Source organism: Bombina bombina, chromosome 1 (assembly GCF_027579735.1).
Source record: "Bombina bombina isolate aBomBom1 chromosome 1, aBomBom1.pri, whole genome shotgun sequence".
Classification (NCBI taxonomy): Eukaryota; Metazoa; Chordata; class Amphibia; order Anura; family Bombinatoridae; genus Bombina; species Bombina bombina.
The window spans coordinates 323,897,250-323,969,338 of record NC_069499.1 but is presented as its reverse complement, the minus strand read 5'-3'; positions in this window follow the sequence as shown (position 1 = coordinate 323,969,338).

The window sequence follows — 72,089 nt, the reverse complement described above, 5'->3', positions numbered from 1 at the left end:
CGTTTCTCGGTCTCTCCTGACCGTTTCCTCAGGTGCAATATACATAATAGTTAAAACCACGAACTTTTATTGCCGAATTTTCGGCGTCTTCTAAAAGGAACAGCGCATGCGTGAAGGTGTGACCACTGATAGAGCTACCATTGGTCACTGATATCCAATGGTAAGAGAAATAATATTCAAGCCTCTGTGTGGAATAAACAGCGTGAGTAAAAAACTGCTTTTGATAGCAGACATACACATCAGGCCATGCAAGGCTCAACTATCCGAGCATATCAAAAGATTGTGTATATTTGAAATATGTATAAAATATATCAAAAAATATATATTGAATAAGTAAATATGTATATATATATATACACAGAGTAATAATAAATGAATAAAAATATTTCCATTCGGTGGCTCTTAGTGGTGACACCCATAGCGCAACTCAAAATCTACAGCTAAACAGGTAGAACCAGAGTATCTCTCAGTCAAGATGCAAGTGATATAATAAAGCACTATTACTTAATATACAATATAAAACTGTAGATGGGAACCTCATATAAAAAGCCTATAAAGTGCAATACATTTAAAAACATGTGTTTATGTTTCTAAAACATAGACAGAGTTCAAAATTAAATAAAAACACAAATATGTCATAACCAGTTATTGGACTAAATAAATATATGCAAATATAACCTACTCTAAAAACATATATAGAAATGTATAAATACACATATGCATATACACGTGTATGTAGATGTGAAAAAAGTTATAAATATAACTATACATGCATATATGCACATATACACGTCACATACCCACTGAGTACAGATAAATCAACAATACAAATGGCATCACAAATGAAATACAATATGCCTGTCATATAACAGTCATAATACATCTATATTGTTAACACTTGGTGTAATCCACGACCCAAAAGGCAATAGTGATAGATTTATCCATACAGAGCCCTATCAATATAATCAACATAGTATAAACTAAAAAATGTTATTAGATATAATAAAAAAATATATAAAAATAAATAATGTTAAAATTTAGTTAGTTAAAAGCTGCCATATCAATATTAGCATTAAGTCCACCGGGGGACAAGCTTTTGAGTTTCCATATCCAAAAGGTCTCCCTTTGTCTCAAATGTAGAAACCTATTTCTGCCCCACTTGGGTAGGATCTGTTCTAGTGGAAATATGGAAAAGCTATCAGATGGTGTGGAATGGCAAAGACTAACATGTTTGGGGATACTGTGGTTTTTTATATTGTTTTCTATATTTCTTTTGTGTTCCCCCCACCTCTTTTTTAGGGGCCTGGAGGTCCTCCCCACATATTGGACCCCACATACACACTCCAAGAGATAAACGACAAAGGGAGAGTCACACGTGAAATGTGAATTAATATTGAATTTTTCTTTTGTGGTAAATGAAATAAATTCAATTCTATTTGGATTTGTAAAAGCACATAGTCCACAATGCGCCCGATTACATTTAAAAAAACCTGGTTTGCCTAGTACTGTAGAGTCCCTATTTCTAAGGCTACATCCCTTAGCTTTGTTTTTTGGCTGATGTACTTTCATAACTACTTTGCTGGGTGCCAGCTTGTTTTTTAAAGTGGGAGCTCTGCTGAAAGTACATATTGGTTGCTTGCTTAGTGTGCTGGTAAGAAGTGGATCGTTCTCCAGGATGTACCAATATTTTTCCAAAATGCCTTTAATCTTATTATGGTTATTATTGAATTGTGTTACAAATCTAACCCCAGTATTACTTAGCTTAGTAGGAGTTTTTGGCCTATCTTCTTTGTTGGTCTCATTATTTGCCCCTGTATATTTAATAAAAAAATCCTCTCTACATTTTTTTCTGGCCTCAAGAAAGCTGGTCTCGATTAAACTACTAGGGAAATTTTTCTCCAAGAAACTTTCCTTTAAAAGGTTGGCCTGTATATCAAAAGTTTTCAAATCAGTGCAGTTTCTGCGCAACCTACAGAACTGGTTGTATGGTATATTCTTTTTCCAGGGTAAGTGGTGGTTGCTTTTAAAGTTAAGATAGCTGTTAGCATCCACTGATTTGAAAAAAGTTTTGGTGGAGATATTACCTAGGTTGTCCCATTCGAGTATTAAATCCAAAAAGTCTATACTTGTTTCATCCATTTTGGATGAAAACTGCAGACCCATATCATTATCATTTAATTTATCAACAAAATTTTGGGCCTCTGTATGGGTACCTTCCCAGACAAACAAGAGGTCATCAATGAAACGGCCATAGAAGACCAGATTCGCCACCGAGTCAGAGGAATAGATGTATCTGTCCTCAAACATGCCCAGAAATAAATTGGCAAAGCTCGGGGCGAATCTGGTCCCCATGGCCGTTCCCTTGATCTGCAAAAAGAATTTTTCTTGATAAACAAAATAATTGTTCTTCAGAACAAATAAGATACATTCCAAAAGGAATTCCCTTTGCTTGTCTGGCATATAGATGTCTTGTTTCAAATAATATTCAATGGCATTTATGCCTAGATCATGGGCTATATTTGAATACAAAGCCGAGACATCACAAGTAAGCCATAAGAGTTTCCTATTTTCCTTCTTGATTTTAGATATCTTATAGATAAGATCCGGAGTATCTTGAATATATGAAGTTAAGGTGACTACTGATTTTTTTAGGAATTGATCCACATATTCAGATAGATTACATGTGAGATTGCCAATACCCGAAATGATAGGCCTCCCAGGAGGATCCACCAAATTTTTGTGGATCTTCGGGAGGTGATAATAATAAGCCAAATTCGGATTCTGGCCAGTCTGGTCAAAATGGTAGATCGTGGCTGGTTAGAAGGTATTCTAACTAAAAAAGAAAGGGATTTTTTAATCCCAAGTAATCCGAATTTGGCTTATTATTATCACCTCCCGAAGATCCACAAAAATTTGGTGGATCCTCCTGGGAGGCCTATCATTTCGGGTATTGGCAATCTTACATGTAATCTATCTGAATATGTGGATCAATTCCTAAAAAAATCAGTAGTCACCTTAACTTCATATATTCAAGATACTCCGGATCTTATCTATAAGATATCTAAAATCAAGAAGGAAAATAGGAAACTCTTATGGCTTACTTGTGATGTCTCAGCTTTGTATTCAAATATAGCCCATGATCTAGGCATAAATGCCATTGAATATTATTTGAAACAAGACATCTATATGCCAGACAAGCAAAGGGAATTCCTTTTGGAATGTATCTTATTTGTTCTGAAGAACAATTATTTTGTTTATCAAGAAAAATTCTTTTTGCAGATCAAGGGAACGGCCATGGGGACCAGATTCGCCCCGAGCTTTGCCAATTTATTTATGGGCATGTTTGAGGACAGATACATCTATTCCTCCGACTCGGTGGCGAATCTGGTCTTCTATGGCCGTTTCATTGATGACCTCTTGTTTGTCTGGGAAGGTACCCATACAGAGGCCCAAAATTTTGTTGATAAATTAAATGATAATGATATGGGTCTGCAGTTTTCATCCAAAATGGATGAAACAAGTATAGACTTTTTGGATTTAATACTCGAATGGGACAACCTAGGTAATATCTCCACCAAAACTTTTTTCAAATCAGTGGATGCTAACAGCTATCTTAACTTTAAAAGCAACCACCACTTACCCTGGAAAAAGAATATACCATACAACCAGTTCTGTAGGTTGCGCAGAAACTGCACTGATTTGAAAACTTTTGATATACAGGCCAACCTTTTAAAGGAAAGGTTCTTGGAGAAAAATTTCCCTAGTAGTTTAATCGAGACCAGCTTTCTTGAGGCCAGAAAAAAATGTAGAGAGGATTTTTTTATTAAATATACAGGGGCAAATAATGAGACCAACAAAGAAGATAGGCCAAAAACTCCTACTAAGCTAAGTAATACTGGGGTTAGATTTGTAACACAATTCAATAATAACCATAATAAGATTAAAGGCATTTTGGAAAAATATTGGTACATCCTGGAGAACGATCCACTTCTTACCAGCACACTAAGCAAGCAACCAATATGTACTTTCAGAAGAGCTCCCACTTTAAAAAACAAGCTGGCACCCAGCAAAGTAGTTATGAAAGTACATCAGCCAAAAAACAAAGCTAAGGGATGTAGCCTTAGAAATAGGGACTCTACAGTACTAGGAAAACCAGTTTTTTTTAAATGTAATCGGGCGCATTGTGGACTATGTGCTTTTACAAATCCAAATAGAATGAATTTATTTAATTTACCACAAAAGAAAAATTCAATATTAGTTCACATTTCACGTGTGACTCTCCCTTTGTCGTTTATCTCTTGGAGTGTGTATGTGGGGTCCAATATGTGGGGAGGACCTCCAGGCCCCTAAAAAAGAGGTGGGGGGAACACAAAAGAAAGATAGAAAACAATATAAAAAAACCACAGTATCCCCAAACATGCTAGTCTTTGCCATTCCACACCATCTGATTCATTTTCCATATTTCCACTAGAACAGATCCTACCCAAGTGGGGCAGAAATAGGTTTCTACATTTGAGACAAAGGGAGACCTTTTGGATATGGAAACTCAAAAGCTTGTCCCCCGGTGGACTTAATGCTAATATTGATATGGCAGCTTTTAACTAACTAAATTTTAACATTATTTATTTTTATATATTTTTTTATTATATCTAATAACATTTTTTAGTTTATACTATGTTGATTATATTGATAGGGCTCTGTATGGATAAATCTATCACTATTGCCTTTTGGGTCGTGGATTACACCAAGTGTTAACAATATAGATGTATTATGACTGTTATATGACAGGCATATTGTATTTCATTTGTGATGCCATTTGTATTGTTGATTTATCTGTACTCAGTGGGTATGTGACGTGTATATGTGCATATATGCATGTATAGTTATATTTATAACTTTTTTCACATCTACATACACGTGCATATGCATATGTGTATTTATACATTTCTATATATGTTTTTAGAGTAGGTTATATTTGCATATATTTATTTAGTCCAATAACTGGTTATGACATATTTGTGTTTTTATTTAATTTTGAACTCTGTCTATGTTTTAGAAACATAAACACATGTTTTTAAATGTATTGCACTTTATAGGCTTTTTATATGAGGTTCCCATCTACAGTTTTATATTGTATATTAAGTAATAGTGCTTTATTATATCACTTGCATCTTGACTGAGAGATACTCTGGTTCTACCTGTTTAGCTGTAGATTTTGAGTTGCGCTATGGGTGTCACCACTAAGAGCCACCGAATGGAAATATTTTTATTCATTTATTATTACTCTGTGTATATATATATATACATATTTACTTATTCAATATATATTTTTTGATATATTTTATACATATTTCAAATATACACAATCTTTTGATATGCTCGGATAGTTGAGCCTTGCATGGCCTGATGTGTATGTCTGCTATCAAAAGCAGTTTTTTACTCACGCTGTTTATTCCACACAGAGGCTTGAATATTATTTCTCTTACCATTGGATATCAGTGACCAATGGTAGCTCTATCAGTGGTCACACCTTCACGCATGCGCTGTTCCTTTTAGAAGACGCCGAAAATTCGGCAATAAAAGTTCGTGGTTTTAACTATTATGTATATTGCACCTGAGGAAACGGTCAGGAGAGACCGAGAAACGTTGTGCCTATGTACTCCAAATAAAGTCTGTTTACTTTTAAAAGACTTTTGCCACGAAGTATCTTTTATTCATTCATTACTCATCATATTGATCCATCTGTTACATTGTATCCACAAATGTATCTACTATAACAGTGGATAGTACAAGACGAACCGGCTCTGTGAAACTTCTGTTGCTGGATGCTGTTTGCTTTTTGCTATCGCCGCCCTCACACCCCAGAGGAATTCTGAAATCCATCAGTGTGAGTTAGCTGGATGACTCCTAACAGTCCAGAAGGCGTTTGTGACACTTCTCAAGTGTCATACAGCTTGTAAGTACGGTCTTACTTGTTATATTGGCGTGTTATAATCATCTGATTGTGCACTATGGTGGCGCCTTCTTTTTTTATCTTTCACTTCTGCAGAGTTTAACATCTTGGGACACCAACAAGAATTTCGAAGAAGCAGCCTGCCATCCGCTCCAGATTTCAGGATTTGGATTATGGACTAGATGAACTGTCCAATACAATATTCCCACCATCTACAGTATTGGTTTGATTGGGATATTAACCACACTGTTTTTATTTTGCAGTTGTCACTCATGTATTTATTTGCATAGGTGTTTTTAATTTTGATGCACTATATGTTTTTTTTTTTTTTTCCAATTTATATACAGGTATTTGGCGCACTGATTTTTTATATATATTATTTAACTTCTTGGTTTTTGGGTATTGATCAGTTAGCGACTACACTTATTATACACCACCATACCGGCCACTACATATGTGGTTATACGGTAGGCAACATTTAAGACACCGCACTATCTGTGCACACATTCAAGATACCACATTATTTGTGCACACATGCACATAGAATAGAATAGTGGTCTTTATATCTAGTTTGTAATCACTGCACTGTTTTGTATATTTATAGATTACATTTATACAATTTTTGTATTACCTGTGATTCTTATAATTACTGATTCACACTATCACTATACACATATAAAAATACACATAATTTGGTTACTATAAAAGTGTTATCTATTGATATTCTCACATTTGAACTTTACATCACATCTTATATTTTTATATATTTACCATGCAAAATAAAGACCAAAGGCTAAAACTCAGGGAAGCCCTGAGCAACCATGAGAATATACAAGATATGTCAGATGAAACCATAGACGATCTTTCCATGGTACAATTATTCCACAAACTAGAGGATGCCTTAAAAAATGAGCACAGACATTGGTGGGATATTGACACACTCAAAAAATACAAAGAGAGAGGTCAGATCCCTAGAGGTCTCAGAATTTCTAAATTATGTTCCTTCAAACAAGATGCAGATTTGACTGAAAAATGGCAAGCTACTCTGACAGATTGTTCACTGAAACTCATAGACCTACTAATCGAGTTCAGAACAATTCTATTGAACAAAACAGAGTTAGAAATCGAGGAGATTCAGAATACCCTAATCAAACATGAATCTAATACTGACTATGTTAAACACATAAAAGAAGTACAAGAAAAATCAGATACATTCCAAAAAAAAATTATACACACTAAAATAAAAAAACTAGCCAGAGATGAGAAAGATTATCTGGAAGGCAAAGTGTATGATCTCCAGAAGGGAACTCTAGAAAGTGAACCTAACAGTGGTTCACCGGAAATTGATACACCCCAAGAGAAACCATGGGTAAAAGTTAATTACAAGAAACCCAAAGATAAAAAGAAAAATTTGAGTTTTAGAAACTCGAATAATACCCCGTTTAATTCTAATCATAGAGAACATAGTCAATCTTCCACCTCTAACTGGGAAAGAGAGGATTTTAATAACAGTCCACATACATATAGATATAATCAATATCAACATAATACCCAACAATATAACAGGGAGGAAGAGATAGAATATAGAAACCGTGGGTTTCAAAACAGGAACCATGGGAGTAACTCTAGAGTTCAACAAAATGAAATTAATTATAACAACAGCTACCAGAGAGATGAAAACAGACAGAATAATAAATCTCAGGTTTTTCAGTACAATCAAAAACAAATGTACACCCCGCCACATCTCAGACATGCACCAATCAGATTAAAACAACTAGAAAGGGCCCAAGAGGGGGAAACATTGGCTACCACTACACCAAGAAAAAGATCATACGCCAACGTGGCAGCAGAGGGAGAGGTAAGACTTCCAAAAAAGAGAAACTTAAACACATGAGTAAAAATATATATAATTTATCTAACCATGTTCTCTCTAATGAAGAAATTTGCGTTTTAAATAGGGGTTTATCGTTTTGTCCATCAAATCAACATAATTTGTTTGATTTGTTTGTGGATCTGAACAAATTTGTTCGTAAACTGTCTTTACAGCGTTATTTCTGTGAAAAGAAACTAAAAGATTCAGGCCACAGACCAATTTTGACAAATGATATGAGTGAACGTCCTTCTATGGATATTGTATATTTTGATCCAGATACTCTTTATGCTGATCTCTTTGAAGATTGTATACATTCAAATTTAACCCCTAAATCAAACTTCAATCCACCCAATGCAGGTTTAAACATTGAATTATTTCAAAAACTAGTATTGGAAGACTTTGGAAAATTACCAGGAGCCAAAACCAAAGATTCCAATTTGAATGTTTATGAAATTAAAGCCCTATCTAGACTAGCTTCCAACAATAACATAGTAATTAGAGAAGCTGATAAGGGCGGAGGAATAATTATACAAAATCGTGTAGATTACATAAGAGAAGCCGATAGGATTTTGTATGATGAACAGTATTACAAAATCCTTACCTTAAATCCCACAAATAAATTTCTGGCCAGTCTGGTCAAAATGGTAGATCGTGGCTGGTTAGAAGGTATTCTAACTAAAAAAGAAAGGGATTTTTTAATCCCAAGTAATCCGAATTTGGCTTATTATTATCACCTCCCGAAGATCCACAAAAAGTTGGTGGATCCTCCTGGGAGGCCTATCATTTCGGGTATTGGCAATCTCACATGTAATCTATCTGAATATGTGGATCAATTCCTAAAAAAATCAGTAGTCACCTTAACTTCATATATTCAAGATACTCCGGATCTTATCTATAAGATATCTAAAATCAAGAAGGAAAATAGGAAACTCTTATGGCTTACTTGTGATGTCTCGGCTTTGTATTCAAATATAGCCCATGATCTAGGCATAAATGCCATTGAATATTATTTGAAACAAGACATCTATATGCCAGACAAGCAAAGGGAATTCCTTTTGGAATGTATCTTATTTGTTCTGAAGAACAATTATTTTGTTTATCAAGAAAAATTCTTTTTGCAGATCAAGGGAACGGCCATGGGGACCAGATTCGCCCCGAGCTTTGCCAATTTATTTATGGGCATGTTTGAGGACAGATACATCTATTCCTCCGACTCGGTGGCGAATCTGGTCTTCTATGGCCGTTTCATTGATGACCTCTTGTTTGTCTGGGAAGGTACCCATACAGAGGCCCAAAATTTTGTTGATAAATTAAATGATAATGATATGGGTCTGCAGTTTTCATCCAAAATGGATGAAACAAGTATAGACTTTTTGGATTTAATACTCGAATGGGACAACCTAGGTAATATCTCCACCAAAACTTTTTTCAAATCAGTGGATGCTAACAGCTATCTTAACTTTAAAAGCAACCACCACTTACCGTGGAAAAAGAATATACCATACAACCAGTTCTGTAGGTTGCGCAGAAACTGCACTGATTTGAAAACTTTTGATATACAGGCCAACCTTTTAAAGGAAAGGTTCTTGGAGAAAAATTTCCCTAGTAGTTTAATCGAGACCAGCTTTCTTGAGGCCAGAAAAAAATGTAGAGAGGATTTTTTTATTAAATATACAGGGGCAAATAATGAGACCAACAAAGAAGATAGGCCAAAAACTCCTACTAAGCTAAGTAATACTGGGGTTAGATTTGTAACACAATTCAATAATAACCATAATAAGATTAAAGGCATTTTGGAAAAATATTGGTATATCCTGGAGAACGATCCACTTCTTACCAGCACACTAAGCAAGCAACCAATATGTACTTTCAGAAGAGCTCCCACTTTAAAAAACAAGCTGGCACCCAGCAAAGTAGTTATGAAAGAACATCAGCCAAAAAACAAAGCTAAGGGATGTAGCCTTAGAAATAGGGACTCTACAGTACTAGGCAAACCAGGTTTTTTTAAATGTAATCGGGCGCATTGTGGACTATGTGCTTTTACAAATCCAAATAGAATTGAATTTATTTAATTTACCACAAAAGAAAAATTCAATATTAATTCACATTTCACGTGTGACTCTCCCTTTGTCGTTTATCTCTTGGAGTGTGTATGTGGGGTCCAATATGTGGGGAGTACCTCCAGGCCCCTAAAAAAGAGGTGGGGGGAACACAAAAGAAATATAGAAAACAATATAAAAAACCACAGTATCCCCAAACATGCTAGTCTTTGCCATTCCACACCATCTGATTGCTTTTCCATATTTCCACTAGAACAGATCCTACCCAAGTGGGGCAGAAATAGGTTTCTACATTTGAGACAAAGGGAGACCTTTTGGATATGGAAACTCAAAAGCTTGTCCCCCGGTGGACTTAATGCTAATATTGATATGGCAGCTTTTAACTAACTAAATTTTAACATTATTTATTTTTATATATTTTTTTATTATATCTAATAACATTTTTTAGTTTATACTATGTTGATTATATTGATAGGGCTCTGTATGGATAAATCTATCACTATTGCCTTTTGGGTCGTGGATTGCACCAAGTGTTAACAATATAGATGTATTATGACTGTTATATGACAGGCATATTGTATTTCATTTGTGATGCCATTTGTATTGTTGATTTATCTGTACTCAGTGGGTATGTGACGTGTATATGTGCATATATGCATGTATAGTTATATTTATAACTTTTTTCACATCTACATACACGTGTATATGCATATGTGTATTTATACATTTCTATATATGTTTTTAGAGTAGGTTATATTTGCATATATTTATTTAGTCCAATAACTGGTTATGACATATTTGTGTTTTTATTTAATTTTGAACTCTGTTCTATGTTTTTTGGATATCAGTGACCAATGGTAGCTCTATCAGTGGTCACACCTTCACGCATGCGCTGTTCCTTTTAGAAGACGCCGAAAATTCGGCAATAAAAGTTTGTGGTTTTAACTATTATGTATATTGCACCTGAGGAAACGGTCAGGAGAGACCGAGAAACGTTGTGCCTATGTACTCCAAATAAAGTCTGTTTACTTTTAAAAGACTTTTGCCACGAAGTATCTTTTATTCATTCATTACTCATCATATTGATCCATCTGTTACATTGTATCCACAAATGTATCTACTATAACAGTGGATAGTACAAGACGAACCGGCTCTGTGAAACTTCTGTTGCTGGATGCTGTTTGCTTTTTGCTATCGCCGCCCTCACACCCCAGAGGAATTCTGAAATCCATCAGTGTGAGTTAGCTGGATGACTCCTAACAGTCCAGAAGGCGTTTGTGACACTTCTCAAGTGTCATACAGCTTGTAAGTACGGTCTTACTTGTTATATTGGCGTGTTATAATCATCTGATTGTGCACTATGGTGGCGCCTTCTTTTTTTATCTTTCACTTTTACCCTAATCCCCACCTTCATTGTCCTGGGTGTCGGATTGTTCTTCCCAGCCACCGATGTAAGTATCATTTCAAATCAATATTATAACATACATTCTTAAAGGGACATTATACTGATCTAATTATACATAAATTGATTTGGAATTGAAAATGTTTTTTATAAACCTTTTCTTTATTTGATTAATGTAACTCTCTTAGATTTTCAGTTTTTTAAATCAACATCGACATTTTCTAATATCTAAATGATATTGCCTAGATGATGGATATATATTATGTATATATGCCAATATTTTTGATTTGTTATCACCACCCTTTTCACAGTGTGTCATCAACCAAAGAAAGATTTTTTTCAAGACTGATGTTTTGATTTTTCTTAATATCTTAAGGGTTTATCTCTGAGGAACATATTTAATGTGTAAATCTTCTTCTCTATAGCATATTTTATTATAATAATGATTTGTATTTTAATTAGTACAATGTCTCTTTGCTCTATTTTTATTATGTTCTATAATTATTATTCATTTTTATTATTCATTTTTGTCTAGGTTGTGACTCAGCATGGTTAACGCTAGAGCCTCTAGCCCAGATTGAGTTCCAATTAGTTGCTGGGAAGGATGCATGACACCATGCGTATCCAGCTGCGGCTTCATCGCTTGACTCTAGCCCGAATAATGCGGTTAGAGACAATGCATGAAGCCACAGCTGGAGGGGCACAGGATGATGAAGGTGATGCTGATGCCCCGTAAGTGGAGGATCCGGAGATGGCCCGATGGAGAACTAATAGCTCCCCCATCCACATGTTGTTATTTGTGTTTTCGCATTTGTTGCCGTTTGGCCTATTTTGTTATTATTGTTGTGCCTGTTGCCTATTTCACCTTGCGAGATTTATACTAAGGTGCCATGTTGGGCTTTGTTTGCCCTTGTCAACTCCCTCCAAGGACTGTGATGCACTATGTCACCTTGTCAGATAGATCTAAATGGACTGTGTTGGCCTTTGTTTGCCCTTGTCAACTTCTTTCAAGGACTGCAATGCACTATGTCACCTTGTCAGATGGCTCCAAAGGGGCTGTGTTGGCCTTTGTTTGCCCTTGTCAACTCCCTCCAAGGACTGTGATGCACTATGTCACCTTGTCAGATGGCTCCAAAGGGACTGTGTTGGCCTTTGTTTGGCCTTGTCAACTCCCTCCAAGGACTCTAATGAACTATGTCACTTTGTCAGATAGATCTAAATGGACTGTGTTGGCCTTTGTTTGCCCTTGTCAACTTCTTTCAAGGACTGTGATGCACTATGTCACCTTGTCAGATGGCTCCAAAGGGGCTGTGTTGGCCTTTGTTTGTCCTTGTCAACTCCCTGAGAGGACTGTGATGCACTATGTCACCTTGTCAGATGGCTCCAAAGGGACTGTTTTCTCATTCTGACTTGTTTTTTCACATAGTCTTATTTCTTTATGTTTTATGACATTCATAAATCATATTTATCATAATAAAAAGAATATCATTAAACTGTTATCTTTCTTCTTTATTTATTAATGTCATTTCTAATAAAAGATCTTTTATGTTGATAACCCTTAAAAGATGCTGACCACAATTATTAATTTATGGATATGCAATCATAATGTACATTTGATAATTATTTCTTTTGAAATCAACATACACATATAATATCTTTAAAACAGACTTATTTGAATGTTGACAACACATATATTCCAATTTTCCTTACATCTTATTTTAGTAGTATAACCAAAGAAATCACTGTGTGTAATGCACACATTTTGGTTGATTAATCTATTTCTATTATTTGTGATTATATTTAATTATACAACAAGATATTGCTACATAGGTAACATATAATGTATAAACAAAACACATTTTCATAATGTATATAGTAGCATTATTTTTTTAAACACTGCTGCTTCCAAAATATCTCCTAATCTTCCTATTGTAATGAAATATATAGTTATTACCAACAATGGATTATATTTCATATATCAGAGTATTATGTTATCTAGCGTTACATTATGTGAAGTTGTGCATGACATGAAACAAACACGCTTCATAGATAGCAATATAGCACATACTCTATTTTTTAAAATATAAATATGTTTGCTATTGACATGTAAAGGTGTTAAATCCGTCCTTTGATTGGATGATGTTTTTACGCGATCTCTGCTGCACCATGTTGAGTAAGACATCTCATGCAAAGGTGTTAAATCCGTCCTTTGATTGCATGACTTTTTTACGCTATCTTGTATGTGCCATGTTGCATAAGATGTCTCATGCAAAGGTGTTAAATCCGTCCTTTGATTGGATGATGTTGTCCCTCAATATTGGATTTGCCACGTTTGCAAATGAGAACCATGATTTTCTTGGATTATGGATTGTGTCAATCATGTACATTGTTGAAACATAGATGATAAAGAGCAAATAAATATCTATTGCTGGCTGTCTTATGGAAGAAATGAATGAAGGCAATGTGTTTTTGATCCAGAATATATTTTGTGGCAAGTGCTAATCCATGAATGTTCAACAATTAATATACTCCATCTTGTTTAATATGTCTGTCAACAATATTTTAAATTTACCAAATAATTATTGTGTTGTGTTTAATTTTCTACATATATAATTCCTAAACATGCGCTTTTGGATTTTAATTATTTAATATGCATTGACCTTTATCATCTGATAAATATATATGAGATGTGTATTTATTCTATATGTTATGTCCTGATATTTCTTCTTAATGTAAATGCTCAATATCATGTCATGTATCGATTCCACATTATTTTTCTCCAAATATAGTACTGTGAGCATCTCTTTTAAATGTAACATGAAACCCTAAATGTATCTTTTATTAGTTATCTGAAACATACAATTATAACCAGGTTTCAAATTCTCTTCTATTCTCAAAATGTGCTTCAGACTCTTGGTATCATGTTTTGAAGGAGCATCAATACACTACTGGTCTTTAAGTGAACACATGGGTGAGGCAATGACAATCGGTAGATATATGCATCCACCAATCAGCAGATGTAAGCTATGTTCTTGACTTCTCCTGAGCTTTCCTAGATAAACCTTTCAGCAAAGGCTAACAAGATAACTTGTCCGAATATGAGTAAACGTGAATGTTGTTTAAAATGTTATGCTCTGTCAAAATCATGTATGTGAATGTTCTGCTTTCATACACCTTTTAAATGAAATCAATTTCATAAATGAGTTAAACACTATAATGTAACTTTTTTTTAACACATCAAAAGAAATATGGCATACAGACTTATTATCAAATAGTAATGGTCAATATTTTATATTAGGAGAACAGTTTGGACATCACAATGCAAAAACCAATCAATCAACAAGGACAGCATGTGATGATGTTGTCTCCGCACACTTGTAAAACACACTCTGCAAACAATATGCCTCCATGGACCTGGTCCCATAGAAGCCTATTAAATACAGAGTGTGCTCCACAAGTGTAAGAACACAACATCATCACATACCTATCCTTTGCACATGAAATTACAAAAAATATATCTATATACATAATTACTTCCTTCTTCTTCCCCCGAGACTTATGCTCTGGGGAGGGCAACTGCCCCCTCCGACGAGTTCTCCTAGAGATGGTTGTGGAAGAATGGGAGGAGGAGTACTATGAGTGGTTAAGGGATAACCAGACTGAGGAGGAGATTGAGGCAGATGAGAAGATGGAGTCCCAGGAGCAGATTGTCCAGGACCAGACGCTCTTTCCCCCAATCCTCTTGGCACCTCCTGGAGGACCTGCAACATATTATTTAGCGTATTCAAGATATTAGTTTGTCCTTCGAGCAGTTGGTTTATTACTCCTGTCATGAACACTCTGTATTCCGCCTGTTCCATCCGGGAGGCACGCATCTCTTTGAGGAAGTTCCTCAGGATCTCCACCTCTGGCACCTCTGGGGGGATGTTCTCCTCAGGAGGAGCTGCTGGTGCACGGCAGGCTGCTGGTACACAGGGGGCTGCTGGTACATGGGAGGCTGCTGCTGCAGGGATCTCTTCTGCAGCGGGGCTTCTTCAGGGATGTCTTCCATTTCTCCCCGGGGTGGTGAGTCATCTGCACCACTCTCATGCCTGGGTGAAGAAGGAGCCTGTTGGTGCTGTGCTTCCTCCTCCCCGGCCTCAGACTCTGTATATTTTAAAAAGAAAGACATTGAGATATTAGCACAGTTCTGAATAAAGATGTAAATGTTAATGAGGCTGCCTTCGTAAATTCAATTAAGCCAAAGCAATCAATACAATTTCCGTATTTTCAAACCCATCTTTCTGATATCTATATGGTCAATCTGAATGTCTTTTTGCGTTTGTCTTAAATCTGTTGAAATGCACACCTAATCTGTAGACTTGCTACTAATGTGATGGCTTTTCTTCAAATGCAACTTTCTCAAGTTAATTGTGAATGTGTTTACTTAATAATGTTTAAAAATGGTTTATTGCGTTAGTCCTATCCGTATTTTTTTTTTGCCTGTGAATGGATTATGAGGTGAATGTAAAGAGATAATTAAATGAGCTTACCGGCAGATGAAAGGCGCAGGTTCCCGGTATTATCTCCTCCGATACCGACTATGGCCACCTCAGAGATGTTGGGACGCAGCATGTCCTCCCAGTGGCAATGCACAAAGGTTTGTTCAGGACCTCCACCAGTCCCTGAATGGTATTCTCTGTCCCTTGTGAGCTTCTTCTTAAGTTCAGCTCTGCAGTCCCAGTAACGGTGCTGGATAGACTTGACATCCCTCTTATAATCCCCCACTGCATTAACGGCATTCGTGATCTCCATCCACAACTTCCTCTTATCCGAAGGGGTGGCCTTCTGTGCCTGCAGCCTCGTAGCCCTTTTCCATATAAGCTTCTATAAAAGCCTCCTTCTACTCCATGGTATATCTCCTGCGATGTAAGCCTCTGTTTCTCGGACTGTAAAGTGCCCTGTCTACGCTGCACACCACTGGGCCCAGCCACTTGTTCATCTTCCCACCCCTTCCTCCCACTATCCCCCTTCCTCTCTAGTTCCTCTCACACTCCCTCTCTCCCTCCCTCTCTCCTGCCTAAACTCCTGCATAACCTCCTCCCTAAGCTCATCCCTATACTCCTGCCTAATGAGCTCTACTAGCTCCGGGCTAATCTGCCCCTATTCCTCCCTCCCGCCATACTCAATCAAAATGTGAATGCGCCCAAATGAAAGGGGGTCAAAATAATAAAATAAAAGTAAAAAGTGTGACTGGAATAAAAAAAAAGAGGGTGACTTCCGGTGGGCGGGCGGAGTGAACGGTAGCAGGGAACAGGAGTTCCGTAGTTATAGCTCCACAAACTTCCCAATCTGCGCCTGTTTGAGCCTGCAAAGCTGACAAACCTTGACAGGGTTCCTACCAGACCTGTCCGGACACATTACAGATAGGAGCCAAAGCCAACGGCTCCCCCGCCGGAAAAGTTAAAAAAAAAAACAGCGGACGCAGCTGCAGAGAATTGCGAATGGAGAGCGCTGACTGACATCCCACCAGACTGTGTCACACATTGCTGCATAGTTGGTCACAGCCTCTGGTTCGTTTGGAGGACACAAGCGGCAAGGAGAGGTGCGCAGGAAGAAGTGACCCGGGTAGTAAAGACAAGGAGATCCGCCATCTTGCTGCACTCAGACAACAGGATGCTCACCTCTCTCTCTGGTGCCCAGTGAAGGGGGAGGTTAGTCTTAGTCGAAAGAATATGGTCAGAATACTGATGAAACGGTCAAGGTATTTCATTGTAGCCACAACACAACCCTCAACAATATCATACAAATCATTATATAATACACACAGGGGATTACACTATGTTGAGTAGTCATTTATGTATTCTGAGTTGGAATGTGGGGGGTATTACTTCTCCACAAAAACGCAGATCAATTCTACGCTACCTACACTCCAGAAGGGCTGACATCGCCATTCTGGAGGAGACACATTTATCGCAACTAGAACATCAGAAACTAAAACAGAGTTGGGTGGGTGAGGTTATCTATACGCCGTATGAACAGAAGAGAGCCAGAGGAGTGGCGATCCTGCTTAGTAAGAATTTGCAAAAAAAGCAGACTGATCAGGAGGGGAGGTTTGTCATGATTCAGTTAGAAATTGGGAGACTATCCTTTACTCTGGTTGGAGTATATGGGCCGTATACTCAAAAACAAATGTTCTGGAGGGCATTACACACAGAAATAATAAAGTTCACTACATTACCTCTTCTCATTGGAGGAGATTATAACATTGCCCCTCAGGTCCCTGCAGATAGATTTCCCAATCCAGACAGAAATACTCTCACACCCCAAAGAGTCATGAACTCCAAGAAGGAATATTTGGGTATACGCACGCTGGAGAGATCTTTGAACTTGCAGGATGTGTGGAGATCCAAATATCCGGAGAACAGAGAATACACATGTATGTCGGTAGCAAAAGACACTCTATCCAGGTTAGATTACTTCCTAGTATCATCTACCCTGTGCCCCAGAGTAGTAGAAGCAACAATAGATCTGATAATGATATCGGACCATGCCCCCATAGCTGTGAAGATCCACGTAGGTCACACTAATCGTAAATCTAGCAAATGGGTTTTTCCGACATACCTATATAAAGACCCAAATTTCTATAGGCATATTCTAGGTGAATGGCACACATACGCAGAACTTAATGAGGCACACACTGACGACCCCCTCCTGTTCTGGGAAATGGCCAAAGCTGTCCTACGAGGAGCTATATCGGCATATGCCACATCCATTAAAAAACAGAGCAAACTGAAAACGGAACAGCTTCTAACACGCATCTTAAATGCTAGAAACAAATATCTCAGAAATCCTAATAGTGCAAACAGACTTAAATATAAAGAAGCCAAAGCCTTGAGAGACAATTACATTTTACAACAAACTAACAAAGCCCATGCTAAAACACAAGCCAAATACTATAGGTTTGGGAGTAAAACTGGGAAACTGTTAGCCAGAGTTACCAAACTGACTAGGAAAAGAAATTCCATCTTGGCGGTTAAAGAGGGGGGAGTCATATTGAATAAAGAGGCGGATATCCAAGAAGCCTTTACCAATTTCTACAGGGGCCTTTACTCGGAGCAACAAGTACACGCCACAGATAGAGAGAGATTTTGGACTTCAATCCAGTTATCAAAAATAGGGCAGGACCAACTTAGGAAAATTAATCACCCCATCACCCCTGAGGAAGTAATGGCCACAATCAAAGATCTAAAACTAGAGAAATCCCCGGACCCAGATGGGCTACCAGCGGAGTTTTATAAAATTATGGGATCAGAAATAGCTTTAGCTCTAGCGATATTGTTTAACGGATTATTAGACGACACAGTGGTGCCCAGGGCCGCCATCAGGGGGTGACAGGGGTGACTCCTGTCAGGGGCCCAATGGGCTAGGGGGGCCCCATGAGGCAAGAACTCAATTTTGGCAGCCACCAGTGGGTACTACAGCAGAGTGCTAATTGAGCATGGGAAATGTTATTACAAGGAGTAAAGTATTAGCATTTGAGAGGATTTCTGAGTGTGCACTAAACCACTATGCACAGTGTGAGACAGACTTGGCACTTTGTTTGTACAGTGTGTGCCTGAGTCAGACGGCTGACCACTTTCATTTGTTGAGGAGGTAGGAATTACTTAGCAAATGTTTTTAATTTCTTTGTGCAATTTAAGATTGTAACTTCAGTGTGGTAGTAGTTGTATGGTGGGGCCAGGGGTCCATAAAAACACATTTTTATAGTAGCAGTGTATTTATGATTATTTGACAATGCTGTAGAAATTCTATATTTAAAACCATGCAGAAATGTTTCCTCCTCAATACACAAATTATATATATTACATTCCAGTTTACTGCCCCTTTATGCAAGGATTTTCCAGATACAAGGAGGCATTTTATCTAAGATTTTTACATCTGCATAACATGTTATACTCTCAGACTAAGATTGCTCAGTGTTGGAAATGAGACAGGTTAACTTAAAACTGTTCAGTTTACTCTACAGCTGACTTAATTTTGAAATGCATACCAACAAGCTTAAATCCTGCATTTAACCAGATCTAATGGTATGAGTACCACAGCTTATGGTTCCACCAAGACCATATAGAGTACAGCATTTTCAAAATCCACAAGTACAGCTGACAGATGGGAACATTTGTACACTATATTTGAAGTGGTGCTTTTGGTTGGGGAAAATGGGGAAAATATCAAACAAAAATATGTCAACCTTTTAAAAGTATTTTTCTTCATCTAGCCATCTACCCAGATCATTAATGTACAATTTTGAATTCACAGAATTATTTTTGTTTGCACATTTACAAATATGATTCTTTAAAAAGTGATCTCTTAATTTCTGCATTTTTTTTATCATGCATGTCACACACTGTTGATTTAGGGGATGCAAGGTGCATAAATGTTTCCTCCTGTGAGTGTTTCTGTGGGTGTCTGTGTTTATGTCTTTGGTTTGTGTCTCTATGAGTGTGTATGTATTTGTTTTCTGTTGGTATCTCTGTGAGGGTGGGTGTGTATGTCTTTGTGCATTTTCTGTGGATGTCTGTGAGGGTGTGTGCATATGTCTTTGAGCTTTTTCTATGGGTGTCTCTGTGAGGGTGGGCGTGTGTTTGTCTTTGTGTATTTTCTCTGGATGCCTCTGTGAGGGTGGGTGTGTATGTCTGTGTTTTCTGTGGATGTCTCTGTGAGGGTGTGTGTGTGTGTATGTATGTCTGTGTTTTCTGTGGATGTCTCTGTGAGGGTGTGTATTTTCTGTGGGTGTCTCTGTGAGGGTGTGTGTATGTCTTTGTGTGTTTTCTGTGGATGTCTCTGTGAGGGTGTGTGTGTGTGTGTGTGTGTGTATGTATGTCTGTGTTTTCTGTGGGTGTCTGTGTGTGTATGACTTTGTGTGTTTTGTGAGGCTGGTGTTTCCTTGGGTGTATGTGCAAGTTTGAGTTTGTGTGTGTGTGTCAATTGTCTGTTCCTTTTTAGGACATTTTGACCTTACTACTGATTATACACATCTTTCTACAGACTTTGAGACTTCCGTCTCATTAGTCTCAATCTACCATTTAACCTTTAAATTATTAGAAAAAATAGTCTGGACTCAGTCTAACCCTCTAAGCCTCTCAAAATAAGACTGAAATCTCCCTACTCAGTCCAAATCAAAAGAAATAAATAATTGGGTGTATGAGCTGCGCTGTTAAACAGCTGAGGGAACAATAATGGCTACAATTTATGAAAGTATCAATACAATGTATCAAAGGAAAGAAGTGAGTAAGGTTATACCAATATAGCTCTATATGTACAATAAAACACAAGTAGCAAGGACTTGTATAAACAAGTATTTAATAGATGAATCACTATATTCATAAAATTGAATGACAAGTTGTGGCCACAACTGAAATAAAATAATTAAAAGCAAGTAAATTGTTTTGGGATCACGGTAGCGCTATATAATCACTCTAAAAAATAGTTTAAAATAATTAAAGTCATGAATAAGGTGTAATATGGTAAGCCTCTGTTAGAAACACAAAACAATTAAACCATAAACAATATATGTTGGCTACTATTAAGAGCAAATAGTTAATCCAGCAATGTCCGTATGTGAATAGACAGTCCTTTAGGATAAGGATATCCTTATGTAGTGAAGATAATTTAAAGTTCCGTTTTAAATGTGGTATAATGTGTAGAATAGTTCCCTGTTGGGTGCACCAAGTTGAACTCCGTGAGTAATAGTGAGTGAAAAACAGGACAGTTCTGAAAAGGAACTTGCAGGTAAGACTACTGCTCAATCAGTGTCGATGTTAACTTCCTGCTGTTCTGCCGTTCTGAATTAAATACAGGTGTCAGATAATTCTCTGTTATGTGCACAGTGATTGCTTCGTTAAAAAAGAAGTGAATAATTTTCTTAAATTTCTTAAATTTTCTTAAATTTTCTTTGTTAGAGAAAGTGACTAATTTTCTTACTTAAGGACAGTTTTATAGATATAACTATTAAAAGAGTTCAGTGTGAGTCTTCAGCTGTTTGACAGGCTTACCTGGCTGTGCTCCCCGGCCAGCGTGGGTGTTAATGCGTGGCGGAAGTACTCACAGCTGCTTCACTGTCTACAACAGCACTCGATCCTTTCAAGTAGCTGCTTGGCTTATCCGTTGACAAAAGGGACAACGGTCTCCTTAAATCTTCCTGGATCCTCCTGGATCTCCCTGGGTTCTATCGATAGATGGGTGACAGGTAGAAATTTAGACAAACTCCACAGCTTCCTTTCTACGCGTTTTAGCACTATGAGTGCCTTTATCAAGATGTTTTCTGTGGAGTCAAAATGTTCCTTTTAAATGGTTCTCATAACCCGTATGTAAGACCCGTATGTAAATAGTGGGTCCTAAAGGTTCTAGGCTTGGACATATTAAACAAAGTATCTAATGTTAAGATAAAAAGTTACATATATAAAAAAAAAAAAAGTTACATAAAAAAATAATAAATATATATCATATATACATTGATTCACCTTAGTAAATTAATAGTCTTGATTTATTATACATTTAGATATATTCGGTAGCAATGTTACATATCCAATAGTGATTTATGAAGGAAAAAAAGGAAAAAATAAAGGAGAGAAAAAAAGATAGAAGAAGAATAGAGATTTGGTATGCAGTGTGATAATGTATATGATATGTACTTAGGAATGTAATAATATTTATAATATTGGAAATTAATTTATATAAAAAATTAATTTATATAAAAAATTAAATCAAAATTGAAGATTAAGTTAAAAATTAAAAATTAATTTAATTTGTTAGAGATTAAATAATATAATATAAAAAGTATATCTAAATTTGGAAATAAATATCTGTATATATATATATAGAATAAGATTGACACTGAGTTTATATAAATAGATCTATTAATCGTTACAGATATGCGTACAGATTTTTTAGATTTTATATGAAGGGGTTGAGGTCTAATTCCGCATTAAGCCCTCCTGGGATGAGGGAAGCGAAATTCACAATTAATTCTGCTTCTGTTTGTAACAGTTTTAAAGTAAGGTTACCCCCTCTTTTAGAGGATATCTTTCTAAGTCCCCAGTATAATAGACCTTTTGTATCTTGGTTATGATCTCTTTTAAAATGAAGGGACAGGTGGTGGTCTTCATATCCTCTTTCGATATTATTTAAATGCTGTCTTATTCTATCCTTTAGGGGTTGTCCCGTTTGGCCTAAATACTGTCTGTTACACGGGCATTGAATCAGATAGACCACATTAGTGTCTGTACATTTAATAGTGTCTTTAATTTTTAATTTAAAATCTGAATTAGTAGATTCCACTTGTTTGCATCTTCTGCTAAACTTACATGCCTTACAATTGTGACATGGGTAAAAACCTTCAAGTGGATTTCCTAGTACATCTTGGTTTTTATTGCCGTTGTTAAATTCACTGGGAGCTAGTATAGACTTAAGGTTTTTTGATTTACGATAAATAATTTTTGGCTTCGTTTGTGTGATTTCACTTAGTAGAGGATCTTTTTGAACATAGTGCCAGTGTTTATAAAGGATTTTTTTAACAATTTTAAAATCCGTATTATATTGAGTGATAAATGTGGTTTCATTAGAAAATTGTTGTTTACGAGGGACCTTGTTTTCTTTTAATAGTAAACTCTCCCTGTCAACTAGTGTAGCACTATCTAGTGATTCTTTGATCATATCTTTATTGTATCCCCTTTCTATAAATTTATTTTCAAGGATCTGTGCTTGTACTCTGAAATCCTTAATATCCAAACAATTCTTCCTTAACCCAAGAAACTGGCTTTTCGGGATATTTAATTTCCATAGGTCATAATGGCAACTGTTAAAATGAACGTAATTATTTGAATCCACCGGTTTAAAAAAAGTTTTTGTCTTAATTTCATTATTAATAATTTCTACTGTTATGTCTAGGTAGTTGATAAGTTTAGTACTATATTCGTATGTAAAAGATAATCCCCATCTATTATGATTTAGATCTTCCATAAATAGATTAAGTAAATCTATGCCTCCAGTCCAAATAAAAAAGAGATCATCTATGTATCTCTTGAAGAGTACGAGGTTTGTGCTCCAAGGGGTGTCTAGAATGGTCTCTTGCTCAAATTGTCCCATAAATAAATTGGCATAACTGGGCGCAAACCTCGTACCCATCGCTGTACCCTTTTTTTGTAAAAAGAATTGTCCATTAAAGTTAAAATAGTTGTTATTTAAAATAAAATCTATACATTGTACAATAAAATCTATTTGTTGTATCGGCATATTCTCATCTTTATATAAAAAATGTTTTATGGCATTTAATCCTAAATTGTGTTGGATATTAGTATATAGAGAACTTACATCACATGTTACTAATAGTAAGTTCTCCTTCCAATCTATTTCTTTGAGACTGTTTAGAAAATCAGTTGAATCTTTCAGATAGGTGGGGAGTTTTCTCACAAAAGGTTGTAAAAACTTATCGACATATTGAGAGAGATTAGATGTGAGGGAATTGATTCCAGAGATTATGGGTCTACCAGGGGGTTTAGTAAGGGATTTGTGAATTTTGGGTAAATAATAAAATATAGGAGTGACAGGGGTGGTTTGTTTAAGAAACTGCAATTCTTTATCATTAAGTATATTTTCTTTATTTGCTTCGAATATTATCTCATCTAGATTTTTTATCATGTCTTTCACTGGATTCGACCCTAGCCTTTTATATGTTTCTATATCGTCTAGGAGTCTATGGGCCTCCTCTAGATAATCCAAAGTATCGAGGAGCACTATTCCTCCGCCCTTGTCCGCCATCTTTATTATGATGTCTGGGTTATTTTTAAGATCTGTTATTACCTGTTTTTCTTTTTTGGTTAGATTATATTTAGTTTGTTTTTTAGTATTCAATTTATAGATATCATCTTTAACTGCCTTCTCAAACAATTCTAAGTGTTTCCCTTTTTCTTGAGTCGGATAGAAATTAGATTTGGCTTTTAATTCAGTATGTGTGTAAATTTCTCTTGTTTGATTCCCTGCCATCGCTTTTGATGCATTTGTACTTTGTTTTTCTATTGGATTTTTAATATAATATCTTTTGAGAGTGAGTTTTCTCACATACTGATTGATATTAATGAGTGTATTGAATTTATTGAATCTACTTGTGGGCGCAAAAGATAAACCTTTGCTTAAGACTGTTTCTTGTTCTTTGTTTAGGGTCAATTTACTCAGATTGAAAATGCCTGCAGTATTAGCTATTTCCACCTTTTTTCCAGTCTGTTTTCTTCCCCCTCTCTTTCCTCTAGTCTTCTTTTGCCTCTTTGAACCCATTCCTTTTCTAGCGGCTGATCTGAATTTGTACCCCATGAAGTGCCTTCTGCAGCTGGGCCTTTCCCTAAAAAAGTATTAGTATTGCCGTATTCTTCATTGTTATCTTCAAACAATCTATATCTATTTGTCAATTCCACTGGTGGAGGGGGGGTGTGTTGTCTCATTTTGGGTTCCTCTCTTATAGTTTTATTCGATTCAATTCTGTGATTATTTGGGTCCTTTCTTATATTATACTGTTGTCTCCTAAAAGGTGGGGGATTGTCATATGGTTTCCAACTTGAATATTGTTGTCTCCTATCATAATTATCATTTCTAGCCCAATTTCTTTCATAATTCCTATATCCATTATTATATGTTCTGTACTCTCTATGATCATTATTATAAGTAGTCGATTTATTATAAGACCTATCATATCTCGGTTGTCTATAGTCTCTATTATTATAGTTATTGTTATTCTCATAATAATAATTGTATTCTTCATTTTGTGTGTATTGTGGTGGATTTCTTAGATTTCTCCAATTGGAGCTATCAGAATTATTTTGATTAAAAGTCTTAGTGTTATTTTTGTTAGTTTTCTTAAATAAACTTTCTGTTTTATTATTTAGATTGGCTTCTCTGGTATTTTCATTACTATTAGGTATATTGCCCTCTATGTTCTGTTCAGAATAGTCTAGTTCATCCCTTTTAAATTTTTTCCATTTGGTCTCTAAGATACTATTTCTTACATTTGTAATATTAGTTATGATTTCTTTCTGTCTATCTTTAATCCTCTGATCTTCCATTTGATTCGTTAGTTTTTCCTTATATTCATTAATATTTTTCCCTTAGGTATCCAAGGCCCTACTCCTAGATTTAATCAATATTTTTAGAAGACCTATAGATGCTTTCTCTATTGTCTCATACCATTCTTTATTCAAATAATCTTCTAGAGTGAATGTGCAATTCTTCTTTAACCTTAGGCCTCTTGGTACCATATCCTTATCAATATATTTCTGAGTAAATGTCAATTCAGCTTTAAGTTTGATCTCTTTAACTAGATATTCTTCTAGTTTGTCCATTAATTCTCCATTTTTAGTAGGGAAATTGTCTTGTATGGAACTAGGTTGTATACCCATACTTCCTAATATATCTTCTCTGAGATTGAAGATATCCATTATTGGTATCTAGAAAGACTAAGTCGACAGACAATGGGAGATAAAATACTAAACTTATCAGAAAAAATAGTCTGGACTCAGTCTAACCCTCTAAGCCTCTCAAAATAAGACTGAAATCTCCCTACTCAGTCCAAATCAAAAGAAATAAATAATTGGGTGTATGAGCGGCGCTGTTAAACAGCTGAGGGAACAATAATGGCTACAATTTATGAAAGTATCAATACCATGTATCAAAGGAAAGAAGTGAGTAAGGTTATACCAATATAGCTCTATATGTACAATAAAACACAAGTAGCAAGGACTTGTATAAACAAGTATTTAATAGATGAATCACTATATTCATAAAATTGAATGACAAGTTGTGGCCACAACTGAAATAAAATAATTAAAAGCAAGTAAATTGTTTTGGGATCACGGTAGCGCTATATAATCACTAAAAAATAGTTTAAAATAATTAAAGTCATGAATAAGGTGCAATATGGTAAGCCTCTGTTAGAAACACAAAACAATTAAACCATAAACAATATATGCTGGCTACTATTAAGAGCAAATAGTTAATCCAGTAATGTCCGTATGTGAATAGACAGTCCTTTAGGATAAGGATATCCTTATGTAGTGAAGATAATTTAAAGTTCCGTTTTAAATGTGATATAATGTGTAGAATAGTTCCCTGTTGGGTGCACCAAGTTGAACTCCGTGAGTAATAGTGAGTGAAAAACAGGACAGTTCTGAAAAGGAACTTGCAGGTAAGACTACTGCTCAATCAGTGTCGATGTTAACTTCCTGCTGTTCTGCCATTCTGAATTAAATACAGGTGTCAGATAATTCTCTGTTATGTGCACAGTGATTGCTTCGTTAAAAAAGAAGTGAATAATTTTCTTAAATTTTCTTTGTTAGAGATAGTGACTAATTTTCTTACTTAAGGACAGTTTTATAGTTATAACTATTAAAAGAGTTCAGTGTGAGTCTTCAGCTGTTTGACAGGCTTACCTGGCTGTGCTCCCCGGCCAGCGTGGGTGTTAATGCGTGGCGGAAGTACTCACAGCTGCTTCACTGTCTACAACAGCACTCGATCCTTTCAAGTAGCCGCTTGGCTTATCCGTTGACAAAAGGGACAACGGTCTCCTTAAATCTTCCTGGATCCTCCTGGATCTCCCTGGGTTCTATCGATAGATGGGTGACAGGTAGAAATTTAGACAAACTCCACAGCTTCCTTTCTACGCGTTTCAGCACTATGAGTGCCTTTATCAAGATGTTTTCTGTGGAGTCAAAATGTTCCTTTTAAATGGTTCTCATAACCCGTATGTAAGACCCGTATGTAAATAGTGGGTCCTAAAGGTTCTAGGCTTGGACATATTAAACAAAGTATCTAATGTTAAGATAAAAAGTTACATATAAAAAAAAAAAAAAAGTTACATATAAAAAAATAATAAATATATCTCATATATACATGGATTCACCTTAGTAAATTAATAGTCTTGATTTATTATACATATAGATATATTCGGTAGCAATGTTACATATCCAATAGTGATTTATGAAAGAAAAAAAGTAAAAAATAAATGAGAGAAAAAAAGATAAAAGAAGAATAGAGATTTGGTATGCAGTGTGATAATGTATATGATATGTACTTAGGAATGTAATAATATTTATAATATTGGAAATTAATTTATATAATGACTTTAATTATTTTAAACTATTTTTTAGAGTGATTATATAGCGCTACCGTGATCCCAAAACAATTTACTTGCTTTTAATTATTTTATTTCAGTTGTGGCCACAACTTGTCATTCAATTTTATGAATATAGTGATTCATCTATTAAATACTTGTTTATAAAAGTCCTTGCTACTTGTGTTTTATTGTACATATAGAGCTATATTGGTATAACCTTACTCACTTCTTTCCTTTGATACATGGTATTGATACTTTCATAAATTGTAGCCATTATTGTTCCCACAGCTGTTTAACAGCGCCACTCATACACCCAATTATGTATAACCTTTAAATGATTGTTTAGGCAGTTCAGGGCCTTTCCTTTCAGCCACTGCATGCCGTTGTCATCATTTAGTTGGCATCTTCCTTTACAAAAATATAATCAGAACTCCATATTTTGTTTTCTAAATCTCCTTTTTTTACAAAAATGTAGTTTACCTCATTACTTGTCAGGTCAGTGCTAAGTGTCTGTTTGGGTGTCTGTGTCTGAGTTTCTTTGCGTGTTTGCTAGAGTGTCTTTATGTGAATCCTTATGTGTGAGTGTGTGTGTGTGTTTCAGTGTATTTTACTACCCTTACAACATTTCCAAGTTTAAATAGAGACTTAAGAATAAAGTGCATATACGTTTTAGTCACATGATCAAAAATTGCACATGTCAAAGGAGGGGGGGGGGGCCCTGATCAATGGTTCAGTCAGGGGCCCCAAAATTTCTAGTGGCAGCCCTGGTGGTGCCCTCAGCCAGATTTGCGGAAGCTCACATTAGTACTATTCCAAAAGAGGGACGTGACCCCCTCCTAGCACAGTCTTATCGTCCTATATCCCTGCTTAACCGGGACTATAAAATCCTAACAAAAATTTTGGCGAACAGGCAGGCATGAGTCCTACCGTCGCTTATACACAGTGATAAGACTGGTTTTGTTAAAGGGAGATCCTCTGTCCTCAACATTAGGAGCGTTCAGACAGTTATTCAATATTATTGGAAGGTATCACAAGATAGCAAGAGGAGAGAGAATCACAAAGAAGCAGCCCTATTACTAATAGATGCTGAAAAAGCCTTCGATAAGGTTTTGTGGGAACATCTCTTTTATACATTAGAAAAGATGGCAAAAGAAGGCTCATTTGTAAAGGCGGTAACAAATTTATATAAAATCTTGCAGGCTTCTCTCCTTATAAATGGGATGACCACACTGCCCTTCATGCTGCATAGAGGCATGAGACAGGGCTGCCCCCTCTCCCCGCTTCTTTTTGACATAGCTATCAAGCCCCTGGCGTGGAAAATTAGGCAACAATTAGAGGGAATGCAGATAGGTGAGACAGTTTTACATATCTCACTTTTCGCTGAAGACATGGTGCTCCTTGTTCAGGACCCTTGTAGAAATGTCCAAAACTAATGGAGTTAATTGGGGAGTTTAGCAAGATCTCTGGATATGGGATCAACACACACAAAACAGAATTAATTTGGTTACTATCAAATGGTGAAAAGCAAATCCCAAACTTTGACTTTAAGGTAGTGGAAGGGAATTTTAAGTACCTGGGTATCACTCTTAACATTGACTTGCAGAAGTGGTACTCAATAAACTATGGCCCCCTGCTTGAACAGCTAAAGAACCTGCTTAAAACATGGTCCCTGCTCCCTTTATCCCTGTCAGGTAGAGTGGGTCTTATAAAAATGGTCTTCTTCCCAAAAATACTCTATTTTTTCCAGACATTGCCCTTATTACTTAAGAAGTTGGATCTACAGAATGTTGTGTGAATGGTCCTCCAGTTTGTATGGACTAATAAAAAACATAGGGTTAGCTACTCAAAGCTCACAGCATCGCGTGAGATGGGTGGACTGGCATTGCCCAACTTTGAATTTTATAACTCGGCAGCTCAGTGCAAGTTCATCATAGATTGGCTGACAGGGCAAGAGAAATTTACAGACATCAAATTGGAAAACACACTGATTAAACCTTGGGTTTTAGAAATGATACCACACATGACCCACTCACAAGCGACCAAATACCTGAATGACATTGATCTATTGAACCAACCCGCGGGAGCCTGGAGACTGACATGTAAACACTTGGGGGGAGATCATAGAATACTATCCTACTTACCATGGGGAGGGAATCCTTAATTCCCAGCGGGTTTCACTTCGGAGGCCTTTATTCATTGAAGAGAGCTATGACTGCACACTGTGGGCCAGACTTTGATGCCTGGGGGGAATCACATGCACACATTCGAAGATTTGAGAGATGTGTTTGGGCTGCCTATAACGCATCACTACACTTACCTTCAGGCCAGGCATTACTACACAACACTACTTAGGGAGAAAAGAGGAGTTGAACAACTGCAGATTATGCAAAATGTGCAGCTAGTAGAGCAAGGTAACACTTCCATATCCCCACTGTATAAGAAAATGACTAAGCTAACAAACATATCATGTATAAACAAAATTGCTGAGGTCTGGAGTTCCATACTAGGTGAAAACGTGACCAGTAAGGAGAGAGAGGAAAGCATACATAAGGTTAAGCGAGACACCCTTTCGTCAGAGGTGAGGGAGTCACACTTCAAACTCATGCACGATAGTTATATAACGCCCAAAAAGTTTCAGAGATGGAAAACAGATAGGGAAAATAAATGTCCAAAGTGTGGATGGGTGGATGCGGACATTAAGCATATGTTGTAGAGTTGCCCTAGGCTAGTTAAGTTATGGAAGATGACAACGTACTGGGCGAATTTAGGTATACGTACTCACAATGGTGAATTGACGTTTAGGAATATCACACTGTTAGACTTTGGGGGAATACCGGGAAATTCTCAAACAATCATGTATAACATAGTCTTATTAGCTAGACGCCTGATATTTCAGAACTGGCTCAAACGCAACCCACCTACTGTGGCACAGTTAAGCAGACACTGCTAAATCAGATGTTTATCGAACAGTCAGATGGACTAGGAGACATGACTAAGAGAGTAAAATCTTTTGTGACAAAATGGGAACCACTTATTCGTACACTCCCAGTTACATTGTGTAAGATGGTCATAGCACCATTTAGAAATACGGAATATATGCTTGAGGTAAATTTAAGAGGTGAATGGGAGTTGGATTAACTAGAGAACTAGTAGGGAGGGGAGATGAGATGAAGCAATCCGAGTTGGCAATTGCAAATATTAGTTTAAGTTAATAGGGATTACACTGTCTATAGGTTAAAAATATGTGCTACAGGGAGACTGACCCATCGATTTACAGGCCAAGATTATACTCTTTAGTTGAATTGTAGTCATCTTAACATGCCATTGGCCCTCCTACTTTTGAGGAGAACAGTCAGATCAGATTACTCACATGAGACATCAGTTATGTTGTAACTTTACTATATCTCGACCATGTTGAATGTAAGATGTTTTTCTCCTCCTGTATGTTGCACACAAAAATAAAGATATTAAAAAAAAAGAGGGTAAGGAGTATTAAACAGACAAACATATATTGTAAAAAAGACAAAAATGAGGATATGTAAACAATAAGTTGGTGTAAATGAAACAAAATCTATGGGATGGGTATGGGATGAAAGGGAATGGGTATGGGATGAAATGGAATGGGGTATGGAGTGTACAATGAAAGGGAATGGGGTATGGAGTGTATGTGGTGTTAGTGATAAGTGTATGTATGTATTGAATGTGTTTGCTTGTAAATGTGTTTATATAAGAAATGTACCAAAAAACAGCACTCACACACTTACCCAAACAAACTCTCACTTACTAACGCTCTCTATCTCTCTCACTAACTTACTTTCTTTCAAAAACTAACTCTTACACTAACTCTCACACTAACTCTCTCTCTCTATTCTCTCTCTCTCTAATCTCTCTCTCTCTCTAATCTCTCTCTCTCTCTAATCTCTCTCTCTCTCTCTAATCTCTCTCTAATCTCGCCAAACCCTCCAACGCCTAGACCTGCACCTAATTTGAAAAAGCAATACAGTCAAAGAAGCCATGTTTCTAGAGTGCTTATATACCCTATGTAAATGTTTAATGATGTACCGGTTTGCAAAGTAAACAATGTCCAGGTTTGGTTTCTTTTTGATTTGTATTTGTGCAATGTGTATTAGTTGTTTTAATTTGCGCATGCTCATATGGAGTTTGTAAATGCACATATGTATTTGTGGAATGTGTATAATGTGATGATGCCACAGTGACCATTTTGCTTAACAGTCTTCAAATGTATTATCTCCAAATCTAAATGTTGATTTGTGATGGTGTCGTATTTGTTAAGTGTTGTAAAGGTTTTTTTTTATAATACTGTTTTGTAATGTTTTGTTTGTGCATCACTGTGCAATTCTGTTTTAATTTTTTTTGCTCTGTGTTGCAAATCGCAACGTATTTTCCTATTCCTCATTTAGTTGTGTAGTATAAGTTGTTTCCAATTATGACTGTTGAATGCGTATGTGCTATGTTGCGTGAGCAATTGTTGTTTATACATGTAATATGACAGAGCAGTGTGTATTTCTCGTGCGATCGAGTGCTAGAAGAAAAATCTGTGTATTGTTAATTTTTTATTAATCTCTATGGGAGAATTCATTACGCGCCCGTGATTACGCTTGGGAATTAAACGCGGTACTCGTGTTACCGTGATGCGTTACAAGGCTCTTTTCAGACTCTTAATACCTACATTATAAAAAGGAGCGCAATGAAAATAACGTATACAAAATTTCTATGTATTATCTAAATTAGGGCCAGATTACGAGTAGCGCCCTAACAGTTTAGTGAAGCGAGATCGGGTTTATCACAGCTATATTGCTCATATTACCAGTTAAAAATAAACACGACTGCTTGAACACAATTAAATTTAACACGCTTTGGGAGAGCGTGACTTTAGAGCTCTGGTTAACTTACGCAAAACAAAAAGTGTCACAAAACATTAAAAATGCATTTAAACATACAGTGACACTCATAATAACACATAATAAAAATTATTTTAAAAAATTGCTCAAAAAAAGTTTTAAGGACTCAACGATATGAGGTCTCAGGAGTTAGAGAAAAAAAAAGGCTGCAAAGGGCTTTAACATAGAGATACATATACAGTACATGGATATATATATATATATATATATATATATATGTGTGTGTGTGTGTGTGTGTGTTTGTGTGTGCGTGCATTTAAGCCCTTTGAAGACAAGTAGATGAAATCATGTAAAAACATATTTCTGCAATATTCATATTTAATAAAGGTTTTAACTATGTATTTACTGTAAATATTTCACTCTCCAATGTTTTGCACATAGCAGAATATGGTCGATGTATTTATAAATATATATCTGTATATATCTATACCTATATATTATATATAAATATATATATATATATACAGTATGTATATATATATATATATATATATATATATATATATATATATATATATATATGCATATATATATATATATATATATATACATATATATATATATATATATACAGTGGGGCAAAAAAGTATTTATAATAACTAGTATTTTTATAGCGCCTTTCTCCCAGTGGGACTCAAAGCGCTTTTTCAGCGCTCGCTCTCGGAATTAACCAAATCGGCAGCTGAATAGTAATAGTTGTTATTATTACCCAATTTAATGGTACTCATTTTATCGACCTCGGAAGGATGAAGGGCTGAGTCAGCCCTGCCGGGATTTGAACCTGTGACCTTGGATCTTTTAAACAGGCTTTTTTGTAGTTAGAGCATTTACCAACTGAGCTACCAGCCACCAATTGTGCAAGTTCTCCCACTTAAGAAGATGAGAGAGGCCTGTAATTTTCATCATAGGTATACCTCAATGATGAGAGACAAAATGTGGAAACAAATCCAGACAATCACTTTGTCTGATTTGGAAAGAATTTATTTGCATATTATGGTGGAAAATAAGTATTTGGTTACCTACAAACAAGCAAGATTTCCTTCTTTAAGAGGCTCCTCTGTCCTCCACTCATTACCTGTATTAATGGCACCTGTTTGAACTTGTTATCAGTATAAAAGACACCTGTCCACAACCTCAAACAGTCACACTCCAAACGCCACTATGGTGAAGACCAAAGAGCTGTCAATGGACACCAGAAACAAAATTGTAGACCTGCACCAGGCTGGGAAGACTGAATCTGCAATAGGCAAGCAGCTTGGTGTGAAGAAATCAACTGTGGGAGCAATAATTAGAAAATGGAAGACATACAAGACCACTAATAATCTCCCTCAATCTGGGGCTCCACACAAGATCTCACCCCCTGGGGTCAAAATGATCACAAGAACGGTGAGCAAACATCCCAGAACCACACGGGGGACCTAGTGAATGACCTGCAGAGAGCTGGGACCAACGTAACAAAGGCTACCATCAGTAACACACTACGCCGCCAGGGACTCAGATCCTGCAGTACCAGACGTGTCCCCCTGCTTAAGCCAGTACATATCTGGGGCCATCTGAAGTATGCTAGAGAGCATTTGGATGATCCAGAAGCGGATTGGGAGAATGTCATATGGTCAGATGAAACCAAATTAGATCTGTTTGGTAGAAACACAACTCGTCGTGTTTGGAGGAGAGAGAATGCTGAGTTGCAACCAAAGAACACCATACCTACTGTGAAGCATGGGGGTGGCAACATCATTCTTTGGGACTGTTTCTCTGCAAAAGGATCCGTGTACATGAAAGAATGAATGGGGCCATGTATTGTGAGATTTTTGAGTGCAAACCTCCTTCCATCAGCAAGGGCATTGAAGATGAAACGTGGCTGGGTCTTTCAGCATGACAATGATCCCAAACACTCCACCCGGGAAACGAAGGAGTGGCTTTGTAAGAAGCATTTCAAGGTCCTGGAGTGGCCTAGCCAGTCTCCAGATCTCAACCCCATAGAAAACCTTTGGAGGGAGTTGAAAGTCTGTGTTGCCCAGCGACAGCCCCAAAACATCACTGCTCTAGAGGAGATCTGCATGCAGGAATGGGCGAACATACCAGCAACAGTGTGTGACAACCTTGTGAAGACTTACAGAAAACATTTGACCTCTGTCATTGCCAACAAAGGATATATAACAAAGTATTGAGATGAACTTTTGATATTGACCAAATACTTATTTTCCACCATAATTTGCAAATGCATTCTTTCCAAATCAGACAATGTAATTGTCTGGATTTGTTTCCACATTTTGTCTCTCATAGTTGAGGTATACCTATGATGAAAATTACAGGCCTCTCTCATCTTCTTAAGTGGGAGAACTTGCACAATTGGTGGCTGACTAAATACTTTTTTGCCCCACTATATATATATATATATATATATATATATATATATATATATATATATATATATATAGGTATAGATATATATTGTACCAAAATGCCATCAGATATATGAAGAAATATGTATTTGTGAATAAATAGAACATATTCTTCTATGTGAAGAACATTGTAATGTGAAATATTCATATTTTTATGTCGGGTTAGGGCACTTGAGAATATGCAATCGGGATTGCGTGCGAGTAGGGTGTTTTTTTTCAATGTTCTTTGCTCCATTGAGTTCTATAGGGCAATACAAGTTTGGCTTTTTACGTGTGCCGGGTTAGCGGGCAAGTGAAAACAGTTTATTTTCAACTTGTAATACAAGCGCTACCCGAAGCGAGAAAAGGGCTTACTTCCAGCTGAGTTAGAGCACGATTGGGCGTGACCTCATTTTTGCGTGCCTTGATTTACCCAGGGAAATCCTACATCAAACAACCAATTTCCCAGAGATACAAGGCTCAAATGTAGCATCATTTAAAGGGACACTATACTCAAAAATGTTTATGCATTTAAAAGAACAGCACTTACACTTATCAAAACCGAAAGTTAAATCTGTTTAAATAAAATCACTACTACAGTATTGGTTTTGTACTTCTTATTAATCCTTCCTCCCTGGTTGACAGCTGCCTCTGCTTTACTGCTGTATAGGGACACACTTTTGCATGTGTAAGAAGAAAACATTAATTTATTCAATCAGGAACATGACTTAGAAAAACAATTTTTTTTTTAAAATAATAAAGTTTAACATTCCATTGTGTAAATTAAGCAAAGAAAAATATAACTACTGTGCTCCTTTAATGACACAGTGCCAATACGCCCAATTAATGGAGATTAGATTTGAGAGACAATAGTAAACCCACTACAGAGGTGTAGATTTGCAAGCAGTAGACAAAACCTGTTTACACATTTTATATTCAATCCCATATTCATAAGATAATTATCACTCATATAAAGTTTATTACAAATTTGTGTCTAGGAGTGTACAGATAAACATTTTCCAATCTATAAAAACATTTTATAAGAGCAAAATTAATGTTTAAACAGTAGCAAATAATAATAACCTAAAAACCTGTAATTTTACTTTCATTACTGCCTGGTAGTTTACACATTTTTAAAATAGAAGAAAATTGTTCTACAACTGCTATAATTATTAATACTTTAACAATGCCATTAAAATATTGTGAGGGTTTACAATATTAAGGCAAATAACTTTATTACCCAAATTAAATTTCTGTATTTTACATTTTGTTTGTGGATTTCAGACAATGCATTGTTAAAACCCAACTAGGACTTTTGATAATGCATTGATTTGTGTTTTTTTTGGAAGCATGTGGGATTACATTTTTTGTCTCAATATCTCAAGCACTGGACTAAGCTATATGACTTATTATGTTAAAACAGGAGTGAACCAGTCTGCCTGGGAATCACCTCACCAAGGTCTTCTCCTATGTGATGCTATACGATCTGCTATGCTGACACTATGGGCTCCATGTACAAAGCAGCAATAGCTGCTCCGGAGCCCTTGCGGGGCAGGTTTGCATATGTAAGAAGCTCTCGGTGATTGACAGCCCCTTCAGTTGCACGATTGGTTGAGCGAATGAAGGGGCGGCCATTACACACTCCGATAAGTGTGTAATTATACATACGGGCCAGCGGATCAATAGATCCGCTGCCTGTGTGTAGTGAAGGCTGGCGGACAGCTTCGCGAGTTGAGAAACTGTACCGCCCGCATGTTTGTACATGGAGCATATGAGAATTAGAACTCAAGTGATGGGACTTACTTGCTGGAAACCTTCTCTACGTGGTTAATATTTATTGATCACATTTATATACAGTATAAAGTGCAAATATAAGAAGCAGCACTATGGCTGTAAGTATATAATTGTAATGCTCGTGGGATACTCCTCTATCAGACCGAACTCGGCCAGTCTTGTTATCCCGGCGTCGAGCCGGAATGATAGGGAATAACCCAGAGCAGAGAAGGTTTGCAAGGTGAGATAAGTGGCACTTACCACAGGCAGGACTGTCCTTTGTGGCAACAGACAGGAAACCAGAGAAAGGTAGTTCAAGGGTAAACCACTAGGATGGTCAGACAGACAGGGATCGGCAACAGTAAGGCAGTCCAGAGGTAAACCACTAGGATGGTCAGGTAGGCAGGGTATGGCAACAGTAAATCAATCCAGCAAATAAGGGTTAAAAGGTAGAGTGGTCAGACAAGCAAGGTTTAGCAGCAGTATATCAATCCAGCAGTTTAAGGATTAAACAGGCAGAGTGGTCAGACAGGCAAGGTTCAGCAACAAAATAACAGTCCAGCAGTTAAGGGTTAAACAGGCAGAGTGGTCAGACAAGCAAGGTTAAGCAGCAGTATATCAATCCAGCAGTTTAAGGGTAAACAGGCAGAGTGGTCAGACAAGCAAGGTTTAGCAAAAATATAACAGTCCAGCATACAAATAATCATAACCCAGGAGAACAGAAAGTAACACCTATACTTGGGCAGTGATAGGTAGGAGTGAAGTTACTTACATAGGCGCAGGATTAATTCCACAGGGGATGCAGACTGGCTTCTGCAGGAGGAAGCGTGTGGCGATGATGTCACCGCCTTACGCAGAGAGGAGCCGACTCCCCCCTAGGCAACGAGCAGACAGCAGGCTCCGTATCCGTAGCAACAGCTAGAGCGGCGCGGCCCGACAATAATTGCAAATTACAATAACTAAAGACAGTTCCTGTAAAGTGTGGAAGTGTCCCTTGCTCACATATGATGACATGATATAGGACACACATGACATGCACGCGATCCAAAGCAAAGGAAGAAGAAAAACATATTTTTGTAATTTATATGCACTCCTGAACAGGTGTGTTTTCATGGAACACTTAAAACTTTAAAAGTTGAAAGCAAGTCTTACAGAGCAAGGCAACCTTTCCACTTTTTATGTGCAAGACAAGACAGAAAAGTCTTCCAGATGGAAATGAGAGGATCTAGGTGAATAAAGCTCTCTGGGGGAGAGGTAAATAGGGATTATTAAGTCTCTTACAGAATCCTAAAAGCGGTAAACCTAATTATCCTCAGTTAGGCAGTGCCTAATACCCAAATATAATTATTCAGGATAATGAAAGGTAAAGAACAGAAGGTATTATGGGGCACACTTTTTTATAAGAGACATCTTAAATAAGACATGGACCAAGAGGACAGCTCTAACTATTAGATTTAAGTGTAAAATATAACTTTTATTGTTCATAATTTAAAAAAAAATCAAAACATATAAATACATATATAACACATTCAGATAATATTGGAATTGTGGAAGACCAATTATACTCGTATCAGTGTTGGAATTGAGGTCTTTATAATATGATTGAGACAATCTGAAAATATCACTGAAAGGGAGATGGTATCAATCAGTTATATGTTACCATCACAATTATATCTATATATCGTTTCTTATAGATAAGGAAAATAACTGAGAGTCTGATTCCAAACTATCCTCAGTGTTGTTTGATAAAATTTATTAAAATGAATTATATCAGCATCATCCAAGACATACATAGAAGTGAAGAATAAAGTATAAAAATGTATTTAAGAGGGGAACACAGGGTTTCTCTAAAACACGCAAGTTATATTTTACACTTTAATAGTTAGAGCTCTCCTCTCAGACCATGTCTTATTTAAGATAAGTCTCTTATAAAAAGTGTGCCCCAGAATACCTTCTGTTCTTTACCTTTCATTATCCTGGAAATGAGAGGATGTCATAAGAGAGGAGAAAGTAGGTCATGATCACAGTGGAAAGGAAAAGTTGTGAAAGAGTATAATCAGATAAGAGCTATAGGGTTAGATTAGGAATGGAGCACTAATTCTTGTGTACAAATGGAAAAGGGGTTTATTGCGGCTGTTTGCATATATAGGTTTTTACACTGGTATTACAAGTTGAAAGTAAATGTGATCGCTTGTACTCAATTGTTAACGCACGTCGGGTTAGAACGATCTCAGAGCTCTAGTTAAAGGGACAGTCTAGTCCAAAATAAACTTTCATGATTCAGATAGAGAATGTCATTTTAAACAATTTTCCAATTTACTTTTTTCACCAATTTTGCTTTGTTCTCTTGGTTTTCTTAGTTGAAAGCTAAACCTAGGAGGTTCATATGCAAATTTCTAAACCCTTAAAGGCTGCCTTTTCTCTCAGGGCATTTTGACAGGTTTTCACCACTAGAGGGTGTTAGTTCATGTGTGTCATATAGATAACACTGTGATCACGCATGTGGAGTTCCAGTGAGCCAGCTCTTATTGGCTAAAATGGATGTCTGTCAAAAGAACTGAAATAAGGGGGCAGCTTGCAGAGGCTTATATACAAGGTAATCACAGAGGTAAAAAGTATATTAATATAACTGTGTTGGTTATGCAAAACTAGGGAATGGGTAATAAAGGGATTATCTATCTTTTTAATCAATACAAATTCTGGTGTAGACTGTCCCATTAACTGTTTTGCAAACAAAAAAGTAACACAAAACACATCAAAAATACATTACAAAGCACAGTTACACTAAAAAATAACACCATCAAAAAACAATTAATAAAAATAAATATTGCACAAAAAATTAATAGAAGCTCAAAGATATGAGGTCTCAGATGTTAGAAAAGAAAGGCAGTTAAAAGGCTTTAACATAGAGATACATACATATACATGTCTAAATATAGATATGCATGTGTTACCTATTATTCCATAGAAGTCAATGGAGAAAAAGAAGTGGAGAAAAAACACCCTACTCACGTGTAAACATGATTGCATATTCTCAAGTGCACTAACTCGACATGAAAATATGTTCTATGAATTTGTGTGAAGAACATTGGAATGTCAAATATTTCTATTTTCATTTAGGGTTAATGCACTTGAGAATATGCAATCGTGTTTGCATGTGAGAAGGGTGTTTTTTTCCCACTTTACTTGCTCCATTAACATTTATGGGATAATAGATTATCGTGCGCACGATATTCTAAGTTCGGCTTTATCGCCCTTTTCAGTTAAAAAACTTGAAACGTGGGGGGCGGAGCCTGGCCACGCATGGTGATGGCTGCTTGAATCCTGGCTCTCAAGCCCCACACCCGATCTCAATTGAATAACAGGGCATTAATCAGTATATATTTTACCCAAAACTTGGGCTTTGTACAGTGACACATGGGGTCATATATCTAACGCTGAAAAAAGTGAAATGAAGAACTCTGTTACAGCGCGGACGCCTGCGGCCTAGTCGGCTCTAAGTCCTCACCTCTATTGCCATCGCCGATACAGGATCCAACGGAAGATCATCCGGAACCGGCACGCTAAGTTGAGTGGCATCACAGGGGGTTACACAGCCGGTTACCTGCACTCGACAGCGGATGGGCAGCACAGGATCCACGCGCAGCCTGAGCTAACAATGGGCGGAGGCGCAGAGAAAACAAAAAAAAGAAAGGGGAAAACATGCGGAGTCCCGATCTGGACAGTAAGCAGCAGACATCATGACAAGTCTCTGATCCTGCAGGTGAGAGCAGAAGATAGGGTACAAGAGACCAAGCAATAATAAATTAGAGGAGCCTCAGACTCCACTCCACGTGGGGCACAGACTCAATATGCAGTGGTAAGACTGTATTCAGGCATCAGCACACTCTGATTTAACAGCACAGTTAACACTCGACAAAGGGGTCTTGGGGAAATATTACGGTCTATACCACAGTACCCCACAAACACAGAGGCTTTTTCTTTTAAAAGCCCTAAGCAGAGGACACACCAACAGTAGGCCCTCAGTATATCAAACGCCACCCGGCATAGAGGCCCCACGGTACTTTTTTGCGCCACAACAGCCATAGTGCAGTGACTGGGAGTTTGTCTGGCTGTGACGGGTCGCCTGACCAACAACTAATTAAGCCAGAATACTGCAGTAATCTGCATCATAAAGCTTGAGTCTCTCATTAGCAGTGCATGCCACCAGCCAATACTATATATCCGGTTTAGCAGGGACTGAATCAAAACAAGTGCAGCAGGGCTTAGTAACTCACATAAAAGGCCAACTTGGTCTCACTACAAACATGCTTTTATACACTCGAAGCAGCTACTAATTCCTCAGGGATACTTTAAAAGGCAAAACATTTGTCTGTGCATGAACCATGTCCAATAGAAAAAACAACAAGTCAGACAGGGGCCCTAAAAGTGCAATCCTAGCTAATTACCTCAGGCTGGCAACAACGGGCACAGACACGATGAGCACGGACCCATCCCCCCCTATCCCACTGATACTTGCTGCAGGCTCTGCATTAGATTCACAGCAACAAGAACTCCTCACCAGAGAAGATTTAAATGTTATTTATTAAAAGGCCAATATTAATGCTGTGCTGACGGAGATAAGATCACTGTTTGGGGACTAGAAAAAAGATTTCCACCAGGTCAGCCAGCAAGTACAGACACTTGAAACTAAACATGAGAATTTACAGAAGCAAGTAGCCTCCAACTCCCAACACATTCAGGACCAGGAAGGGAACATACAGTTTTTGCTGTCCAGGACTGAGGACCTACACAACAGGGGGAGAAGGAATAACATGCGGATTAGGGGGGTCCCCGAGACAGTCACAAATAATGCACTAGAGGTGTACGTGCAAGATGTATTTAGAACAATAAAAGGAATGTAAAACTCAACATATGTCCCACTGGAAAGGCCCCATAGGTCTTTGCGGCCAAGGGCTTCCCCTAAAGCACCCCCGAGAGACATTATAGTCAAATTCTTGAGCTACAAGGACACAATTTCCCAAAAAGCAAGAAATCTCAAAGGTGTGACTCATGCGGGTATACCCCTACAGATTTTTTTTTTACAGAAGAGGAGAGATCTTAAATATATCACCAGTGAACTTCAATTGCACAAAATGCAATATAAATGTGGCTTCCTGGTGTGTATTATAGCTACACAAAATGGAACACAAACCATTTACAGAACACCAACTGATTTGCCCGAATTCTGCAGAGCACTAGAGATTGACATCCTATCGTCTGTTAAGGCGACAACTCCTCAACAAGATCAAGACACACAAGAGGATAGTTCCGCTAAGTAATTGTTATATGCTGGAAAGACTCTTAATGCCTTAAATTTTGTCCGGGCGACCCTTCAGGGGGAGCCTGATAAGTATAGTCTAACCACATACCTATGTTTCACATAATGTTGCTTTTTATAATTTTCATGCACATGTGTTTGTAGTTTACACTTAAGTTTTATAGTTTCCACTAGCAACATTCCTGATAACCCAGATGGGCTCAGTACAAACACATTTGTAACTAAAAGGGTATGTGGATTGCTTGTTGTCCTCTCCTGATAGGGGAGGGCCCGTAACCCTCATAGGATAAATTGACACACGCTATTAAAGTATGTTGCCTTTCTAGCTATAATATGTTTATATGGGGTCAGGACACACCCATCTAGATTTAGGAATTTTTACCTAGAGTGCTCATCGCTCATGGCCGGCTGGCGCCTGCGATGTTACCTTCTGGATGGAGGACCCTTTAATAGCAGGGACCTCTGGGGAGGTGGGAACACTTCTCTGGCGTGGCCCACGTGCAGCAATATGTTGGGTTGACCTTTAGTCATTTGTCCATTATTACTATAAATGTGGATTTGCATTGTTGTTCTGATGTTCAGGTTATTGTAATGTGTTGAATTTTGCTTCTATGACAAGCTGACTGACCTTATTTAACATGCTTCTCTCATCTAAGACACGCCCAAGTTCTTTCTTGGTACCTGACTGGTTCAAGTGCAGATGACCCTACCACTTCATACTGTTAAATACTAACCATTTCGGGTGTGGGGATACTGAACCCACACTTTACTGTTAAATTCTTTTACTTATTTATTATAGACAACCAAGACAGTTTGTTCTCCCTTTGGACACTACTAACCTTTACTTTAACCTTACTGTCACGCCCGGATTAGTTACTGGTGCTACAGCCCATTGACCTCAGGAATCCCTTGCCCACTACTGAACACCCGGGCTTGACATGACGGTTCTTTTCCTTTACTTCCCCTAGTTCCCCATCTCAATCCCCTCTATTAAACCTTTTTTTTTTTCTTCCCCCTCTCCCTCCCCTTATTACAAAATGTCCTCACCCAGTGTACACAACTTGACAGTAATGACCCTGAATACAAAAGGTCTCAGTATGCCAGAGAAGAGATCTCACTTGATAAGAGATGCCAATAGGTTACACTGTCACATACTATTTATTCAGGAAACCCACTTCAAGGAACCAAAATGGCCCAACCCAAAATTTCCAACTTCCTTCTTTGCATCAGGCAGCACAAAAAAATGGGGTGGGAATACTGATCAAACACTCCTCCCCCTTTTTCATGACACACATAGAGCAAGACCCAGAGGGAAGGTTTCTAATAATTGTGGGTACCCTACACAATAAAATGGTTACCTTGGTTAACGCTTATTTCCCAAACCAACATCAAATAAATAAATTCATGACCTCTCTCACAATATAATCCTAGAACTACGAAAAGGTGCACTGATTATCAGCGGCGACTTTAATCTACCTCTGGATCCCCAATTGGACACATCCAGAGCTACAGCATCCATACCAAAGTAAATAATCAAACAGTGCAATGCTAGACTTGAAGAACTAGCAGTTCATGACACATGGCGAATTTTATATCCAACATGACGAGATTACACTTTTTTCTCACACCCCCACAACCTATTTACTAGGATTGACTATATTAAACACAGACTAATCTACCCTGGCTTCAGTAACGAATACTCCCCATGACATGGTCTGATCACGCCCCTGTAGTTTGTAAACTAAAGTGACCTACTATTCCCGACCACCCCTTCATATATAGATTTGATAAATTTATGCTAAACAACCAGGTAATCAAAACCCAAGTAGAAAATACACTCACAGAATATTTTCAACATAATGATATAGGTGAGTCACCGAAACACATTATCTGTACTATGTGTACTAATAAGTGAACTTATCAAACAGGGAGCCCTACTTTCCAAACAAACTAGAATTAAATACACATCTCTCCTATCTAAGATACATGACCTAGAAGTAAAACACAAAAAAACTAGTCAACATAACCTTACATACTTTGATAGTCCGGCCATTGCGGAGGTGCTGCATACATACTACTACAACCTATATAACATACAGAGTACCAGTGTTGCCCAACGGGGTTGGGATAAATACCCATCTTTGCCTGCTATTGAATCATACTTTGATTCCTCAATGCTCCCCTCATTGTCACAGGAGGAGGTTGAAGAGTTGGATGCTCCTATCTCGACAGATGAAGTAGCTCGCATTGTTGATGAGTTACCGGTGGGTAAAAGCACAGATGGCGTCAGTGTCAAATATAACAAATTATTCAAACACATACTGTCACCACACTTAGCGTCATTGTTGAACACAATAGGAGACACACAGGAGTTTTCCCCCTCTATGCTACTGGCCCACATTACCCCCCTTCCAAAACCCGGTAAACCAGCAAATCACCCAGAAAACTTTAGGCCAATTTCACTCCTAAATGTGGATTTAAAAATCTTTGCTAAAATACTTTCGACCAGACTAAACAAATTTTTTCCAAAACTTATATCCTCTGGCCAGGTGGGGTTTGTCCCTGGATGGGAGGCCAGGGAAAATACTATAAAAGCCACTCTCCTCGTGAATTATGCACAGTGCAACAATATCTGAGAAAGCCTTCGACGGGGTCAGTTGGACCTTTCTTAGGGCTATCCTGTCAAAGAGGAATTTTGGACAACATTTCATAAATAGGGTTTTCTCTCTTTACTCAGCACCCTCTGTGCAGGTTAAAATAAACAATAGTTTGTTAGACCCCTTCCAAATTAGTAACGGCAGCCGCCAGGGCTGCCCACTATCACCACTGCTTTTTGCGCTAACAATTGAGGTATTGGCAAAAAAAATGTTTTGAGACAATAGGAAATTCTCGGGGATTAAAATAGGAAACCAGGATCACAAACCATCCCTGTACATGGACAATGTCCTGCTATCCATTACAGACCCCTTGGTTTCACTCCCAGAGACCCTTAGGGAGTTTGAGGAATACGTCAAAATGTCAAAAACTTCCACTTAAACCAAACTAAGTCAGAAATTTTAAATATAAACCTCCCTCAAGCTGAACTATGCCAGCTTTCAAGAATTGGCAAATTACGCATCCAAACTCTCACACTTAAATACCTAGGGGTCAATATTACACCGAATGTGGACACTCTTTTTGAAGCTAATTACACATCTACTTACCTCGATTACTTGCGACCTCTCCTCGTGGAAAAACAAAAAAGTTTCATGGTTAAGAAGAATTGGAATAATTAAAATGAATATCCTTCCCCGTGTTTTGTATTAGTTACAGACTCTCCCGATTTCCCTCCCAAAACATTATTTACAAAAATTACAGGGTGTAATAGAAAAGTTAATTTGGGGAGGTGTAAAACCACGGATTACAAGGAGCACACTTTATTAAACAAAAGAAACAGGTGGACTTGGGGTCCCTAACCTTTCCATATACAAGAGGGCCATAAACTTCCAACACCAAGTAGAATGGAGTAATTCAATAGACAAGATGTGGGTTCAGATAGGAAGGGCAATACTCGGAACCCATAATGTATCGCTTGCTGACATCTCACAAAGAGACACCCCTTCCATCCTACACCAGACAGTGGAGCAGAGAGCTAGTTCCTCCCCCCACAGATAAGGAATTGTAGAAAATATTTCATAACCATACAAAAGCCTCAGTCTCCGCCAGACTCCTTGAGTCTAATTACAAATTCCTTTCCCGCTGGTATCTTACACCTGACAAAATAAAAAGACATATAAGCAGACAGATGGGAGATGTTGGAGAGGTTGTGGGGAACAGGGAACACTTTCTCATATCTGGTGGCATTGTGGATTAATAAAATCACACAGGATAGGGGGCCCAGCCTCCTGCTTTTTCATGGTCTCTCTAAACTTACAGATAAACCCAAAAAACACCTTCTATACATAACACTAAACAGTGCTAAATCTCTTATTCCCAAAAACTGGAAATCTATTAAAGTCCCTACACTCACTGACTGGAAAAACCAAATAGATAGACTTCTACAATTGGAAAGATTTAGATACATGAGAGACGACAAAATAGAACTCCACGAGTATATTTTGGAAATCTGGAATCCCCCAGATACATAGAATTCTAAATTCCAATTTATCTCTAGGGCTATTATATGTACTACCCAAGCTTCTGCTTCCTAAAATGTGGTGTAGGTCTGTTCTAGGTTTCAATTTTCCTTAGTCGAGTAAGTTTGCAATGTGTACTGAGTCCAGGAGTTCTTGGACTATGAGGCCTTTTTATGAAAGGTCTTGCGGACCTGTTCCGACAGTGCGGATCAGGTCCGCAAGACCTCGCTGAATGTGGAGAGCAATACGCTCTCCGTATTTAGCATTGCACCAGCAGCTCACAAGAGCTGCTGGTGCAACAACGCCCCCTGCAGACTCGCGGCCAATGGGCCGCCAGCAGGGGGTGTCAATCAATTGAATTGTGGCGATTCCTGTATGCCTCATTAGAGCAGGCACACAGGGTTATGGAGCTGTTCTTTAGACTGCTGCTTCATAACTGCTGTTTCTGGCGAATCTGCAGGCTCGCCAGAAACACGGGCCCTCAAGCTCCATCCGGAGCTTGATAAATGGGCCCCTAAGTGTTCTCTTTTTGCGTTTCATATCCCCCATTAATTCTATGTTTGGGAAAACCGGTGTAAGTGGGGAAGTTGGTGTAGAGAGGGTCAGGTTTGTTTTAAGTAAATAGCAGGTAGGGTAAGGGGAAACCATTGTAGAGGTTAATTCAAAGTCTTGTCCTACGAGTGTTTGAAAGGTGTCTCTAATGCTTTGCCAGAAAGGGGTTAATTTTCTGCAGTACCACCACATATATAGCATGTTACCTTGTGCATTAAAGCCTCTCCAGCAAAATACTGATGAGGCCGGGTATATGTTTTTAAGTCTCACCTGAGTCAGGTACCAGCGAAGAAGGATTTTGTAATTTAATTCCATAATTTTCGGTGATGTGGAAGATTTACGGGTATTGTGGAAAAGTTTCTGCCATTGTTTGGTATCTAGGACAGCGTCTAGTTTGCGATGCCATTGTGATGTGTAGGTGGGGAGAGAAAGGGATTGGGCATTGGGCAGCAAGGATTTCGCTAGTAAGAGGGAGCCCTTAGATTTCGTACCTGAAAGGCATATCTGTTCAAAGTGAGTGGGGGCCTAAGTAGTTCTTTTTTATGAGGAGATGTATGGATGAAGTGATGGAGTTGGGAATATTTGAGACAGGCTGAGAAGGAGCAAAACAAAATGTGGTGTAGGTCTGTCCAAGGTTTAAATTTACTTTGGTTGAGTAAGTTGGCAATGTGTACTGAGTCCAGGAGCTCTTGGACTATGTGTTCTTTGTTTGCATTTCATATCCCCCCATGAATTCTATGTTTGGGAAAGCAGGTGTAAGAGGGGAAGTAGGTGTAGAGAGGATCAGGTTTGTTTTAAGTAAATAGTCCCAGATATTAAAAATGTGTCTATAGAAAGGGCAGGAGGTGCAGGGGGTGTTCACCTAGATTTAGAGACCCAACAAAGGGATCCCGGTGTGGGGGCTCTGAGTAGATAAGAATCCAAAGCTATCCAGGTCTTGGATTTTCCTCTGCAATGCCAATCTAATAATTTCTGGATGATTATTGCATGGTAGTATAGGCGAATGTTGGGTAGACCTAGACCTCCATTTTGCAGTGATCTGTACATTGTGTTTTTATTGATTTGAGGTCAGGTCTTGACCCATATGAAAGTATTTATAGAGTTTTGTAGTTGTTGGAGGAAGGGTTTGGGTAGTGCTATTGGCCTCGCTTGCAGTATATAAACCATGACAGGGGTTTATCTTTCTATATAGAGAGGGAATGTTGGATTGATTTCAATAGTGGGTTATAGTTTAGGAGGAATAGTCATGTAGTGCTTGGAGACAGCACCACCCCCAGATATTTCAGATGGGAAGTTTGAAGTTAAAAGGGCAGATGTGTGTGGCCCATGGAAACATTCAGAATTTCTGATTTGCTATAATTAAAAAGGAAATTGGAGAAGCTACTAAATCAAATTCTGATAATAAAGCTGGGAGAGAGAGGGTAGGGTAGGAAAGAATGAGCATGACATCATCAGCAAACATGGCGAGTTTGTGGGAAATGGGGCCAACTCTGAGTCCCTGGATATTCGAATTGTTTTGAATGCGGTTCACTAAGACTTCCATTGTGATTATGAAAAGGATAGGGGAAAGGGGGCAGCCCTGCCGGGTGCCATTTTAAATAGGGAAGTTATGAGAGAGGACTCCATTGGTCCTTACTTTTACTGTGAGATTGGCATATAAGTGAAATATTCATTGTAGCATAGTATCACCAAATCTGAAGTGTTTAAGGGATCTTCGCAAAAAAATCCAATTTAACCTGTCAAAGGCCTTTTCCGTGTCAGTAGAGACCAGGATAGTGGAGATTTGTTGTTTTTTTGCGTATTCCATTAGGTGTAACACGTGTACAGTGTTGTCTCTGGCCTCTCTGAGTGGGACAAAACCTGCTTAGTCTACATGGATGAGGGTGGGTAGGATTTTATTGATGCGTTTTGCAAGAATTTTGGCGTAGATTTTGATATCCCCGTTTAATAGAGAGATAGGGCGATAATTGCCAGGTTCTGTGGGGGATTTCCCTGGTTTGGGAAGAATCAAGGGCTTCTAATAGATTAGATGAAAAGCGGCCACCTTCATCAAGGGAGTTAAATAGGTTGGTGAGGTGTGGGATGAGAATATGTTGGAAGCGTTTGTAGAAAAATGTGGATAGTCCGTCAGGTCCAGGGCTTTTGTGTAAAGGGGTGTCTTTGATTGCTTCAGCTACTTTTTGTGTGGTAATAGGGTCATCTAATTGTTTGGCAATACTATCTGGCAGTGTTGCAAGGCCGGATTCAGGGATATTGATCTTTTTCTATAGAGTTTGCTGACATGGCTGAGAAGGGGATGTTATATAGGTTATAGTAAAAGTCGCTGAATGCATTGGCAATATCTCTACTGTCAAATATATGATCACTGGAATTGTTAGGGGAGGTCAGTTTACGTATGAAGTTTTTATTCGTTCGGGTCTTAAGGGCCCTTGAAAGAAGAGAGCCACTTTGTTACCTTCAGTAAAATATAGTTTTTTTAAAGTATAATGCTTTTTGTGCACTTCTTTGGTTAGAAATTTGTTGAAGTCTCTTCTTGTTTTGAGTAATTGTGCGGCACAATGCTGGTCCATGGGTGTGGGCATGGGAGTACTTTCGAAGCTGTGAAGTTGTTGAAGTAAGTAGTTATAGCATTTGTTGTGGTTTTTTTGTCAAGATTTTTCAAAAAATGTTTTATGAACTCTCCATTAATGACAGCCTTGAGTGCTTCCCATATTAAACTATGAGATGAAGAGGGAGTTGTGTTATGTTGAAAGTATTTGGTAAGTGTACGTGAGAGTTTCTCTATTATAAGTGGTTGATGGAGTATGTTTTCATCTAGTTGCCAATGGGTGACAGTGAGAGGTTTGTCAGTCCAAGTTATGAATAGTGAGACCATGAAGTGGTCACACCAAGGGGTTGGGAGGATCTCTGAGGATTTTGCTAAGGGCAAACTGTTCCAGTCTATGAGGATGTAATCCAGTGTGTATTGAGGATAAACGTGGTTATAAATGTGGATGTTTTGGTGTGGTTAGATGGGTTTTACAGTGATATTGGTTCATAGGTTGGCTCAAATACCTTGTGGTGTATGGTGATATTTGCAGGTTCCCCAGTCTGTTTCATCTTGTGTGGGAAGAAAGATAGAGATGGGGTGAGGAATGCGAGTAGTGGGAGACACCGAGGGGGATATCTGCAGACAAAAGGGAAAAAGACAAGTAAATAGAACAATAAAACCAAAAAACAATAACATTGTAAGTAAACCGTAAACATAATTGTAAACAATACTTAGAACAGTATTTGAACTAATAAAGAGGTAAAATAGTGACCTTGTGATATCACTAAGGTGGGCATGTTCCATCTGAATGGGGGATAAACAGCTATGTGTGGTCTCACCGGGCACGGTGGTGGGCCATTAAGTAATTTTGTAATTGTGTAATTAATGATATTAAGTACGAGGTATGATTTAAAATAGAATATATAGCATGAAATGGAATATGACGTAGAATCTCCTTGGAGGGAGGATGTGGCAGGGCATTATGGGTGTCCTATGAAATAAGTTCTGAATGGAATGGGTATACTTCACCAAAGGGTAAGTCCCAGTGATTAGGGAGAGTCCAGGTTAAGGGAATGGTTCATGTGGGGTTATCTTCTTCCTGGCTTGCTTTCAGTGTAGCTTTAGCGTTTTTCTTTTGGTCCATTATCCAGCTTGTTCATTGCTGTTTTGGTGGAGAGGATGATGCGGCGTTCTCTGGAGTGATGGAAGATTTGGAGGAAGTTATTGATGGGGAAGGGATGTTGAGGCTTTTGCAGAAGTGGTCCAAATCTTCTGGTGCTCTGTATACTCTGATTACTTGTGAGTCATGGAGTACCTATTGGCAAAATGGAAAACTCCAGCGGAAGGGGATCTTAAGGTCCTGAAGATGGTTAGTTAGGTACTTGACTTCCCTACGTTTATCCAAGGTGATGGTGCTGAGATTTGTAGTGTGTCGCCGTCAAAGGTGATTTGGCAAAGTTTCCGTGAGGCAGACATGTTTTTTTCTTTATCTTTAAAGCTTTGGAGTATTATGTCTCTGGGTGGTTTGTCATCAGGTGGTTTATGGCATAGAGCTCTGTGGGCTCTCTCCAGGGGTATCATGGAGGAGTCATCATGTAGAAGAAACTGAAATAGTTGTTGAAGATGTTGCAAAATTAGATTAGGGTTAATCTTCTAAGAAATTCCTCTGATCCTGAAATTTTGTTGTCTCCCCCTGTTATCCACGTCTTTTACCTGGGCTTGGAGTTTCTGTATTTGTGTATCAGGCACCTGGAGGGTGATCTTTTGTAGATTTATGTTAGTGTTGTCTTGTTCCATGTCTTCTTCTACTTGCATCACTCTATCTCCTAAGTCAGATAACTCTTTTTGCCCACTTACTTTAGATGCTGCTGAGTGTGTCCTAGAAGGTTGCCTGCATTGGACTGTGTACTTTCCTGAAGGCTCTAGATGGTCTTTATGGCCTGGGAGTGGTGCGGTTTGATCCGCTTTCTAAGTAGTGCAGTCAGGCGAACAAGCTCAGCATCTAGAGGCTGTCGTGTTGAGACTGTGGCAGTGACTTGTTTGTCAGCATATTTTAAGCAGGCCACAGGCAGACAGACAGTGTTATTAGCCAGAGGTGCGGTGGTAGGGGTGCGGTGTACCGTCAGAGCGTTTCCTGCCAACTCTGTGCACTTGAGTGTTGTAGTGTTGGATGTGGCATTCACAGCCCTTATAGAGTCCTGGGAAGCTTCAGAAATGCTGTGGAAGGCGCCCTCGAGTTCAGAGTTACAATACTATGCGGCCATGATAGTCGCTGGCCGTCTCCGCCCCCCATTTTATTGTGTTTTGATAGAAAGATCAATCCTATTGGCTCAATGTTCTTCACTTAGAAGAAAACATTCTTTGTATTTTTAAATTGATATTTCTATACATATTTGTATTTATATCTATACCCATATATATTCATATAGATATATAGTTAAAGATATTTATATATATATATATATATATATATATATATATATATATATATATATATAAATATATATATATATTACAAAGGAGTTAGGGATATTTAGAGGGCACTGCAGATGAGCTAAAGATATCTTAGAGTATAAGGGATACTTAAAAATAATAGTTGTGTCTCTATATATGTACAACAGACCTTATATAAGATCAGATTCTCATAGAAAAACTACACCTTTACCATAAAAAATATTTAGTCATCAATTATCACATACAAGTAAATTAATAAAAATGAGGGGTGTCTCCCAAAATGGTTAAAAATCCTAAAACAAATTGGTGTTTATGAACAATATTGTATACCCAAAGTATAACAAACTTGTGTGTTACAGATAACCAGCCTCACAAAACAATTAATGCTTCCTATATATTTATAAACAAGGGTTACAGGCTTATTACATACATAATGAGCAGCTATGCAGTATACCACCAGAGAAAGTTTCCTTATATGCCACTTGTGGATCTATATAGGTGTATAAACGATAATTCACAGTGCACTTCAAAATTCAATTTTTGTTTAACTTAAGGCGTATATGTGCAATTAAAAAAAGACGCCCACTTGCTGGACCATAACAGAAACACAGTCTTTTGGTGTAGAATTGCCCATATAATGAAGGTGCAGAAAAAACGGATTGTATTGGTAATGTATGTTTACAGAGAGAAAGACCATCCCACAGGCTCAGTTACACTTTTTCACCTACGTAAGCCATATTACACGCTCCGGTTCCTTACTGCAGTTCTTTCCAAGGTGCTCCTGGCATCTCACACCGATCAGCTGTTGGCACTCACGTGACTTGTGCCTACGTCACGATACGGATCCTCCGTATAGCGGCTTGGCTTGCAGTGGGAGCAAATCCAATATTATCTTTTGTTTCTTCTTCAGATATAGTAGCAAACTTCTGTTAGCAAATAAAAGCAGTTGAATCCACTTGCACTTAGTGCTAATAGCACACAAATTATGTCTTTAATGCATAAGCAAAATAACCCGGGTTATTGTAAAGTTCTCAGTATCCTCCAAACATAACACTCTTGAAACAAGTGTAATATTGACAGTTTTCTCCCATCGATATTCACAGCCTATTTTCATTAACGTGTTTCACCCTTAATGGGCTTTATCAAGCCAATAGGATTGAGCTCTTATTCTATTGTATGTTCCAATCAGCCAATAGAATGACAGCTCAATCCTATTGGCTGATTGGACCAGCCAATATGATGAAAGATCAATCCTATTGGCTCATTTTAACAGCCAATAGGATTTTTTCACCTTTAATACCTATTGGCTAATATAAATCTTTCAGGATTGTAAGGGACACCATCTTGGATGACATCACTTAAAGGGAAACTTAATTTTACAGCGACCATCGTAAGAAGAGGATGCTCCATGCCGGATGGATGAAGATAGAAGATGCCGCCTGGATGAAGACTTCTTGCCGCCTGGATGATGACTTTGCTGGCTGGATGAGGATGGACCCGCTCCACAAGAAATGGAGGAAGATAGAAGATGCCGCCTGGATGAAGACTTCTTGCCGTCTGGATGATGACTTCTCCCGGCTGGGTGAGGATTGATGGATGAGGATGGATGTCCGGACTTCGAAAACTGTAAGTGGATCGTCTGGGGTTAGTGTTAGGTTTTTGTCTGTGTTTTTTTTTTAGCTTAGGGTTTGGGCAATGTAAAAGAGCTAATGCCCATCCAAATGCCCTTTTCAGGGCAATGGTTAGCTTCGGTTTATTTAGATAGTTTTTTATTTGGGTGGTTGGTTGGTTGGGTGGTGGGTTTTACTGTTGAGGGGTGTTTGTATTTTTTTTTACAGCTAAAAGAGCTGATTTCTTTGGAGCAATGCACCACAAAAGGCCCTTTTTTATTTTGGGGGGACTTATTTATTTTGATAGGGCTATTAGATTAGGAGTAATTTGTTTTTATTTTTGATAATGTGTTTTTTTTGTAATTTAGAAAATTGTATTTTAATCATTGAATTTATTTTATTTTATTGTAATGTTAGTTTTTAGTGTAAGGCAGGTTAGGTTTTATTTTACAGGTAACTTTGTATTTATTTTAGCTAGGTAGTTATTAAATAGTTAATAACTTTTACTAACTAGTCTACCTAGTTAAAATAAATACAAACTTACCTGTGAAATAAAAATAAAACCTACGATGGCTACAATACAACTATTAGTTATATTGTAGCCTCCTGTCAAGACTCCTACCGCATTTAAAAGTCAGCAGTTAAGAGTTTTATGGGCTAACGCCGTAACATAAAATTCATAACTAAAGTGCTAAAAAGTACACTAACACCCATAATCTACCTATTAACCCCTAAACCGAGCCCCACACATCGCAAACACTTAAATAAAGTTTTTAACCCCTAATCTGCCGACCGGACATCGCCACCACTTTAATAAATATATTAACCCATAAACCGCCGCACTCCCGCCTCGCAAACACTAGTTAAATCTGCCGTCCCTAACATCGTCGACACCTACCTACATTTATTAACCCCTAATCTGCCGCCCCCAACGTCGCCGCTACTATATTAAATTTATTAACCCCTAAACCTAAGTCTAACTCTAACACCCCCCTAACTTAAATATAATTTAAATAAAACAAAATAAAATAACTATCATTAACTAAATTATTCCTATTTAAAACTAAATACTTACCTATAAAATAAACCCTAAGATAGCTACAATATAACTAATAGTTACATTGTAGCTAGCTTAGGATTTATTTTTATTTTACAGGCAAATTTACCTGTAAAATAAACCCTAACCTAAATTACAATTACACCTAACACTACACTATCATTAAATTAATTTACTAAATTACCTCCAATTAACTACAATTAAATAAAATAAACTAAAGTACGGAAAAAAACCCCACCAAATTAAAGACAAAAATAAAATAATTACAAGAATTTTAAACTAATTACACCTAATCTAATCCCCCTAATAAAATAAAAAAGCCCCCCAAAATAATAAAAATCCCTACCCTATACTAAATTACAAATAGCCCTTAAACGGGCTTTTTGCGGGGCATTGCCCCAAAGTAATCAGCTTTTTTACCTGTAAAACAAAAAATACAATACCCCCTCCATTATTAAAACCCACCACCCACACACCCAACCCTACTCTAAAACCCACCCAATCCCCCCTTAATAAAACCTAACACTACCCCCTTGATGATCACCCTAACTTGAGACGTCTTCGCCCAACCGGGCACAAGTGGTCCTCCAGAGGGGCAGAAGTCTTCATCCTATCCGAGCAGAAGAGGACCTCCAGACGTGCAGAAGTCTTCATCCAGGCGGCATCTTCTATCTTCATCCATCCGGAGTGGAGTGGGTCCATCTTGAAGCCAGCTGACGAGGAGCATCCATCCAGACCAACTACACGACAAATGACGGTTCCTTTAAATGACGTCATCCATGGTGGTGTCCCTTGAATTCCGATTGGCTGATAGGATTCTATCAGCCAATCGGATTTAAGGTAGGAAAAATCCTATTGGCTGATGTGTAGTTGTCGGTCTGGATGGATGCTCTGCGTCGACTGGCTTCAAGATGGACCCCCTCTGCTCCGGATGGATGAAGATAGAAGATGCCGCCTGGATGAAGACTTCTGCACGTCTGGAGGACCTCTTCTGCCGGGATCGGATGAAGACTTCTGCCCCACTTGTGCCCAGCTGGGTGACGTCTCACGGTAGGGTGATCTTCAAGGGGGTAGTGTTAGGTTTTATTAAGGGGGGATTGGGTGGGTTTTAGAGTAGGGTTGGGTGTATGGGTGGTGGGTTTTAATGTTGGGGGGGGTATTGTATTTTTTCTTACAGGTAAAAGAGCTGATTACTTTGGGGCAATGCCATGTTAAAAGCCCTTTTAAGGTCTATTTGTAATTTAGTATAGGGTAGGGATTTTATTATTTTGGGGGGCTTTTTTATTTTATTAGGGGGATTAGATTAGGTGTAATTAGTTGAAAATTCTTGCAATTATTTTATTTTTGTCTGTAATTTAGTGTTTGCTTTTTTCGTACTTTAGTTTATTTTATTTTATTGTAATTAATTGTAGTTAATTTAGTTAATTTATTTAATGATAGTGTAGTGTTAGGTGTAATTGTAACTTAGGTTAGGGTTTATTTTACAGGTATATTTGTATTTATTTAACTAGGAAGTTATTAAATAGTTAATAACTATTTAATAACTATTGCACCTAGTTAAAATAAATACAATGTTGCCTGTAAAATAAAAATAAAACCTAAGATAAGATAAATACAATATAACTATTAGTTATATTGTAGCTAGGTTAGGGTTTATTTTATAGGTAAGTATTTAGTTTTAAATAGGAATTATTTATTTAATTGTAGTAATTTTATTTAGATTATTTAAAATTATATTTAAGCTAGATGGGGTTAGACTTAGATTTAGGGGTTAATAACTTTATAATAGTGGCGGCAACGTTGGCGACGGCAAATTAGGGGTTAATAAGTGTAGTTAGGTGGTGGCGACATTGGGGTCGGCAGAGTAGGGGTTAATAAATATAATGTAGTGTTTGGCGATGTTGGGGGCAGCAGATTAGGGGTTCATAGGGATAATGTAGTTGGCGGCAGTGTATGGAGCGGCAGATTAGGGGTTAATAAGTATAATGTAGGTGTCTGCGATGTTGGGGTCAGCAGATTAGGGGTTATAAGTGTAAGATTAGGGGTATTTAGACTCGGGTTCATGTTAGGGTGTTAGGTGTAGACATAAAATTTGTTTCCCCATAGGAATCAATGGGGCTGCGTTAGAAGCTGAATGCTGCTTTTTTGCAGGTGTTAGGTTTTTTTTTCAGCCGATTCTGCCCCATTGATTCCTATGGGGAAATCGTGCACGAGCACATTTTTCCAGCTCACCGCTACCGTAAACAACGGTGGTATTGAGGTCAGATGTGGAGCTAAATTTTGCTCTACTCTCACCTTTTTGCGGCTAACGCCGGGTTTAAAAAAACCTGTAATACCAGCGTTGTCTTAAGTGAGCGGTAAAAAAAAAGTTAGCAACGCATCCCTGTTACCGCAAAACTCGTAATCTCGGTGATAGTGTGTCCAATCAAAGTTTCAAATAACGATTTTTTTCTTAAATGTTTGATTAATCCAAAATATCCTTTTATTCCAGGATTGAGAGATTTTAGGTCAGAGCCCAAAACAGTATAATATATCTCCCTTTCAGCCTTGGGCAAGGAGCATCTGGATCTATAGCAACTGCCCTCAGTCTTATTATACCATTTGGAAGGGTCTTTTAGGATTGATATAAATGTTATTTATTTTTTTATCAATTTAATGTGAGAATCTTTCTAGGAACGTGAGGCTAAAGCTTCTCTTACACGTTTAATGCTTATTTCTGAGTAATAGAAAAGGGATATGGAGTGTTGACTTATATCGCTTAACACATTTGTCTACATCCCCAAAGTGCCAGTTCCCTTAAAAAAATTTGCAATAATCTCTTTGTAAATAGTCATCCTCTACTTTGGTATTCCAGAGCATTCTGAAACCATTGTTCAAAGAGAGGCAGTGGGTTTTACACCCGGACTTCACCATGTCCTGGCCCAGGCTCCCAAGAGGCACTGTTTATCACAGCAAAAGGTACAGAAACTTCTTATATTTTCTTTACTTATTGAGTACACAAACGCAGGTCCTGGTTCTGTGACTAGTACACACATATAGTTTATCAAAACTTCTAGAGCCCACCCTGAGAAATGTTTCTATTAAAGACATCATACTCTGCAGTTGGTTCCTTTTTGCAATTGGACTTTAATTAGAGGATTCAACAGAGAATATTACATTTGTTACAGAGGCTATCTGAATTTCAAGGTTTATTTATTTTGTTTCTATGACTAACCTACCAGGCTAGTCCAAAGTCTCTCCATGCCACTTTTCTAAGACTCCAAGTGCACCAGCTTTAGATTTAGGGGGATATCTATCAAGCCGTCAACCACAAATACGCTGGAATTCCGCAGCGTAATTGTGGCAAGCTTGATTCGTCCTAGTTATCAAAGCCTACAGACCGGCAAAAGTTGAAATCTGTGACGTAACATACGATCCCCCTGTCTCAATCCGACACAGATCGATGCTTACGTCATTACAGATGTTCTGAATACACATTCAGCACTATTTGACACTTTTTAAAAGTTATCAAATAGTTAACCAGTACTTTCACCACTATTCCGGCCCAGCGTACCTGGTTTTCAATCCGCCACCCTGGGTGGTGGGTTTTATTGTTGGGGGTGTTTGTATTTTTTTTTACAGGCAAAAGAGCTGATTTCTTAGGGGCAATGCCCCACAAACGGCCCTTTTAAGGGCCATTGGTAGTTTATTGCAGGCTAGGGGGGGTTATTTTAGGGGGGCTTTTTTATTTTGATAGGGCTGTTAGATTAGGTGTAATTCATTTTTATTTTTGATACTGTGGTTTGTTTGTTTTTGTAATTTAGTGTTTGTTTTTGTAACAGCGTTTATTTTTTGTAATTTAGTAATTTTAATAGTATATTTAAATAATTAGGGTAGGGTTAGGGTTTTTAGTTTGTAATATAGTTAATTTTATTGGTAGTTTAATGTAATTTTAGTATAATAGTTAGGGTAGGTTAATTAATAGTTTAATATAGTTTAATTTAATTCTTCAGGTAAGTTTTAATTTAGTATAAGATAGGGATGTTGTAATTTTAATGTAAAGTTAGCGGGTTGTTGTGGTTTGTTTGTTTTTGTAACTTAATGTTTGTTTGTTTTTTGTAATTTAGTCATTTTTAATAGTATATTTAAATAATTTGAGTAGGGTAATATAGTTAATTTAATTGGTAGTTTAATGTAATTTTAGTATAATAGTTAGGGTAGGTTAATTAATAGTTTAATAAAGTGTAATTTAATTCTACAGGTAAGTTTTAATTTAGTATAAGACAGGAATGTTGTAATTTTAATGTAAAGTTAGCGGGTTGTTAGGTTTAGGTGTTAATAGCTTAATTTATTTTATAGCGATGTGGAGGGCTGGTGGTTTAGGGGTTAATAGGTTTAGTTAGTGGTACTGATGTGGGAGGCCAGGGGTTTAGGGGTTAATACGTTTATTTAGTTGCGGCGGGGTCCGGGAGAGGTGTAATAGCGGTTAATACTTTTATTTAGTTGCGGTGGGGTCTGGGAGTGGTGGAATAGGGGTAAATATTTTTATTTAGTTGCTGTGGGGATCGGGAACGGCGGGATAGAGGTTAAACATTTTAGTATAGTGGCAGGATTTAGTGACAGGGTATAAATAAAGTTGGTAAAAAGCCGAATAAAGGTGAGATCGATGACTGTTAGTTAACAACAGTCCGATGCTCATCGCTCTGTACTTAGTCTGCAGCTTTTTGCCGTGTTTTTTTATAAATATGGAGTTCCTATTCAGGTCCGCGGCCGCAATGTTAGGCGATGCTAGGGGTGCGTATTGGTGCCGTGGAATGCAACAAAGTTGACGGCTTGATAGATATCCCCCTTAGTGTTTTGAGCACTATATGAATAATATGCTGCCATAGAGTACTCAAGTCACATGCACAGTCCTGCGCCTACTCTCATGGAAAATAACTTCATTTCAGCAAAGGATACAAAGAGAAAAAAGGTGAACTTAAAAATAGAAGTAAACTGCATGTTCTATGTGAATCAAGAAAGTTCATTATTTTACGTATGGGTCTCTTTAACATTCTGTTTTTTTTTGTCATTAATGTTTTAGAAACTCACGTAAACATTCTGTGCATAAATCTGGTCTGCTGTGTTACACCTCAAACTTGTATTTGCTCAGTTAGGAACTTTAAAATGTGAAATCTCTGTCCCATGTGGACAATCCATCCTCCAGACATTTCAAATCAAGCTACAGCAAAGACCAGAGTTAAGCCATTCTATGTCTTATTTTCAATATTCTGCATAATCCTAGGTAATTCTGACATTAGTACTTTTTATCATGCCCCTCTGGTGCTCTGCAATGTGTTGGTATCTTTAGCACTGAAGAGCTGAATAATGGATTTATGTGAATTTAAAAATGGTGTTTTAAACAATGAATGATGTTCTCGATGCAAATTAGTAGGAGACCATGCAAAAAAGGTAGCAACGTTTGCATATTTATTTATCGTGATCTTTCCTACTGTTTTGTGTCTAGTTTACATACCCCAAAGTGGTTTGCATGTTGTTTGCACATTTTAATATAAAAAAGGTTTGTCTTAGAATACTCTGCATTTATAACCTTCGACAGGGTCAGACATTCATTTTTTCATAAACTGTAGTAATGTACTAACTAAAGTTTTGAATTGCTTTTAAAAATAAGTTACTATGACATCTTTGGATTATAAAAATTATTATTGTAAAATAACAAAAATCATTATCTCTTTCATTATCTCTTTCATTTAAATTACCTATCCATACAAAGAGCTTAAAGGGATTTAAAACTGTGCTTCTTTTTCCAATGTAGCCACTGCCTAAGGGAACTGACATTTCGATAAGTTCTAAAGTTGCATTCTGACTTCTTTTGAACATGTGTAAGAGGCTGACTTCCTGTTACTCTTTGGTGAATACTAGAGAAAACCAGCTCAAGATGCTCTAGAAGATTTATGACATCAAGCTATATATCTACATCTCTCTCAGGCTATTCTCTTGGTATTTGTAGTTGAAAGCTAAACCTAGATCGGTTCATATGCTAATTTCTAAGACCTTGAAGGCCGTCTCTTATTTGTATGCATTTAACAGTTTTTCACAGTTAGAGGATGTTAGTTCATGTGTTTCATATAAATAACATGATCATGTACATGGAGTTATTTAAGAGTCAGCACTAATTGCCTAAAGCATGAAGTACAGAGATCTGAGATAAGGAGGCAGTCTGCAGAAGCTTAGATACAAGGCAATTACAGAGGTACAAAGTATATTTCTATAACAGTGTTAGTTATGCAAAACTGGGGAATGGTAAATAAAGGGACAATAACATTTTTGGTGTTTACTATCCCAAGTCTTTTACTCCTATCACCCCCTCATCTATATTGGTAATTGTTTAATAATCTGGTATCTCAACTGGCTTACTGAGTGTCCAGCTTCCTTAAAATGACATGCTACTGGAGTGCTTTCATATTGATTTCTAATATTAGATTTGTGTTCTGTAATATGATTAAAAAGAAAAAGAATGCCCACCATAGTGCACAATCAAAGATATAAATAAAAGCCAGCGCACAGTGCTACAAGGGCCTCCTGGACTCTTAAAGTCGCCCAGACAACTTTCCCCGTGTTCTCCAAGCCTCTCAAAACTCCAGCCGGCTGTCACGAACAGGATTCGGAAAAGATGTGATGCAAATCTGCAGTACTCAGATTGTAATTTTTTCCAGCGCTAAAATAGCCTCTACACACTCGGTGTAATATTCACAAGCTGTGCTGATATAAAATGTATTAAAATATGATAGAATAAAGCTCATGGAAAAGTCTTATATCTTAAAAATACTTTTTAAAAACACAAGGTTTCACAATCTAACATGACCGTTTCATCAGGTGTAAATACATAATTAAAATTTCCACGGCTTTAAATAAACTTTTTTGGCATCCTAAGGGCTTCTCTGCGCTTGAGCGAAGGTTCACACATGTGTTGACAGAAATATCTTCCACAGCACGTCCGTCCAATTTGTCTGATCATATCCAATCCGGACTTGATGATGTAACAAGCCCATCTACAACATCTCCAGACTAATATCATAGGGAGATAGCCCTTTTGCATGTTCCAATAGGATACTTGGTAACATACCCACACACTTTCTAAATGGTGTGTATTGCCCTATATTAATTTCTAATCGTGTTGATAAAAAAATTTTAAACATGAAACCTTCGCACAAGACGTAGTGTCATATACCCCTAACAATCTGACCTCTCATACAGTACAACTGTATAATAAACATAAAGAATACATAAAATGCAGAATGTAAAATGCTCATGATATCTAGTGTAATTGGAGTCTAAAAATGCCTAATAAATGAATCCCTCTTAGTTGCATTATATATTTCAAAACAGGAAACCCCCTTAAAACTCATATACTGGGATACAAGAGTCAATACCGATATCTGCAATCATATGTCCATGACTACTTGCATATCTACATATTCCATTGTAAATCAGATAGGATAATCAGATAGGATAATAGAACAAAATAACTATATAAAATAATTATCTATAAACTAGAGTCAGTCCCAATGTCTACAGTCATATATCCATGACTAATTGCATATCTACATATTTAATCATAGATCTGATCAGCATAAGGAACAAAGATCTATGTATAATGATTTTCTTCTAATACTCCACAGTTCATACTGTAATATATATCTGAGTGGATAATAAAAATAGCCAAACAACACGTAGATCTGATTCTACGGTTGAAATATATATGATGTACTTACATCTATCACTGCAAAACCTATAGTGTTTTATAAATATATATATATATATAAATGTGTGCTGTCAGTGTTGTATCCCTATCAAGTAGTTGATCTATTTCTAGATGTATATGTTATCCTGTCATTATATTTGTTGTGTGGCCCTACGTGTGTCGTCAAGATTCTAATGTTGTGTGAGACAATATAATGTCCAGTATGTCAGAACTAAAGAATTTTTTTAAAGAATTTTTTAATTTCTAATTTCCTATGTGATAGTGGTCCCAAAAAGGGCCCTTGATAATGCATGCGATGGTCCCATCTATTAAAACTATCATATAATACAAATCACTCATACTTGTATCGAGACGTATGAAATCTCCACTAACTGAGAAACAAATACTACTCTGTCTGTTTTCTCCATTTTCTTTCTAACATTTGATCCTAATAGTGTCTCCCTAGGTGTTTTTAATACCTGTTCTTTCTCTCTCTCTCCCAAATGTTGCCATTTCCTCATGTCTAACTCTCAGTATATTATTATTTGTTACAATTTTATGTACTCTTAAAAATTGGCTTTTAACACCTCTGGATGTTAACTCTCATAATGTATCAGATTATTTCAATATCCTTTCGGTATAGATCTATTCCTAGACCATCATTTCTTTTGTATACCTTGGTATACAAAAGGTTAATAGTTTCTTCACTATATTCTGCTGTATATGTAATATATTTTATAGCACTATTCAAAGTAGAAACAAACTTCAATAGGGCTCCAATGTCACTCATATATGCCATATGCCATATACCAAAAAATGTTCCTCAAATGCATTCATGGATATATTGGCATATGTTGGGGCAATGTTGGAACCCAGGGCTGTTCCATGCAATTGCAAGAAAAAGTGCACAACTGCCAACCCATTATCACAAAATTCTGAGACTTGGACAGCATAATATTAATGTTTATTAAATGTTTTACTTTATTTACTTATAGCTTTGTCCTCTGCATTTAGCTATTATGCTGTTGATTTTTAATCATGCCAACATATGATATATTTATTAAATGTAGCTAAGCAGGTAAACTGTTGAGATAGTGTCCTAAAGTATGCTTTTTATTGTCCAGTTGGGAATGGGGATGGCTGTAACTCCATGTTTATTGTAGACATCAAAGGTTTCAGACACACACACACACACACACACACACACACACACACATATATATATATATATATATATATAAATAATAAAACAAATAATTACACAAAATAGAATATTGTGGCACATCCACTTTTACATTTAAAGGAAGACTAACCATCTTCTTGGTTTACAGCACCTCACCCACTCCCCACTCCACCCACTCAGCAGCTCTCATTCTATTGGATGATAAATCATCCAATAGAATGAGAGCTGCTTAAATCCTTTTGGCTGATTTGAACAGCCAATAGGATTTTAGCAGCTCTAATTCCTGTTGGTTGATTCAAATTTTTCAGCCAATAGGAATGCAAGGGACACCATTTTGAAACAGCTCCCCTGCATTGAAGATTCAGTGTACGGCGGCGACCATATGAAGAGGATGCTTTGCCCCGGATGTCTTCAGGATGGACCTGCTCCGCTCCGGGATCAAGATAGAAGATGCCGCCTGGATGAAGATTGAAGAGGACACCTAGATGAAGACTTCTCGCTGCATGGATGAAGACTTTGCCGCCTGGATGAAGATAGAAGAGGCCGTCTGGATGAAGACTTCTCGCCACCTGGATGAGGACTTCACCTCCTGGATAAAGATCATTCAAGTGGGACTTCAAAAACTGTAAGTGGATTGTCGGGGGTTAGTGATAGGTTTTTTTAAGGGTTTTTTTGGGTGTTTTTTTTTTAAATTAGGGTTTGGGCAGCAATATAGCTATGCCCATACAGGCAATGGGTAGCTTAGTTTTTTTAGATAGTTTATTTATAAAAAAAATTCAGGTAAAAGAGCTGTTTAATTTAGGGCAATGCCCTACAAAAGGCAATTTTAAGGTCTATTGGTAGTCTTTTCTAGATTAGGTTTTTTTATTTTGGGGTGTTTTTTTTAATGGGTATTAGAATAGGAATCATTTTTATTATTTTTTTCGTTTTAAGGGTGGGTTTTTATTTTTAGATTAGGGCTTGGGCAGTTCATAAAAGAGCTGAATGCCCTTTCAGGGGCAGGAAAAAGAGCTAAATGCCCTATTAAGGGCATTGCCCATACACATGCCCTTTTCAGGGCAATGGGTAGATTAGGTTTTACCTTATTTTTATTTTGTGGGTTTGGTGGGTAGGGTTTGTACACTGTTAGGGGGTGTTTGTTTTCTTTTGTAGCAAAAGAGCTGTTAACTTTAGGGCAATGCCCTACAAAAGGCCCTTTTAAGGGCGCTTGGTAGTTTATTCTAGATTAGACTTTTCTATTTTGGGGTGTTTTTTTTTTTTTTTTTTTTTTAAAGGGTATTAGAATAGGAATAATTTTGTTTGTTATTTTTTTAATGGTGTTTTTTTTATTTTTTGTAATTTTAGGTTTAAGTGTAAGGCATGTTAGGTTTTATTTCACAGGTTTGTATTTATTTTAACTAGGAAGTTAGTAAATAGTTAAAATCTATTTGCTAGCTAGTCTACCTAGTTAAAATAAATACAAACTTACCTGTGAAATAAAAATAAAACTTAAGCTAGCTACAATATAACTATTAGTTATATTGTAGCTAGATTAGGTTTTATTCCACAGGTAAATTTGTATTTAGTTTTAAATAGGTATTATTTAGTTTAGCTCTATTTTAATTATGTTAAAGTTAGGGGGTGTTAGGTTTAGGGTTGGGGTTACGTTAGGGTTAGGTTTAGGGGTTAATTTATAGTTTAATTTAGGTTGTTACGATGTGGGGGGTTGGTGGTTTAGTGGTTAATAGGTTTATTTTGTGGTAGTGATGTGGGAGGCCAGAGGTTTAGGGGTTAATACCTTTATTTAGTGGTGGTGATGTTGGGGTGCACGAGCACGTCAAAACAGCGCTTGTATTTTGTGCGGTATTGAGCTTAAAAGCACCATATCGCACGCACAAGCCAGCTGTTTGAAATCTTGTAATAGCTGCGCTATAGGGGGTTAAATAACACAACTTTTGTTGCGTTCGTTAAATTCCCTATAGCGCGCATAACTCGTAATCTAGCTGCATATAAGTTAAAATAAATACAAGTACCCAAAACAGGATGCCTCAGCCATACGCACTGGTGCAGGGGTTATAAGCATTATATACTAAGAGAAGGGGCATCACATAGGTCTATCACATAGACTAGCACAGTTGGTACGAGTAATGTATGAACACTAGTGGCATTCATGCTTAGAATGGACCAACAGTACATAATGATATAGTGGCATACATATTTATACACAAGCCCACAATATTTCAGACCTTAAAGGTACATTATACACTCATTTTTTCTTTGCATAAATGTTTTGTAGATGATCTATTTATATAGCCCATAAAGTTTTTTTTGTATAGTTTTGCTTATTTTTAAATAACATTGCTCTGATTTTCAGACTCCTTACCAAGCCCCTAAGTTTTATGTGAATACCGTCAGCTACCTTTTCCAGCTTGCTCCTGTTTGTGTAAAGTGTCTTTTCATATGCAAAAGAAGGGGGGGGGGGGGGTCTTATTTCCTACTTGCAGTGGGCTTTCCAACTACCTTTTTAACAGAGCTAAACTGACAGCTTCTAATTAAGTTTTTAAACAGTTTTATACTGGATTTTTATATCAGTATCTGTGCATCTTATTCTTTATAGTAGCGTCTTTTACATGCAGTTATATGAAAATGAGTGTACACTGTCCCTTTAATATACAAAAGGGATTAGTATCTCATTCAAGTTAGGGGTCAGTTAATATCAATGTGTATCACTACATATGTAACTGTATATGTGAAAATATATCACTATATCAAAACTGATGACAACATTAAGATACGTTTCTTAATGTTGTCATCAGTTTTGATATAGTGATATATTTGGCAAAGCACAGGAGTGCTATTAGATCTGGCCTGGACACTGGCAAGATGGATCAACCAGTAGCCAGACACTTCTTAAGGCTAAACACACTGTAAAGGATTTACGTTTCACATTGATTGACCATGTCCCACCTCTTAAACAAGGGGGTGACAGTAAAACAGGAAACAGCATGTGCGAATTGCCAGGCAAACAAGTAAATGTTTATTTATTTCTTAGACTTTTACACGCACACACGCATTGTTTGTCCATACTTACAACCCTATACATCATACATATTTGATTACTAATTGTCTCCCTACTAGACTTATAGGGACATATTTATCAAGCTCTGGATGGAGCTTGATGGCCCATGTTTCTGGCGAGCCTTAATGCTCACCGGAAACAGCAGTTATAAAGCAGCGGTCTTAAGACCGCTGCTCCATAACCTGTCTGCCTGCTCTGAGGCCACGGACAGACATCACCAATAATCAATCCAATCCAATATGATTGGGTTAATTGACACCCCCAGTTCACAAGAACTGCTGGTGCAATGACAAATGCCGACAGTGTATGCTGTCTGCATTTAACGATGTGCAGCGGACATGATCTGCAATATCGAATCATGTCTGCTCGCACAATGATAATTCAACCCCATAGTATTTACCAAGTGTTATAACGTTTCAAACACTACACATGCTGGGTCTTACTTGTTACCTCATGTTTCACATCTAGATTTAGTAGGTTTCCGAAGTTCCTGTTCTTTTACTAGACCAATGTTTTTATAATGTTTTTTACAACGCTATACAAACACGAGTATCATTATAAATTTGTGATTGATGCTACATGCTTCTAGCTCTGATTGTGTATATATTCCTATACTGTGTTGTATTCATTTCTTTGCTGTTTTGTATAAGGTGCTATTGTCTACACTGGTGCATATTGGGTTTAGGTATTCTAATTAACTAATCTATGTTACACACCTGTATGTGATTAAGGGTGTGTCCTTAACCACCAAACAGATGGCTCCGTATGTGATTGTTGCACTAATGGGGGGGGGGGTTTCTACTCTGTATGTGTATACATATTTTCACTGTTCACTTTGTATTTGTTTGAGGAAGGGGTGAATACCTCGAAATGTCATGCTAGTAAAATATACTATTTGTTTTTCAAAACCAGAGTGCTTATTTCCTGTTAATATATTATTCTCATTTTGTACCGTGGTGCCTACCTGACCAGTTTGGTGAGAGTGCTTATGTACCAAAAGATTTATATATATATATATATATATATATATATATATATATATATATATATATATATATATATATATATATATATATATATATATATATATCTCCGTGCTTCAAATATTAAATAATGATTTTGGGTATGGATTTGCTTTTTAGAGTACATATTTCCATTTTTTTTTAATACACCAAGACTAAAAATAGAATGTTACAAAACATCCAAAAAGAGCCAAAATGGAATGTTACTAGGTAACACGATTCCCCACCACCACCAAAAACATAAATAAAAAATAGCTGTCATTATATAACATATATTTTAGGAAAAATACGTTCAGAGATAAATTGAAATGGATTCTCCTGTGCTGAATGTAATGCTAGCCGCTGACAAAATACTCAAGAGTCAGTAAATAAACACAGATGTCCTGAGTACGCTTGTTAAGTGCTTTGCATCTGGTACCATTTGCTAATTGGAACTGCTTCAATTATTCTTATTTGCAGTTACTACTGATTGAATGGGTCTGAGTCTATTTTTGGGCAAAATTTAAATATATTCCTCATTTCTATATAAGGGATCTAATGAATAATCATTAAACGTTAAATAAGTATACATAACAATGAAAAGCTATTTTTTAACTTAAAATACCAAGTTAAGGGTTTCATAGGATATTAACAATAAATCAGTGAATAACAAATTTATGCTACGATAAAACCTAAAAAGTAAATACAATATTTGTGGCTGACTGCTCACCTGCTTGAGGATCTTTTTTTAATTATTTGACAGAAGTTGTACTGCCTACTGCCTTGAAACCCCCTTGTGTGTTACTAATAGGGTTAATTGGGTAATTGGATGATGTATAAAAAGTCCTGTCTAACATTTTATTTTCACATGCGTTGTACAACCAATGAATTTATGCACCGTAAAACTGACATATTTTTTCACTGAAATAGACTGATGATTTAAATTGTATTATTTGTAGTGATGTTGCAAATTGTTCGCCGGCGAATAGTTCCCGGCGAACATAGCATGTTCGCGTTCACCGCGGTGGGCGAACATATGCGATGTTCGATCCGCCCCCTATTCATCATCATTGAGTAATACTTTGACCCTGTACCTCACAGTCAGCAGGCACATTCCAGCCAATCAGCAGCAGACCCTCCCTCCCAGACCCTCCTACCTCCTGGACAGCATCCATTTTAGATTCATTCGGAAGCTGCATTGTTAGTGAGAGGAGGGACAGTGTAGCTGCTGCTGATTTAGTAGGGAAATCTATAGCTAGGCTAGTGTATTCAGTGTCCACTACAGTCCTGAAGGACTCATCTGATCTCTGCTGTAAGGACAGCACCCCAAAAAGCCCTTTTTAGGGCTGATTTTTTATTTTTTTCCTGTGTAATCTAATTGCAGTTGCCTGCCTGCCAGCATGTGTGTCAGGCTCACAGCGTATTCTGTGCCCACTTGCCCGGTGCCACCACTCATATCTGGTGTAACAGTAGTGTAGATTTAAAAAAACACTTTTTTGACTGTGTTAAATAATAGCAGTCAGTTTACTTCACACGTGTGCGTTTCAGTGCCTGCCTGCCAGGGCACAGTGTCACCCCAGTGCAACTCATATCTGGTGTAACAGTAGTGTAGATTTAAAAAAAAAACAACACTTTTTTGACTGTGTTAAATAATAGCAGTCAGTTTCCTTCACACATGTGCGTTTCAGTGCCTGCCTGCCAGGGCACAGTGTCACCCCAGTCAGTTTCCTTCACACAAAAAGGGGCAGTTTGCAGAGGCTTAGATACAAGATAATCACAGAGGTTAAAAGTATATTATTATAAATGTGTTAGTTATGCAAAACTGGGAAATGGGTAATAAAGGTATTATCTATCTTTTAAAACAATAAAAATTCTGGTGTAGACTGTCCCTTTAAACGGAGAGTTTGGTCTGTCACTGTGAAGCGGGCGTAACCCTTACACTACCTGATCGATACAAAATCATACCTGATGTTTTAAAGCACGTTGTTCCAAACAATTTAGCAATGTTAGGGGATTTATGCCCTTTATGGATTAAAACCAGACTCTGCATCAACTATGTAATTTTCCATGGGAGTTTTGCCATGGATCCCCCTCCGGCATGCCACAGTCCAGGTGTTAGTACCCTTGAAACAACTTTTCCATCACTATTGTGGCCAGAAAAAGTCCCTGTGGGTTTTAAAATTTGCCTGCCTATTGAAGTCTATGGCGGTTTGCCTGGTTCGCCCGTTCGCGAACAGTTGTGGAAGTTCGCGTCCGCCGTTCATGAACGCAAAATTTTAGGTTCGCAACATCACTAATTATTTGTAAAAACATATCAGGATAGGAATTGATCCATTGGAGAAGCTCAACCCAACTGGATTTGTGAACAGACATAATACTGTTTTCTACTTGCTTAAAATATGTAGCCATCCTGCTGTAGCTTTCTAATAAAACTGGGATTGCAGTCAGACTGTATAGTTCATTTTTGTTTTACAATATGTGTCTAGTTCTTTAGCAACATAAAATATACAATATATCTATTAACCGAATCTCAATGTACAATTAGTGTTTATATTAATTCCAGATCAAGAAATATTTTTTACCACATATTTTTTTAATTACTAAAGTCTCTAAGGGAATTTTGTATGTCAGTGGGATAAATATAAAATGTCTCAATCCTCTAATCACACTTGTACATACACACATTAGGGTATAGATGTGCAACCGTAGTGCATGTCCATTTAAAACCTTCTTATATCCCACTAAACAATCATGCTATATGTCACAGTTACAGTTCAGCATTCTCATAATTGATGAATGAAGTTTTCTTATTTTAGTAAAGCTGGTAACAGCTTTGAGATTTTCCATTTTATAACAGATCTCAGGGGAGGTCACTAAAACTCAGGGAGTTCAATACAGTTTGTGTCTGTATACACAAACTGTCCTTTTCTTTTAAAAAATGACAGGATACTGTCCATTGCTAAAAATTCAGTTAACACATTCCTCACTGGGTAATATTATAAACCTGCTTTTAAAGAACTGAGTAAAAACAACCCCTTGTCATGCTCATAGGAGCAGTTTCAGGAGTTTGGAGCTTATATGTTAAAATGACTTTGTCCATTCATGAGCACTAAAGGGGCCAGTGGTATAGACTTTTTTATGGTACTACCCCTACTAGGCATGGTTTAATCAACAGACAGACTGGAGTGCCCACTTAAGCCCACTTAAGTGTCCACTTTAAGGCCAGGAACTAGAGTTCCCACTAGAGAGCTGAGTGGGAAATGCCCACTTGAGGGCCAAAGACAAAAGCGGGATACAGGTACTTGGCAGATGCCCTCTACTGGGCTAGGGTACAGGAGCAAGATACCAGTGCTTTGCAGACACCCTCTGCAGGGCTTGGGTACAGGAGCATGATAGTGGAGCTTGGCAGATGCCCTTTGCAGGGTTGGATACTGGAACAGGATACCAGCTCTTGGCAAATGCCCTCTGTAGGGCTTGGGTACAGTAGAAGGATAGTGGAGCCTGGCAGATGCCCTCTGAAGGGTGTAGATTCTGGATACACTGGTAGCAGATACAGGCTGGAAACCAGAAAGAAGTCAGAAGACAGGCCAATGGTCAGATACCAGGAATCAGTACTGCTACCCCTAAATAACATAGGTAAAACAAAAAATCCCACAGCCAGAGCCAGAAGAATTACCAAACAGGGAAACAGACTTCAGGTCAGAGGCACTAGCAGCAAGGATGAACCACAATGTCAGGGCAGGGAATGGTCTCTGAAGAAGTCTTTTAAAGCTGTTAGAATATCTGCAACTGGCAAGCATGTGGAACCAGAGAGCTAGCCAGTGCAAGCAGTAGATCTCCAGGTACAACAGTACAAGTCTGAGCCCTCTGGTGGCAAGATGCAAATCAGGAGCCCAGGATCAATCCTGGGCACGGCTGTGACACCACATTTGATACTAATATAAGGTAAGTATATTTAAATTCACACTATATATAGCTAAATGCTTTTAACATCACTAAAAAGTGAGAAAAACATTTTTATCTTTTGATCAAATTACAATAACCAAAAAAATTTAATAATTCAGTAAAGCCACAAGTAAACTGTTGCAAAATAGTAACAATAGCATTCAGTTTATTTCAAAGACAATACATATGCATACTATATAATAAAAAGTAACAAATTTCCCATTACAAAATCAGATCAACTGATTCCTTATATTTAGTCGTTAATTCCAATATATTTTTTTTTTTACTGAGAATTTTATATCTATTGGCACCCCCTATTTTATACCCATTGGCACCCCTTATTGGCAAAACCAATCACTATTATATTGACTTATTTATACAATGTATGTTACTAAAATGTTTAGGAATTGCAAGATCTAACTGATGAATTGCATAAAGCAAATATTAGGTTTTAGTAAAAATACAACAGAAGTTGATCTGCAATTTACTTGCAGTTCCAGCTAAATACTTTATTTTTTATTTGACTAATCCCGAGTTCTTTTTATTTCAATTTTAACTTGTATTTTTAATAAATTATTTGTGTTTATTCATCTCAATACAATTTGATTGTATTTCTTTTTAACATTTTTTGTTTGGAATCTATAATATTTCAAAAAAGTCCTCCGTCTCCAAAAACTAATGATTCTCACAGCAAAAGTTGAAATAATGTTGGCAGGTAGATATATCAAATTTTAATTTATTAAGACTGTCTTTGAGTTTTACCTGCTGCTTAAATGAGGTAATGTGTAGAAAATACATAAATTATTTAAATTAATTAAGACATTTAACAAAAGTAAATTGTCAAATAATATGAGTTCATCAAAAAAGCTATCAATATAATTTCATATGCATGTGATTTTTCTACTTTTACAGTCCATGATCAATCCTGAAGACGGTAAATATTTAAATAAAACATCTACTGCAAGGTGCCAAATAAACACCTAGATTTAGAGTTCTGCATTAGCCTTAAAAAGCAGCGTTAAGCGGTCCTAACGCT